Below are 67,855 nucleotides of genomic sequence, written 5' to 3'. Positions count from 1 at the left end.
AAAAAGCAATAGAGTTCGAGAAATTCCACAGTTACCATCTTTGCAGCTGTTAGCATACATTTCCATTGACTAACATTAGCTAAAAACTCCAGTATTTGAACTTTTAAAATCTCCATTAGTTTACAACTGCTGCGAATCCCATAATGCTTAGCGATATGACGTCACATTCCCCAACTCTAGTCCTTTGCGCTGGCTGCATTATAAACACTGATGTTTTCACTGTACATCCATGATCTACTGCGCCCCTGGACTGAACAGACGGACCACAGCCCTCAACGACATGGACCCAGACTGTGTGCATCTGTGAATATTGAGATCAAATACAAGGCCGCTCATCTCATTTAGTTTGGGACTTTAGACAGCATATTCATATATATAGATTTCGGACAAACAAAATCAAGAAAATAATGTTTTGCTGCTTGAAATGATTATATAAGGCCATCACTTTTTACAAAGGGAGTCCCGGTCGGTCACATGGTGACTTAAGGGGTTGCGGCCAAGCAACTTTGGGAAATGTGTAACTTTTTTTGCTTCTTGAGAAGGAAAGGAAAAATAGGTTTTCAATCAATGATTAAATGAATATCATATTACAGCTATTCCCAAAGTCCGGGACGTCACGGACCCATTATTGATCCGAAAATCTCTTGGAGACCCCCAAATTATAACATGTTCTGAGGACTTTAATATTGTTTTACAGCTAAACTCACGTAAAAAGCAGGACGCAGTAACACAGACATTTTGAATGTCTGAAATGATCGTGAGGGTTATGGAACAAAAAAGTCTAGTGGAAGGCTCTTTAAAGCCACAAGACTGTCCGTTTGGACTTTGCAAGAGAGCACCAAACATGGGACATTGAAAGGTGGAATAAAATGGTTATTGGGCTGCAGTCGGCTAAGGTGACGGCCTTTATTTGGGTCAGGGATCGTCCAGTGTCTTGACAAACTAGGGGCATTTTTTGGGTCTTCCATATATCACAGAAAACTGCACTGAATCCACTTTTTTGCACAGATTTTTGCCTTTTAAAGGCAAATGGTCTGAAACTTTTGATTAGCTGCAAAACAGATTAATTAAGTTTATTTGTTGTTGTCGATAAAACGTTCACTAAAAAGTCCCACTCCCATTTGTTCTTGTTGCATGTTGAAGTTCTACTTAGAACCTTGTTAAGATTAAACCATGAAAAATCTGGGGGTTTTGTTTGTGCCATTTTTCAAGTCTTAAACGGGATTGTACCATGTGACAACCGACCCTTGACCCACCTGACCTGACTTCCTGACAAAAGGCTTTAGCTTGAAAGTTCAACTATTGTTCTGTTCCAAGCGGTGACACTTTATATTACGGACCAGACTACAGTGTAGCTATACTGTAATCTCAAAACACAGTAAATAAACTGTAATTACATATAATAAATGAAGTAGTTACAGTGTAGTTACACTGTAATAAAGCTGAAATAAATATATAAAAAGATGTAAATGTAGTAAACCCTCAAAACACAGTAATTGTACGACTCATAAAAATATTTTTAGCACATTTTGTTTTTATTCCTGCCACATGATTGACACAGGATATTGCTGTTATTACACAGTAATAAAGAATAACTACACTGTGACAACACGTTGATGAAAGTGTAGTAAGGACATAGCTGTACACTATAATAACACCTTGATGAAAGTGTAGTAAGGACATAGCTGTACACTGTAATAACACCTTGATGAAAGTGTAATAAGGACATAGCTGTACACTGTAATAACACCTTGATGAAAGTGTAATAAGGACATAGCTGTACACTGTAATAACACCTTGATGAAAGTGTAATAAGGACATAGCTGTACACTGTAACAACACCTTGATGAAAGTGTAATAAGGACATAGCTGTACACTGTAATAACACCTTGATGAAAGTGTAATAAGGACATAGCTGTACACTGTAATAACACCTTGATGAAAGTGTAGTAAGGACATAGCTGTACACTGTAACAACACCTTGATGAAAGTGTAATAAGGACATAGCTGTACACTGTAACAACACCTTGATGAAAGTGTAATAAGGACATAGCTGTAAACTGTAATAACACCTTGATGAAAGTGTAGTAAGGACATAGCTGTACACTGTAATAACACCTTGATGAAAGTGTAATAAGGACATAGCTGTACACTGTAATAACACCTTGATGAAAGTGTAATAAGGACATAGCTGTAAACTGTAATAACACCTTGATGAAAGTGTAATAAGGACATAGCTGTACACTATAATAACACCTTGATGAAAGTGTAGTAAGGACATAGCTGTACACTGTAATAACACCTTGATGAAAGTGTAATAAGGACATAGCTGTACACTGTAATAACACCTTGATGAAAGTGTAATAAGGACATAGCTGTACACTGTAATAACACCTTGATGAAAGTGTAATAAGGACATAGCTGTACACTGTAACAACACCTTGATGAAAGTGTAATAAGGACATAGCTGTACACTGTAATAACACCTTGATGAAAGTGTAATAAGGACATAGCTGTACACTGTAATAACACCTTGATGAAAGTGTAATAAGGACATAGCTGTACACTGTAATAACACCTTGATGAAAGTGTAATAAGGACATAGCTGTACACTGTAATAACACCTTGATGAAAGTGTAATAAGGACATAGCTGTAAACTGTAATAACACCTTAATGAAAGTGTAATAAGGACATAGCTGTACACTGTAATAACACCTTGATGAAAGTGTAATAAGGACATAGCTGTAAACTGTAATAACACCTTAATGAAAGTGTAATAAGGACATAGCTGTACACTGTAATAACACCTTGATGAAAGTGTAGTAAGGACATAGCTGTACACTATAATAACACCTTGATGAAAGTGTAGTAAGGACATAGCTGTACACTGTAATAACACCTTGATGAAAGTGTAATAAGGACATAGCTGTACACTGTAATAACACCTTGATGAAAGTGTAATAAGGACATAGCTGTACACTGTAATAACACCTTAATGAAAGTGTAATAAGGACATAGCTGTACACTGTAATAACACCTTGATGAAAGTGTAGTAAGGACATAGCTGTACACTGTAATAACACCTTAATGAAAGTGTAATAAGGACATAGCTGTACACTGTAACAACACCTTAAAGGAATAGGCCACCGTTTTTACATACTGTGATATGTTCTTACTAACATGTCGATTTTATAAGCAAATAAAAAGGGGGACTATATTGTGAAGCGTAATGATACGAGGAGCACAGCGTCCGCGCAGTAACTCCTAAAGGTTATTGACGGAAGTAAGCGGGGAAGTCTTTAGGAGTTACTGCGCGGACGCTGTGCTCCTCGTATCATTACGCTTCACAATATAGTCCCCCTTTTTATTTGCTTATAAAATCGACATGTTACATTTCTGTGTAAATATACTTCGCATGAAAACACTTCACGTAACTTTATTTAAATAGGGAACACGTGGAAGAGCTCGGTAGCTTCTATCGTGAGCTTTTTCTGAGCTATGTGACATGTGGGAGAGGCTGCGTATGTGCTCCGTTTGCCTGGCAGAGCGCACGGACAAAGACCAGACGGGGATATATTAACACGTCTAAAGTGAGGTAAGAACATATCTTAGTATGTAAAAACGGTGGCCTATTCCTTTAAGGCTGTCGTTCAGACAATTTTTTATTACAATTTAGAAAAATTGTCTGTAGCAGTAGTTATATGTATGTATGTTTTCTGTGACCATTGAATGTCTTTTATGTGAATTTTGAATTTTCTTTTAAATGTTTTGCAGGTCAACAATTTAACATAAAAATGTATTGTAATTGTATGGGAAACAAAACTTTGTATAATATGTAAATTAAATACATGTTTTAAATACATTCTTTTAAAAGAGCTACTTCATGCAAAATCAACTTTTTGAAGCTTTTAACCATGTTATTATGCTATATCCTTATGAAAAACACCCCCAGAGTGGTTTTTGGCTTCATTCACGCAGTTCTCAGCAATCCTCCTGAATCCTGCTCTCTGAGCAGCTGCTCCTCCCTCTGCTGGTGAACGACTGACCTGCTCAGTTGTGTCGTCACAGCGGAACAGAAGTGCTCGACGTCTGTAATGTAATGTCTTAATTCTATGCTTACGGCCCGATTTTAATTTGTAAAACATCTTTTCATTATTTCTGTTGTAATAAATAAATAAAGGAGAACAAAAAACAAAGAAAGTGCCTGAGGCACTTCCAGATCTGCGCTGCCCCTGGGGACAAAACAAACGCACCCCCTGAGCGTCTGAACAGACGTCATGTTTGCACTGGAAATTGTGAAGATGGAGCTCTTTCTAACCTACTCTGGTCTTCTTACAGTATCTGTTACTACAGAGTAATTACACCAAAGTCTTGCTTTAAATCAAGGGCTATATTCTATGTTAATTACACTGTAAATACAGTCTTTTTACTGTGTAGTTATCCATTCTTAAAGGAACAGGCCACTGTTTTTTCATACTGAGATATGTTCTTATCTTAGCTTAGACGAGTTGATGCGTACCTGTCTTTGTGTGTGCGCTCAGTCCAGTGCCCGCTGGCTTTCCCCCTCGAACGTGGTCATTATGGTAAGTGGGGAGTGAGCAGAAGCTGTCCATTATACAGTCTATGGCTCAGTCACGCAAATGATTTTAGCGTTTATAAATAATTAAGAATTTAATTACACTGTAATTACAGTCTTTGTACAGTGTAGTTATCCGTTACTACAGGGTAATTACCTCAAATGTGTTGTTTGTATGTTAATTACACTATAATTAAGGTGTTGTTACAGTGAGTGTAGTTATCTTTTTCATGCAGTGTAAATAGAGCAATGTCCTGCTTCAATTTAAGGACCATGTGCTATGTTAATTACACTTTAACTAAAGTGTTGTTACACTGTAGTTATATTATTACTACAGCGTAATTACAGATATTATTATTATTAGAGCGTAATTACAGATATGTCCTACTTCAATTTAAGGACCATGTGCAATGTTAATTACATTTTAACTAAAGTGTTGTTACACTGTAGTTATATTATTACTACAGCGTAATTACAGATATGTCCTACTTCAATTTAAGGACCATATGCAATGTTAATTACATTTTAATTATGGCATTGTTACAGCGTATACATTTCAGTTTTTATAGTGTATTTATTTATTAATGCTATTCCAGAATTAAAGCCTACCTATCTCAGGTCATACATTACGCGCGTGTCGCTCCAGTATCGCTCCAGTGTCGCTCCTGTGTCGCTCCTGTGTCGCTCCTGTGTCGCTCCTGTGTCGCTCCTGTGTCGCTCCTGTGTCGCTCCTGTATCGCTCCTGTATCGCTCCAGTATCGCTCCAGTGTCGCTCCTGTGTCGCTCCTGTGTCGCTCCTGTGTCGCTCCTGTGTCGCTCCTGTGTCGCTCCTGTATCGCTCCTGTATCGCTCCTGTGTCGCTCCTGTATCGCTCCTGTGTCGCTCCTGTGTCGCTCCAGTGTCGCTCCTGTGTCGCTCCTGTGTCGCTCCAGCGTCGCTCCAGTATCGCTCCTGTGTCGCTCCTGTATCGCTCCTGTATCGCTCCTGTATCGCTCCTGTGTCGCTCCAGTGTCGCTCCTGTATCGCTCCTGTGTCGCTCCAGTATCGCTCCTGTGTCGCTCCAGTATCGCTCCTGTGTCGCTCCTGTGTCGCTCCTGTGTCGCTCCTGTGTCGCTCCTGTATCGCTCCTGTGTCGCTCCTGTGTCGCTCCAGTGTCGCTCCTGTGTCGCTCCAGCGTCGCTCCAGTATCGCTCCTGTGTCGCTCCTGTATCGCTCCTGTATCGCTCCTGTATCGCTCCTGTGTCGCTCCAGTGTCGCTCCTGTATCGCTCCTGTATCGCTCCTGTGTCGCTCTAGTATCGCTCCTGTGTCGCTCCTGTATCGCTCCAGTATCGCTCCTGTGTCGCTCCTGTGTCGCTCTTGTATCGCTCCTGTGTCGCTCCTGTGTCGCTCCTGTGTCGCTCTAGTATCGCTCCTGTGTCGCTCCTGTATCGCTCCAGTATCGCTCCTGTGTCGCTCCTGTGTCGCTCCAGTGTCGCTCTAGTATCGCTCCTGTGTCGCTCCTGTGTCGCTCCTGTGTCGCTCTAGTATCGCTCCTGTGTCGCTCCTGTGTCGCTCCTGTGTCGCTCCTGTATCGCTCCTGTATCGCTCCTGTGTCGCTCCAGTGTCGCTCCTGTGTCGCTCCTGTGTCGCTCCTGTATCGCTCCAGTGTCGCTCCAGTGTCGCTCCTGTGTCGCTCCTGTGTCGCTCCTGTGTCGCTCCTGTGTCGCTCCTGTATCGCTCCTGTGTCGCTCCTGTGTCGCTCCTGTGTCGCTCTAGTATCGCTCCTGTGTCGCTCCTGTGTCGCTCCTGTGTCGCTCTAGTATCGCTCCTGTGTCGCTCCTGTGTCGCTCCTGTGTCGCTCCTGTGTCGCTCTAGTATCGCTCCTGTGTCGCTCCTGTGTCGCTCCTGTGTCGCTCCTGTATCGCTCCTGTATCGCTCCTGTGTCGCTCTAGTATCGCTCCTGTGTCGCTCCTGTGTCGCTCCAGTATCGCTCCTGTGTCGCTCCTGTATCGCTCCAGTATCGCTCCTGTATCGCTCCTGTGTCGCTCCTGTGTCGCTCCTGTGTCGCTCTAGTATCGCTCCTGTGTCGCTCCTGTGTCGCTCCTGTGTCGCTCTAGTATCGCTCCTGTGTCGCTCCTGTGTCGCTCCTGTGTCGCTCCTGTATCGCTCCTGTATCGCTCCTGTGTCGCTCCAGTGTCGCTCCTGTGTCGCTCCTGTGTCGCTCCTGTATCGCTCCAGTGTCGCTCCTGTGTCGCTCCTGCCTCGCTCCTGTGTCGCTCCTGTGTCGCTCCTGTGTCGCTCCTGTGTCGCTCCTGTGTCGCTCCAGTGTCGCTCCTGTGTCGCTCCAGTGTCGCTCCTGTGTCGCTCCTGTGTCGCTCCTGTGTCGCTCTAGTATCGCTCCTGTGTCGCTCCTGTATCGCTCCAGTATCGCTCCTGTGTCGCTCCTGTGTCGCTCCAGTGTCGCTCTAGTATCGCTCCTGTGTCGCTCCTGTGTCGCTCCTGTGTCGCTCTAGTATCGCTCCTGTGTCGCTCCTGTGTCGCTCCTGTGTCGCTCCTGTATCGCTCCTGTATCGCTCCTGTGTCGCTCCAGTGTCGCTCCTGTGTCGCTCCTGTGTCGCTCCTGTATCGCTCCAGTGTCGCTCCAGTGTCGCTCCTGTGTCGCTCCTGTGTCGCTCCTGTGTCGCTCCTGTGTCGCTCCTGTATCGCTCCTGTGTCGCTCTAGTATCGCTCCTGTGTCGCTCCTGTGTCGCTCCTGTGTCGCTCTAGTATCGCTCCTGTGTCGCTCCTGTGTCGCTCCTGTGTCGCTCTAGTATCGCTCCTGTGTCGCTCCTGTGTCGCTCCTGTGTCGCTCCTGTGTCGCTCTAGTATCGCTCCTGTGTCGCTCCTGTGTCGCTCCTGTGTCGCTCCTGTATCGCTCCTGTATCGCTCCTGTGTCGCTCTAGTATCGCTCCTGTGTCGCTCCTGTGTCGCTCCAGTATCGCTCCTGTGTCGCTCCTGTATCGCTCCAGTATCGCTCCTGTATCGCTCCTGTGTCGCTCCTGTGTCGCTCCTGTGTCGCTCTAGTATCGCTCCTGTGTCGCTCCTGTGTCGCTCCTGTGTCGCTCTAGTATCGCTCCTGTGTCGCTCCTGTGTCGCTCCTGTGTCGCTCCTGTATCGCTCCTGTATCGCTCCTGTGTCGCTCCAGTGTCGCTCCTGTGTCGCTCCTGTGTCGCTCCTGTATCGCTCCAGTGTCGCTCCTGTGTCGCTCCTGCCTCGCTCCTGTGTCGCTCCTGTGTCGCTCCTGTGTCGCTCCTGTGTCGCTCCTGTGTCGCTCCAGTGTCGCTCCTGTGTCGCTCTAGTATCGCTCCTGTGTCGCTCCTGTATCGCTCCTGTATCGCTCCTGTGTCGCTCCTGTGTCGCTCCTGCCTCGCTCCTGTGTCGCTGCGTGTGCAGTGCGGTGTAGTGACAGTGGAGCGTGTGTCGGGAGGGAGGGAGGCGGAGAGGTGCTGATGCTTAGAGCCAGATGTGCTGCTGTCATCACCGCACCTGGAGCAGGCAGACCCAGCTGCGTCCTGCCGCTGTGCCGCTGAGCCAGGACCACTCCGAGGACACATTCTGACACAAACAAACAGGTGCCACGGTCCCGTACCGGCCTATCACAGCGTACGCACGGACACGACAGCTCAGCGGATCAATCCATTTGTGAACCTGTTAGCATCCAGCTAATCGAAGGTGCTGCATCTAACAACGACCTTTATCGCAGCGCGCGCCTGTCAGCGGGCCGCCGGGACGGACGGGGCCCGCTGGACCATGTGGAAACCCTGGAGTCGCTTTTAAGAGCGGATTCTTCCAGGCTCCGTTCGTAGGAGACGGGAGCACCGGGAGATGTGTTTGAGGAAAAGCGGAGAGGCTAGCTGAAGCTAGCGGGCTAGCTTCACGGATCAGAGCAGCATCTGCCTTTTCCCGGTCTAAGATGTTTTCACATGAAGACAATGGAATGTATGAGTAGCTAGGAGGACGAGTATCGATGGAGTCCTTTCTACAGATAGCCCCGCACTCCCTGGCTATAGTGTTGAGCAGAAACGGCTGTGAAGGGGGTGTGGGGACCAGTCGAGTGTCTGAGAGCGAGGAGCTGCCCAGACATCACACTGGATATGAGATCTTCGCTGATTTCAAAGCGGAGAACGCGCAGCAGCGTGTGTGGAACCAGCGCATCACCGAGGCCGTCTCCGAGACCTTCTTCCTGGGATGGATAGACGAGCATGTGCTGCTGATCCAGGGGAAGGAGGACCACCTGGAGGTCCTGAGGGAGGGCTGGATGCGGAGGTCCCTCAACCCCCCGCGGGGATTCACCATCAAGTACCTGGGTAAGGCCTGTGCCTCCGCCGCCGCCGCGCGCACCCGAGCTGGGTAGTGTTGGCTCAGGTGATCTTTCAAAGCAAACTATAATCCCCGTTTAGTGGGCATTAGTCTGGTTATACTCGCCGTCAGTCCTGCCTCAGCAGGCCTAGTTATTGCCAGGCCTAATTGAATAATCGTGTTCTGTCATGAAACGCTACACAATTGAATAGAACAAATAAAGCAAATAAAGGCCGAGAGAATTTGTGTCAATGTCAATACTCGGTCTGATTCTAAACAAACCGCACCTGACATGATCTGAGTCCTCTGGTTAACCTGTCTGTCAGGTGCATTTCACTCTAAGTATTTAAATGTTCTGGGACGTGCTCATGCCAAGCCCATTATTTTATTTCCTAGTTCTATAACAGTCTGTTTTCATCAGTGGTCTGTAATGTTGTGGTGAGCTGGAACTAAACTGTTGCTTAGCTGAATTATCAGTTCATTTCTTGTCTAAACCTATAAGTAAGCGATAAGGCTACACTCTGGTTCAAAGACAATTTGGAACTGGAAATTGATAATGGAAAAAAAACATGTAATGACACAAGTTATTTTGCTTTTGCTATTACGACCCTCTCCTCTCGTGCTTTAATAATAATAATGCATTGGTTTTATATAGCGCTTTTCTGGGCACTCAAAGACGCTTCACATTGCATTATTCACTCCATACTATAGATATTGTAGCCCCAGCTGCCCTGGGGTAGACTGGCGGAAGCGAGGCAACCAGTCTGCACCATCGGCCCCTCCGACCCCCACCAGCCACTCACTCACTCAGCACATTCACTAGGCTCCCTGCTTAGCTCCTGAGGTCTGACGGGATGGGGCAGACAGGGCCACAGTTTCCTTTTCTTTGGTAACAACCTGAGGAATCCACTCGTATAAAACCAAACCGTATGTGCTCAGGCACTTACTCTTCTCAGCCAATCTTCTACCTTGCTCCCCCACTGGGGCCGCGGAACAATTTAGACAAAAATCACGCGATTTTCATTTTTTTTCAATCAATATTGCAATGTTGATTTTATTTCTATGTTTTTTCCGGCTTACCAATAAATAAATAAATAAATACACTTTTTGTCGCAAATAACTAAAATATAGCCTATGCTGAGACAATGTTATTGCTCATGAAATATTTAAAACAAACGTATTATGCACTTAGTTTATATATATATATATACATTTTACTAACAACCAACCTTTTCTAATCATTTTAAATATAAGCTTATACTGAAATATGTTTTGTGAATAGCCTCTCTGGGGTCCACATTATTGTTCCTGACTGTGATGGGGGGCCGGACCGGGTTGGCTATAATATAGAATTGTATGACCCAGACAAAAAAATGCCTCATTGTGAAGTAGAGATGACTCGCCTGCACAGTCGTCCTCACTGCTTTTATCCACAAGATCAACACTTGATTCAGGCTCATATTTGTTTCACTGTAGTGGTTTGCAAAACTAGTAATCAAGTCTTCACACTTTATTTTAATGTTCATTTATTTTTATTTTCAAATAAAACATCATTATGTAATGTGACCAAAGTAATAACTTCTTACACTTTGTGCTTTACAAGCCTGTGTCACAAGTTTCTCAAAGTACTGTCGTCATTATTCATTCTCTCCACACTCTGGTGGTAAGATTCATTTACCACGGGGCTATAATGTGTTATTCTGATCTCTTATGTAAGTGCCCTCTACTGGACACCTGTGGAATTATTTTTTATTTATTCAAATTGCCCCTAGTGGCTGGAATGAGTAAACTGGTTATTTAGTTAAAATATCCTAACTCCGCACAGGAATGGGCTAGAAACATACTTTTTTGACATACTCAGGGATGTGTGCTCTACAAGTGGGGGGCTGGATTAAATCATCTCGCGGGCCGAATTTGGCCCGCAGGCCGTAGTTTGAGGACCCCTGGCCTAAATCATTTCTTGCTATTTGCTCTTAATTGTGTTTTAGTGCTTAGCTTTATCCAAAACATCCCAAACATAAGCCTCCTTTTTAGACCCAGAGGTCCTAATATGTCCCAACGGAGCTGCAAACGACTCTTTCTTTACTCCTAAGTATGTTGGAGCAAAATGCCTTGTACTCGTATCGGTTTTAGAAAAAGAGGTATCGGTGCATCCCTAGATCAAGTCTGACGTACAGTAGACTGGCGCTGGCGATGGCTCAAGATCTTTCAGCCCCAAGTAGATAAATATTGTGGATTATTTTCCTCTTATTTTACGGTGCTTCGTCCAATACTCATTGTAGACGGCTTATAGGTATCCACCAGTGTTATATATTGTATTGGTTTGCGCTTTTAAATAGATTTTAATTTCAAACTGTTCAGTAAAAGGAAATAGTTCATCTTTGTTTATTATGACAAATGATGTCCAAATCAAATCACTTTGTAAACTGATACTAGTGGAGGGGGGGGATTCATGGCAGCGCCAGCACCCATGGGAACATGTGGAATAAGGAGAATGCTGGTATCAGGGCCGCTGTAGATGATATCATTTGCACTGGCTCTGCAGCTGACTGGAGTCAGGACCAGGGCCCATCACAGCTAATGCTACGCTCAGTGTCACTCAAAGCAGCATAAACATGACTGTGGAGGCTCCACTAATGATTTGAAACATGCTTTCCTGAGCATGGCAACAACTTTATGAAGAAAACCACCATGCAAGGCCAAAAATATCCTTCTCATCTGTGGCATTCGTCTAATCGCACATAAGTCTCAGAACTAGCTCATAACTAGCTCATCTACTTCTTTTCCTCTCTCTTCCCAACTGCGCAGCTGCATGTGCCTGTGTAAGTCATATGGTGCGTTCATGTGGTCCTCGGGAACTCGGGCGAACGACTTCCCCAGTTGGGGAATGCACGTGAACGCTCGCTCACCTGGGGAAAACGACTGGGGAACTCGGGTCAAAACGAGCCTCTTGACTTCTGCCCCTGACTGTGGAAATCAGCTGATTTGTTCTTTTATCATCTAATGTAGGGGTGCCCAAACATTTTGTCTCTGAGGGCCAAAATGAATATGTGCCTGTGGGTCACGGGCCAAACACGCCGATGTCAAGTGTGAAACACATTTAAAGGGACTATCAGAGTTTAAAAATGTTAAAATTATGTATTTTCCTCCCCCTACATGTTCCTCCATGTCCTAATGTGTAGAATGAGCTCAGACCTGTTCACCACAACTGCCTCTAAAATCCTGCACTGTCACTCAAAAAGGTGTCACTTCGGCTCCGAAGTGCCGTCATGCACGAGCTTAATATAGAAGCTGCAGTTACGCATAAGACCTGAGGTGGCAGTAGTGAGTATAAAGTTATAGTTTTAGTTGAAAAAAATCAATCATTGTAGCCACATGGTGCAAAATGTAAACATCTACAGCACCAGTGACTTTATCTCATTCATTTAACTCAAGAAAATGCCACATTAGATGGCGTCAACGACCTTTGCAATAAAAGTTGGAAAAATGGGAAAGTTGATGCTACAACACCACAACAGTGTTTCCTTAAAGAGGAGGTATTATGTTTTTTTCAATCACACAGCACCAGTCTATATCACACTACAATGATGACCAAACCTTCTGTTGGTCTGTAAATGCAGTAAATTAGAATAACTGCCTTGTATAAAATTGCTCTCTCAAAATGGCTGCAGTGAATGTCTTGAAATAGGCCTCTGTCTCTTTAAGAACCTCTGACCCTTTCCGACAAGCACCCTCCACACGCTGTCTGTGGCATCAGTGGGGAGGGGGTTCTGCTGAGGAGCAGTGGTTGGTTACTCGGCTGGTGACGAAAGCTCGGAGGCGTCTCCAGGAGGTGGGGGCGTTCCTAGGAGCAAACCTATCCCTAAAATGGCCGCAATCAGAGTTTTTACAGATTACTCAAAAATACGTGAATGTGCCAAGGCAACACTTCAGGCATGTTTTTAATGAGGGAATGACATAATAACATGATGTAAAGCTTGAAAAAGTCCATTTTGCATAATACCCCCTCTTTAACTTTGCCAAAGGAGTGAAACAGCGCCCCCAATTTGATGCTGGTGGCCAAACAGTGTACTGCATCCATATTTACCATTGAGAATGAATGGGAGAGATTTAGTGTTAACCAGATGCGGTGCAAAAGTAGTTCACTCTCTGGTGGGCCAATGTAATTGTTTCGGCGGGCCAAATTTGCCCCCCCCTGGTCTAATGTGAGCTTTTGTTAGCTGTCGTCATCCCTGTAGTCACAAAATTGCGAGTGAAACGCACTAAAAGTAAAACTAACAGACTAACGTTTAGCTTTTGAGATGCAACCACATTTAAATGATTAGCTCAGCTAAGCGCTAATCAGTGATAAAGGACCATTTTTATTTGATGACATCAAAATCCCCACTTTCCCACAGAAAGCACATGAACACAAACCAACTGGTCCACGTGAACGCACCAATAGTAAGACACGGACGAAATAGTGGACGCTTTAAAAAAACATAACACATTTTAGGCATGTTGCTGCCAATCAAAGTCACAAATGCGTTATTATTGCTCTACCAACAGCCTTTTCATGAAACATACATTACCCCGACTCGGAGTGACAGTGGTGCAGTGGTAGAGCGGGAAGGTCGGGGGGTTGAATCCCGGCTTCTGCAGATGATTGATTAACTGATTGTTTATTCTGGGTTCAATTTGCACTACATATACACAAGACTGTTTTTAGTTGCTAGCAGTAAAAGCCAGTGGCGGCCGGTGATGCAAAAACCAGGGGGGGCTGTTGCCTCTACCCACTTTGCTACCTGCAAAAGTGGTGAACGGACCATAAGGGAAGTGTTTCTTAATGGATCAAGGGTTAATAAGATGCATTTGTGATCAGTTGTGCATTTTTAAATGAGGCCTGCTAATCTTAAAAATCTGCTTGCCCTTGCCTGCTAAAATCTGTATACGGAACAGTTAAAACAGTAGACCATCCATCCATCCATCCATCCATCCATCCATCCATCCATTTTCTCCCACTTGTCCGTTTCCGTGGGGGCAGCTGTTGGAGCTGCCAAAATCACATTGCACCAGCCCCTTATGGCTCCTCCTGCAGGTGGTGGGTCCACAGAAGGTCGGCCTCATGGTTCTGACCGTGGCCTGTTGGTCTCTCATAAGGGGCTTCTGAACCGCTCTTTGTCTGACCCGTCACCTAGGACCTGTTTGCCATGGGAGACCCTACCAGGGGCACCAAGCAACAGTAGACTACTGTTTAAAATATCATACTTTACAATTGAAATAAAAGTACAACAAAGAGTGTAGACTCACCTTTTCCCATTAGTAGAGCAGACTATATAACAGTGGTCCTCACCTGATGGTCCTCGGCGGCCCCAGGGAACATCGGGCTAACCACTAACACTAGTACACTTTTTGCAGTGTACCTCAGAATCACTGAGCCGATGAACATGGCGTCGGTTATTTGTAACAATGCCTCTTGTTCTGGCCCTTTCTAATAAACATAATAATAATGCGTGTGAGCACAAGCATGTGGTGTTGAGCCGATGTGCGATACTGGCATCAGTGCATCCCTATTTGATTACAATACTTGGAAAATGTGTACCGTGTCAGTGCGGAGAGTACCTATAACCCAATCACTGATCCGATTCAAACTGCATTTTCCTTACCCACAGGTGATGACTTAGTCAAAATGAACTGCTACTTGGAATTGTTTTTTGCAAGCCTTGCTGTGGGTTTTCTTCAAAGGCATTGGTATCAGCACTGGTAGCTACACTAAGAACTGAAGAAATGATATAAATTGGAAAGAAAAATGGAAGTATGGGAACAACCCTATATTTAAGACTTACACACTTATAGTTTAAGTCAGGGGTGTCAAACTCAAATACACAGTGGGCCAAAATGTAAAACTTGAACAAAGTCGCGGGCCACCATTGAACAAATGAACCTTTTAATATGGACCCAAACAAGATTTGCTTTAACATTGAATATGGAACAAGCAACACTTATTACTATACAATATATAACTTAATAGTCCAGATATGCAAAATCTGAAAAAAAAAAGTATAATACCAGTAGGCCAGCTCGAGTGGTCATTTGGTATAGCCTTGCGGGACAAATATAATTACATTGCGGGCCAAATTTGGCCCGCGGGCCAGAGTTTGACACCTATGGTTTAAGTGGTACTAATTCTAGTCACTGAACTTCTGAAGCTTATGTTTTGTTCTGCTTTCCTTCCTGTTCATCTCATTACTGATCAGAACTGATATATCTTGAGAATTAGTCATTGTGAGGGTTTGTGGGTGGACTGAGCCAACTACTGCACCACTAATGCTTTACTATATGCTGTAGTACTTGTACTGCTGTTATACTTGCTCTTGTACTTGTGGTATACACCAAAAGTTTTAATGCTGGTGAAATAACTACACTTCTGGTACTTGTGCTGTAGTTCTGTAGTACTCACGTATCGGTGTCCTACATTCATGTGCACGCTAAGTGGGTCAGAGCAGAAGCAGCTGTAGTACTGCGGCAGCACTATCACACAACAACACTATCACACAACAACACTATCACACAACAACACTATCACACAACAGCACTATCACACAACAACACTATCACACAACAGCACTATCACACAACAACACTATCACACAACAACACTATCACACAACAGCACTATCACACAACAACACTATCACACAACAACACTATCACACAACAACACTATCACACAACAGCACTATCACACAACAACACTATCACACAACAGCACTATCACACAACAGCACTATCACACAACAACACTATCACACAACAACACTATCACACAACAACACTATCACACAACAACACTATCACACAACAACACTATCACACAACAACACTATCACACAACAACACTATCACACAACAGCACTATCACACAACAGCACTATCACACAACAACACTATCACACAACAACACTATCACACAACAACACTATCACACAACAGCACTATCACACAACAGCACTATCACACAACAGCACTATCACACAACAGCACTATCACACAACAACACTATCACACAACAGCACTATCACACAACAACACTATCACACAACAGCACTATCACACAACAGCACTATCACACAACAACACTATCACACAACAGCACTATCACACAACAGCACTATCACACAACAACACTATCACACAACAACACTATCACACAACAGCACTATCACACAACAACACTATCACACAACAACACTATCACACAACAACACTATCACACAACAGCACTATCACACAACAGCACTATCACACAACAGCACTATCACACAACAACACTATCACACAACAGCACTATCACACAACAACACTATCACACAACAGCACTATCACACAACAGCACTATCACACAGCAGCACTATCACACAACAGCACTATCACACAGCAGCACTATCACACAACAGCACTATCACACAACAGCACTATCACACAACAGCACTATCACACAACAGCACTATCACACAACAGCACTATCACACAACAACACTATCACACAACAACACTATCACACAACAGCACTATCACACAACAGCACTATCACACAACAGCACTATCACACAACAGCACTATCACACAACAGCACTATCACACAACAGCACTATCACACAACAGCACTATCACACAACAACACTATCACACAACAGCACTATCACACAACAGCACTATCACACAACAACACTATCACACAACAGCACTATCACACAACAACACTATCACACAACAGCACTATCACACAACAGCATTATCACACAACAGCACTATCACACAGCAGCACTATCACACAACAGCACTATCACACAACAGCACTATCACACAACAGCACTATCACACAGCAGCACTATCACACAACAGCACTATCACACAACAGCACTATCACACAACAGCACTATCACACAGCAGCACTATCACACAGCAGCACTATCACACAACAGCACTATCACACAACAGCACTATCACACAACAACACTATCACACAACAGCACTATCACACAACAGCACTATCACACAACAACACTATCACACAACAACACTATCACACAACAGCACTATCACACAACAGCACTATCACACAACAACACTATCACACAACAGCACTATCACACAACAGCACTATCACACAACAACACTATCACACAACAACACTATCACACAACAGCACTATCACACAACAACACTATCACACAACAGCACTATCACACAACAGCACTATCACACAACAGCACTATCACACAACAACACTATCACACAACAACACTATCACACAACAGCACTATCACACAACAGCACTATCACACAACAACACTATCACACAACAGCACTATCACACAACAGCACTATCACACAACAACACTATCACACAACAGCACTATCACACAACAGCACTATCACACAACAGCACTATCACACAGCAGCACTATCACACAACAACACTATCACACAACAGCACTATCACACAACAACACTATCACACAACAGCACTATCACACAACAGCACTATCACACAACAGCACCATTCACACAACACTATCACACAACAGCACCATTCACACAACAACACTATCACACAACAACACTATCACACAACAGCACTATCACACAACAGCACTATCACACAACAGCACCATTCACACAACACTATCACACAACAGCACTATCACACAACAACACTATCACACAACAGCACTATCACACAACAGCACTATCACACAACAACACTATCACACAACAGCACTATCACACAACAACACTATCACACAACAGCACTATCACACAACAGCACTATCACACAACAGCACCATTCACACAACACTATCACACAACAGCACCATTCACACAACAACACTATCACACAACAGCACTATCACACAACAGCACTATCACACAACAACACTATCACACAACAGCACTATCACACAACAACACTATCACACAACAGCACTATCACACAACAGCACCATTCACACAACACTATCACACAACAGCACTATCACACAACAACACTATCACACAACAACACTATCACACAACAGCACTATCACACAACAGCACTATCACACAACAGCACTATCACACAACAGCACTATCACACAACAGCACTATCACACAACAGCACTATCACACAACAGCACTATCACACAACAGCACTATCACATAACAACACTATCACACAACAACACTATCACACAACAGCACTATCACACAGCAGCACTATCACACAACAGCACTATCACACAACAACACTATCACACAACAGCACTATCACACAACAACACTATCACACAACAGCACTATCACACAACAACACTATCACACAACAACACTATCACACAACAGCACTATCACACAACAGCACTATCACACAACAGCACTATCACACAACAGCACTATCACACAACAGCACTATCACACAACAGCACTATCACACAACAACACTATCACACAACAGCACTATCACACAACAGCACTATCACACAACAGCACTATCACACAACAGCACTATCACACAACAACACTATCACACAACAGCACTATCACACAACAGCACTATCACACAACAACACTATCACACAACAGCACTATCACACAACAACACTATCACACAACAGCACTATCACACAGCAACACTATCACACAACAGCACTATCACACAGCAGCACTATCACACAACAGCACTATCACACAACAGCACTATCACACAACAACACTATCACACAACAACACTATCACACAGCAGCACTATCACACAACAACACTATCACACAACAGCACTATCACACAACAGCACTATCACACAACAGCACTATCACACAACAGCACTATCACACAACAGCACTATCACACAACAGCACTATCACACAACAGCACTATCACACAACAGCACTATCACACAACAGCACTATCACACAACAGCACTATCACACAACAGCACTATCACACAACAGCACTATCACACAACAGCACTATCACACAACAGCACTATCACACAACAGCACTATCACACAACAGCACTATCACACAACAGCACTATCACACAACAGCACTATCACACAACAACACTATCACACAACAGCACTATCACACAACAACACTATCACACAACACTATCACACAACAGCACTATCACACAACAACACTATCACACAACACTATCACACAACAGCACTATCACACAGCACTATCACACAACAACACTATCACACAACAACACTATCACACAACACTATCACACAACAGCACTATCACACAACAGCACTATCACACAGCACTATCACACAACAACACTATCACACAACAGCACTATCACATAGCACTATCACACAACAGCACTATCACACAACAGCACTATCACACAACAGCACTATCACACAACAGCACTATCACACAGCAGCACTATCACACAACAGCACTATCACACAACAGCACTATCACACAACAGCACTATCACACAACAGCACTATCACACAACAGCACTATCACACAACAACACTATCACACAACAGCACTATCACACAACAACACTATCACACAACACTATCACACAACAGCACTATCACACAACAACACTATCACACAACACTATCACACAACAGCACTATCACACAGCACTATCACACAACAACACTATCACACAACAACACTATCACACAACACTATCACACAACAGCACTATCACACAACAGCACTATCACACAGCACTATCACACAACAACACTATCACACAACAGCACTATCACATAGCACTATCACACAACAGCACTATCACACAACAGCACTATCACACAACAGCACTATCACACAACAGCACTATCACACAACAGCACTATCACACAGCACTATCACACAACAACACTATCACACAACAGCACTATCACATAGCACTATCACACAACAGCACTATCACACAACAGCACTATCACACAACAGCACTATCACACAACAGCACTATCACACAACAGCACTATCACACAACAACACTATCACACAACACTATCACACAACAGCACTATCACACAACAGCACTATCACACAACAGCACTATCACACAGCAGCACTATCACACAACAACACTATCACACAACAGCACTATCACACAACAGCACTATCACACAACAGCACTATCACACAACAGCACTATCACACAACAGCACTATCACACAACAGCACTATCACACAACAGCACTATCACACAACACTATCACACAACAGCACTATCACACAACAACACTATCACACAACAGCACTATCACACAACAACACTATCACACAACAGCACTATCACACAACAGCACTATCACACAACAACACTATCACACAACAACACTATCACACAACAGCACTATCACACAACAGCACTATCACACAACAGCACTATCACACAACAACACTATCACACAACAACACTATCACACAACAACACTATCACACAACAGCACTATCACACAACAGCACTATCACACAGCAACACTATCACACAACAGCACTATCACACAACAGCACTATCACACAGCAGCACTATCACACAACAGCACTATCACACAACAGCACTATCACACAACAACACTATCACACAACACTATCACACAACAGCACTATCACACAACAACACTATCACACAACACTATCACACAACAGCACTATCACACAACAGCACTATCACACAACAACACTATCACACAACAGCACTATCACACAACAGCACTATCACACAACAGCACTATCACACAACAGCACTATCACACAACAGCACTATCACACAGCAACACTATCACACAACAGCACTATCACACAGCAGCACTATCACACAACAGCACTATCACACAACAGCACTATCACACAACAACACTATCACACAGCAGCACTATCACACAACAACACTATCACACAACAGCACTATCACACAACAGCACTATCACACAACAGCACTATCACACAACAACACTATCACACAACAGCACTATCACACAACAGCACTATCACACAACAACACTATCACACAACAGCACTATCACACAACAACACTATCACACAACAGCACTATCACACAACAGCACTATCACACAACAGCACTATCACACAACAGCACTATCACACAACAACACTATCACACAACACTATCACACAACAGCACTATCACACAACAACACTATCACACAACAACACTATCACACAGCACTATCACACAACAGCACTATCACACAGCACTATCACACAGCACTATCACACAACAACACTATCACACAACAACACTATCACACAACAGCACTATCACACAACAGCACTATCACACAACAGCACTATCACACAGCACTATCACACAACAGCACTATCACACAGCACTATCACACAGCACTATCACACAACAACACTATCACACAACAACACTATCACACAACAGCACTATCACACAACAGCACTATCACACAGCACTATCACACAACAACACTATCACACAACAGCACTATCACATAGCACTATCACACAACAGCACTATCACACAACAGCACTATCACACAACAGCACTATCACACAACAGCACTATCATCCGGAGTACCTGGAGGAAACCTACGCATGGGGAGAACATGCAAACTACAGACAGAAAAGTGGGTTTTGATCTTTAAAAATCCTGATTTATGTTCGGGTATTTTTGTGCAACATATCAATTATCAATTATATCAATTATTCCAGTATCGGCATACCATGAGGGTATCGCTATCGTGAGCCATGTATCATATCGAATCGTGAGGCACCCTGTACACAGAACACTGTACAATCCCAAGACCTGACTCTGACAATTTGCTGATTTTACTCGTCTTCGTCCCTTTTCTTTTGGAACTCTCCAGTCCAATAAAGCCTACGGGCCAAAGATCCTAAAATAATAATAACAAAAAAACAGAAATTCACCATTTTGATTCGACCTTGCATGCACAGTTCAATATGATTTCAATAGAAATCAATAGAAAATCTAGAGAAAAGACCCACTGAACAACTCTGTTAGCTGTTTAGTCACAAATGATACATTTAACACTTTTTATGTGACTGATGAAGTATTATACATGTTAAAGTCTGTTTGTTTTACTCTTACAGTTTTGAGTGCCGATGCGCCTGAGCTCTGTCACATTCAAGTGACGTAAGACTATTTTTTGAAGGATTTTCTTTGACATCCAGCATGGAAGATGAGGAGAATTTCACACATAAACTATGCAGTGACGCTGGCTCTCACAGACGAGCTAAATAGAGCATTCCCACTCAGCACAGGGAACATATATATGAGCACTACATCGTCATGGCAACCCCTCAGCAGTGTGCCACTAGGATCTGCTGTGGCCATACTCCAGAAGGGAGGGCACACAGCACAAGCCCAAAGCCTGTGATTGGTCACACCCCCTTGTCTTTGTGTGCTGCAAGGGATTGTGGGAAGGCCTTGGCTGAGTGCTCATTTGTGTGTGTGTGAACGGAGGAGCACTACGCCTGAGAGAGTGAGAGAGAAGAGGAGCAGAGAGAAAGAATTGCGAGAGCTACAGCTGCACAGGGGAGACAATCGGACCTATACCGGACCAGAACCAGAAGCCAGCCGGAACACAGCCGGATCACACTTTTGTCTTACAACAGAGGAAACTGTCAGCCAAGGTACAGAGCTCTGCTGTCCCCCCGCCTCTCTGCCTTTTCTACTTTAAAGGGACCCATAGCTTGTTAGCAGCAGCTAGTTAGCATTAGCAGCCAACGCTACAGCACTAGTCACTGCTCCAGACACACTATGGCTGAGTAGTCGTGTAGTAGAGGAGTAGGAAAGGATTTGGAGCCTGCATATTGGGGAAATATTGGCAATAAAGTTCCACACTAGAGTTGTAGAGCAGGGGCAGCAGACATGGAGGAGAAGAGGGAGGGAGAGCATGACAAAAGGAGGGGGTGTGGTTTAGTGTGTGGACAAAGGGGACTGGCTGATTGTTTACTACCACTGCAGTGTGAGAGCTCCGACCCATCTGCTGTGTTTGTGCGTGCATGCGTGTGCATGCGTGTGCGTGCTGTGGACGGCTCCGAGGTGACACGGGGCCAACGCTGCTCATGGCTGCAGCTTCTGCCCAACACTTTGTTTAGCAGCGGCGGCAGCACTGGCAGCAGCAATAGCATTTGTTTTAGTAATAGTGGTAGTGGCAATAGAAATAGCAAGTGGTTCCAGTTTGAAGTAGTTGCAGCTATAGTATTTGTTGTACACATCGAATAGCCTGGCTGTGTGTTTGTAAATTCATCTGTACACAAATGTACATAGGGAAAGTTGGAAAACACGCTGTTATTGTGACCAGGCTCTGGATTTGTGTGGGATCTGGTGAGAATAGAGAAGCACAAAGATAGATTGTGTCAACCGTAAAAATTGTACATTGACTGTCCTCAGAAATCAACAATCAGACTGTCGTCGTGATGCCAGCTTCCAAAACTTGCTGGAGGACTACTCCTGCAGGAACTGACTTTCTTGTTACTCGGCATCTACGGATGTAGTTCAGCAGCTGATATCATCAGCCAATATACGCATTAGGAGTGTAACGGTACGGTTCAGCACATTCGGTTCGGTCGCTGTTTCGGTACAATTTTGGTCCATTTATTTAGCAGTTTTAAGTGCAGCGTAACTAATGTTTCACACATTTCACACGGACGGCCACGATTGAGTAAGGGACCTCTCATCAGAGCTGCCTTTAGAGTGGTGGCCGTAATTATACTAATCGATATTTGAAGTGTCCAAAGTTTAAACACTTCAAAGTTTGGACTTGCAGGAGCTACGCGGGACAGGAGCCGCCACGTGATCTCCACCAGGACATCGGGAAGAACCACTCACAAACAACTTATTGTGACAGGAAAACTTTAGCCTAGTGAAGCATGGATTTGTCATACCAAAAAAATACCAAACCATGCCCTACAAATAGTTGACCTGAATCAAAATGTCATTTTCGTGTACCGTCACACCCGTAATACTCTTTCACTCTGTGCTAATACAGAGTGAAATTTAAAAATAGGCTTTTTCGTCTTCAAAACATGTCCACTGGGTCAGCTGACAGTTTTTGACTGATAGACACACATCAGTTTGACGCCGAACGATTCAATTTAAAACGATCAATCGTTATTTTTGGAGCAATACAATTCGATACAGTACAGCCTGCTGGCCTCGTGATAGCATTTAGCCGCTGTAAGCACCGTGTATGTAACCAAGTTAGCTTATTAGCTTGCCTTCTTGTGTTTCAGCTGATTTGTTGCACAATTTTTTGTTTTAGTGCCACTGAATAATTTCATTAACTCAATATCCGATCACTAAAGGAATCATCAACATCTCAAAAACAGCACAAACAAACATTTTCTACCACACAAATGTAGCACAAACGATGAACATACATTTGTTCTATACATTTGAATTTAAAGAGGGGGGCCGGCTTCACAGAGCTATGTCTGTCTATTTTTCGTCCCTGGCAAATTGAGCGAGGCTTTAATTGACAAAGCGATGATCTGAGAGGGGGTCGCAGAGCGCTTTCCGCAGTGGATGTATTAAAAGAATTGATCAAAAAAACTGTGCAACGAACATTTGTAGCCTGTTTTATTTTCTCAGGCAAGGATTGTAGAGATGTAGACTGAAAGATAGCAGCATGAGAACTTATTCGGTTTGATTTTTCTAAATTAAAGCGCTATATAAAACCAATGCATTATTATTATTATTATTAAAATGGGCCCTTTTAAAGAACAACATTCAATACATTGGCCCATTTAAACCCATTACCAGTGATATGTAATGAAAGTTGTGAAATACCCTCCAATCACAATCTGTATTAAAGCTGGGGTGCCTAATTTGCACTTTTTTGGATTCTACTTCTATATTCCCGTTTTTACCGTGCACTTTGAACCGAAAGTACAAGAACAGACAGTCCTCCAGGTTTGAAGTTCATTTAAAGGCCTTATACCTGAACTGTCGATGGAACATTGTTATTTTTGGCCCAAAGTCATCCCTAACTTTCCTAACACATTTCTAACATCCATAGGATTCACAGGGAGGGGTTTATATATCTTGAAGCTGGAGACGTGGCGCTGCTCTAGGACACAGGGTGTGAGGGGATGTTGTGGTGTGAGCGACCTGGATGTGCTCCTCCAGGCAGCGCACTGGAGCACACGTCCTCCCTGGGTGACACATGACAACGTGTGCTTTCGCTGGGGATCCTCCTTCACGACACACAATAGTTCCACCGACTCCTGACACCTTTGTTTGGTTATTAATAATCCTAAAATTGCTAATTTGTCATCAAAGCTGCGGCGCCCCTGGTGGATAGTTTGCACATTGCAAGCAATATCAATACAGTGGGAACCAGATGTATATAAAAATACACTTAAGCATTTTTATCTCACTGTCTGAAATGAAACCGGAATTAACGTTGCCATTATTAGGTCGAATAGAATTTTCTAAATATTTTCTATATGCTAAATGCCAGAGGAATGAGCGACAAAATGTTTGATTATTTTTGTTACTTTCTACAAAGTCAAACATTAGCAAACACTGATTAGTGTACCTTTTAACAATTTGGGCAAGCCCAGATGTCATGTCCTTGGAAGCACAAGTCTGGTTCATCCTTGGCTGCAATTTCAAGAGCCTTTGGTTCAAACAATTATACACAAGTATTAAATAGATGGAAATGTCCAGTCATCATACAGATGGTAAAAGGTCTCAACTTATACAGTGCTTTTCCACCTACATAGATACAGACGGCATCTCTGGAATCGCCCATATATGGTCATTTTTGAAAACAGTTAATGGGGAAAACAATTTTGAAAAAATGTATATTTTCTCTAATTATTCAAAAACTACTGTAACAAACGCTGAATTATGAACATAGTTTCTACTAAATAATGATTCAAAGACATGGGGAGGAGCAAAGTGGTTCAACAGCCCATAAATACATGAATAACGGAGAACGCTAACATAATGCTACATGTTAGCATCGGGCTAATGCTAACGGTTAGCTAGCACTTGCTACAACTGCAGTTTTTTCACTTCTACTGAACAATCTGCTGTGAGAAAATATCCATATGGACCTGATTTACACTGGACTTTATTTATGTGATAAGTAAGTCGATATTTCACCAGAAAATGGCAAAAAGAGTGGAAAATTGTGTTTCTCTAAAGATTCTATTTTCCCCCTCGACCTTCCGATCATGAGACGACCCGCGTTCGACCACGTTCATCTCTGTCCCAGAGATGAACGTGCTGTGTCTGAAATGTGAAGATCAACCCAAGAACAAATGCAAAAGACCTGGAGAAGATGCTGAACCTGAGAGAGTTTGTCATGATCCAGAGTGAAACAAGTCCTGAACCGACATGGGCTGAGAGGGAACTCTGCCAGGAAGAAGCTCTGACTCCAAAAGAAACATGAAAAAGACAGTTTGGAGTTCGAAAATGCACACAAGGATAAAGACTTTAACTTTTGGAGGCATATCCTGAGGTTTGATGAAGAAAAAAGAGAATTGTTTGGCCATAATGACTATCGACCACCTTTACTAAATAGACGACATCATGGAGAAAGAAGACTGTGAAGAAATATTGGAGCAACATCTCAAGACATCAGCCAGGAAGTTAAAGCTTGGGGCAGATGGGTTTTCCAAATGGACAATGACCCAAAGCAAACTGTCAAACTGGTCACAAAGTGGCTTAAGGAAAACAAAGTCGATGTTTTGAAGTGGTCGTCGCAAACTCCTGATCTCAATTCAGTTGTAAATGTATGGGCAGAGCTGAAAACGTACACGCAATAGTTGGCAAAATTCCTGCCAACTATTGTGAGACGCTTGTGGAAGGAAATCCAAAACGTTTGATCCAAGTTATACAGTTTAAAGGAAATGCTACCGGATAATGATGACATGTCTGTAAACTTTTGGTTGTGTAAGAAGTAATATATGACTGTGTAGAAACGTCTCTCTCTCATTCTTCTGGCATTTAGCAAAACATAATCTTTATCTTTATCTAGAAATGATCTTAAATTCTAATTGACCTAAAAGAGGAAAAGTTAATTCTGGTTTCATGTCAGACAGTAAGAACAAAATGCATGTGTGATTTATAAAGTGTGTGTAAACATCAGATTCCCACTGTAAAAAGGAAATAAGCCAAGAAAAAAAACATTGTTGTTCCACTTTAGACACACCTTAGCATGAAACCTCATTTTCACACATGGATTGGTCATGGATTGGTCACCACAAACCTCGATTCTGTTATAATAGAATAATAGGAGTAGAAAAAAAAAAATGCCAGGGTTTTGTGGGTTCTTCTAGCTCAACTTTAGAGCCTGGTTGAGCCTCCAATGGAAACGTGAAAGTGACTTAGAAGAACAACCTTTGCACAGTCGGCCTTTACTTACTTGGCTGAAACAGGACAGAGATCTGAGGGCTTTTAAGAATGAGCCAAAGAGCAACCAAATACACACACATTTTTAGATTGCTTTGAAATCTGTACGTTTCTACATTCTCTGTGTGTCACGCTCTTGACCACTTCTCTTCTCTCTCCTCTCACAGGTGATGTGTCTCCCATTAGCATGTCCCCCATCAGCCAATCACAGTTCATCCCTTTGGGGGAGGTACTGTTATTGGCTATCTCTGCTATGAACTCGGCCCATAAGCCTGTGACGCAGGAGGCCCTGACCGAACACCTGCAGACATGCTTCCCAGGTAGGCATCCGCCGACGCTCACTCACTCTCATTCCCGACCACCACACAAAGGAGGGACGCTAGAACAGGAGCAGGAACGGGATGGCAGTCTAGCAGCCTGGCCAAATCAAAGCATATATTTAGCCCAAAGTAACTGTCCCAGAAGTAGGAGTGCACCGATCCAATACTGGTATCGGATATTGGAGCCAATATTGAAAAAAACACTATATCGGCTCCAAATATCTGATGCTGAACCGATGCCAGTTTTGGCTCTCAACGTGTTAAAACACAACTTTTACCACTGAAATCTAAGTGAATATGGACATGCATTGGAAAACTAAGAACCTGGAGAATTCAATCGCAAATGTGTTATTGATCGTCGCTTGAAATACCGCGGCTAGCATCAGTATGCTAAAGCTAGCATGCTAATGTAGACTATCAAGGCTGGGAAAGAAACTAACATATAAATAAATACCTTAGTAGCCTAATAAAATAAAACAACCACTGCTGAAGCCAAGTGTTTGTATTTTAGTTTAAGAAATAACTCATGTAACATATTTGTAATGATCAGATCACCTTATGTGAGTTGTTTATATTAATGTAACCTAAGGCCTGTCATACCCAAGGATATTTAGTGTATCAAAGTCCAGTGATCCTTGTTAAATGTTTTTCCAAGGGTTTATCAATAGATATAATTGATAATTGTAACATCATGACGGTAAAATATGACTTTATTGATCTTGAAATGGAGAAGAGAGTCAAATTAGTTTTTCCATCAGAGAAAGCCACTTTTAAGAAAGTGGTGTCGCTAAATATCGGGTATCGGCAGATACTCAAAACCCAGTATCGGTATCGGTAGCAAAAAAGCTGGATCTGTGCATCTCTACCCAGAAGCGAAATGTCAGGCTACTGAAAAGAACGCCAACACAACATGGTATTAGCTACTTGAAAGATGCTGCTGTCGAACTCTACTACTCAAACCAGGATGACAGGAGTTCGTTTGAGTGGCTGGATCAGAAAGGAGGGTCTGAATGCAGCCGATGGAGGGACACGTGGTTAGTGGATCTCCACACCTCCACAGCACAACGCTAGTTTAAACTAGTCCAAACTAACTTTAAAGATTGTGAAGTTTACTAATGGTGTCTCATTGAGATTCACTGAAATAAATGTTGTGGAAAAACATCATTTCCTGTGGAGCTCTTGGGAACAGTGGCAAGAATGTGTGTTGTACCATGAGACAAACCAAATTCCCATCGAAGAAAGCTACAGCTAGCTCCAATCGTTCAGATAAGTCCCTACAACCATAAGCTATTTATAAAGCAGCCTTTAAAATGACCACACACTGAGTTGTGATTGTTGTAGGTTATTACACACTTGTCATCTTGAACTCGAGGAAAAGGTCAACCGGAAATGGTGCTCAGAGTCATCAATGGGTGCAACAATATATCCATATTATAATATGAAGCAGTATTTTGCGGCATGATACTATACCGTTTCACATGACACAAGTCGCCCAAACACAGAAGTCATGCTTACACTTTATTTGACACTACCTTGATACATTGTACCTAACTAACTTTAGTCCAATGTAATCTGCTTTGTAACAATCTGTAATAACTTCCATGTACTACATACACAATGGAATAATGTGTTAGTATTTTGGAGGTACATAATGTAATAAGACCCTTAGGGTTAGGTTATTACATTATGTACCTCCATCATGTTTCAACCTGTAGGTACAAGTTATTACACACTGTTACAGGACATTACATTGTAGTAACTTTGAGGCCAGTGCAGTGTTACTGACATGGTCACTTCTGGCCTATTGCACTTGTTTTAGTGGTAGTGGATCTGACTTACTGCTAAAGCTCACACCCACAGCAGAAAACACATTTTTTGTTAATATTTAGTAGGAATGCACCAATCCGATACTTGTATCGGATATCGGAGCCGACACTGGAAAAAATACAATATCGTGTATTGGCTACAAATGTTCAATACTGAACCTGCTTTTGCTCTCACCATTTTATAAGCTCAACTTAATTCAATATGGACATTTTGAAGGGCAGAACCTGGAGAATTCAGTCGCTGAGTTTGTTTTATCCTCTGCAAATGTATTTTTGATCGCAGTGCAAAATGCCGTGGCTAGCAACAGTATGCTAATGCTTGCGGCAACTAATCAAGGCTGCGACAGAAACTATGATTGAATCACCTTAAGCATTAAGAAAAAATGGCCCCTGCTGGAGCGGCCAAGTATTTGTATTTTAGTTTATGAAATGCTGTTATAGAATAACTGATCGAACATATTTGTAATTATCAGATCACTTTGGAAGTTGTCAATATTAATGCAAACCGTCATGTAGCCGAGGATATGCAGTGTAGAAAAGCCCAGTGATCCTTGTTAAATATTTGAACATTACAGAGGTTAGGGTTAAGGTTTCTTGTTCTTAAAATGAAGAAAAGAGGACCATTCACTTTTTTCATATCGGATATCGGCAGATACTCAGACCCCCAGTATCGGTGTCAGAAGCAAAAAAGCCGGAGCGGTGCATCTCTATTATTTCGATATGAAATGATTGTATTCTTCTCTTGTATTGAATTCGACCAGTCCCAGTTGTTGTTTCCTTTGGGGAGGGCCTCATGACTGTGTCAGTGCTACAGTTTACACACACATTTACCTGTTCCCCTGACTCTGTGAAGTGGATGTGGATGATATAGTGTTTGGAATCCACAGTAGTGTAAAGCGTGCAGTGCAGTGCTGGACATGTGTGTGGTTCTCCTCCGTCAGAGTGGCCTGGCATGTGCTTGCATCACTCCGCTGAGGCTGAGAGGCATCTATGATGTAACTGGCAGCAAGACTTTAGAGCAGCTCTTGAAGAGGAGCAGAGAACTCACATCAAACCACAAATCAAAGAACTCACTCACCCAGGCTTTTAAAAGGAGGAAACCACATTTCTATGTTTCAATCACATTCAAGTGGTGTTAATGTGATGCTTTATCGTTCTGTTGGTATTGTCACTAGAGTGTGATGCATACAGTGTAGAGCATTGTGGGTCTGAGTTCACACCGTGGCAGGTCCTCTCCATATTGGTATGTTTCAAAAAATCTCAGATATTGAGCACATGTTTTCAGATAGGGATGCACCGATACGAGTGCTTTAACCGAATACCGATACGAGTACAAGTAATTTTCTTCATGTATACTTTTTGAGGTGTATAGATTTAGTTTTTATAGCACATTGGTTAGTAATTAGTTACTTATTTACTTTTACCTGAGAGTAAAGTTATATCACAATTTGACTATTTTATTGTATTTTAATTTTTTTTATTGAATATATTTTTTAATCAGTATCATCAGTAAATCAATCAGTATCATTTTATCATTGTTTTCCAAGGCTTAATTTATCATTTGTTTCCTGGGTGTCGCTTGAATTATAAAGATGAAAATGATAGCAGATGGTTAGGCCCACAGTGAACATCACAGACAGAGCAGCCCATGTTCTTAATGCCTGTGTTGTACTTATTATTACTATTATTTTCATAATAGTATTTAGACCAGGGCTCTTCTTTTTCACTGGGCCAGATTTGTTGGAGGTCATTGGCCACTGGGCCGGTCAGTTAGTGAGCCTCCCACCGCCACCAAACAATTCATATTTTTGAGATAAATAAATGAGAATTTCATTATCGTCACTGCTTCAATAGAATTGTCCTAAACGCATACATTTATTATATTCCAGCATTTTGAGGCTTTAAAAATATTGCAATAACAGATTAATGCAGTATAATTGAGAACCTAATAATAAACTAGGACTACACAGAACTAAACCAGGATTAAACCAGAGCAGTTAGTGCTTGTGCTTCACAGCAAGAAGGTCCGGGTTCGATTCCCACCAAGGACGGGGCCTTTCTGTGTGGAGTTTGCATGTTCTCCCCGTGTCTGCGTAGGTTTCCTCCGGGTACTCCGGTTTCCCCTACCACTAAAAACATGTACAATAGGCCAGGATGTATGAGAGTGTGTTTGAGAGTGCGCATGGGGGACGACGGATGAAAATTAGCCTAAGGCTACAATCCGGCGTGGCTTGTTCATTAACTTGCACTGTCCCTACCAAATAAACCATAAAAAAATAAAAATAAAAGAGTTACATGTGAGGACCATCGGAACCAAGACCACATCTCAAACAACATGACTAACTCCTGCTCAGCCACTGCTCTGCTCAGCTGAGTGGACAGAGGACTGACCATAGATATAATATTAAGGGTTGACCAAACACCTGAGCCGCTGTTCTGTCCAGACCTCGCTATGAAAAAACTCAGTGAAAGAAGCGCTCCTTGGAGATGGCGCACTCATCCACATATTCAGCCTCTCTTTTACCTGTTCACTTCACAAAGAGCATCTTTGCGCTTGTACATTTCCCACAGAGACGTATCGAATGAAGTCAGAGCAGAAAGGAAGCAAAAATGAACCTGTCAGGTTAATGATTCAGATGTTATTTAGCTAAACTAGAGCCCAGATAGCGAGGTTTAGCGTGTTTACCGGTTGAACACGAGTGCTAGCCAGTGCAGTGCAGTTTTCCAAAACTCACGCACCATCAGCTTTATCGTCCGCTTTATAAACATCCACAACTGAACTGGTGTTCCTTACCTGAAAGTCGCTGGTCAAGCCCTTTGTAGCGATGAAGACGACAGGGAAACATGTGGTCATCTGCCGCGGACCGCGATGAGTCCTGCTACTGCATGGGATAATCCGAGCAAAACGGCAACAACAAGATGCACACTGTCCTTGTTGCCTGGCCTGCCAAACTACATGCTTTTTCATAGATATTTAAGACGTATAGTCTGGGAGCAAGTATGATCTCAAAGATTTCCCGGTGGGCGTGATGGACAGACGGCATTAACCAATCAGAGCAACGATAGATACGTCGCTGTCACAAGTGGCAGGAAGCCTTTCCAAAAATGTCTTTTTTTACGAGGAGCGCTTCCAATGCTGTTTCTTGCTCCGGTTTTAGGGATTTTATTTTTTCCAAATTATTTAAAATAGACGAAAGAGCAGAAGAAAACAGTGTCGCCGCGCCGCCATCTTTAATGTTTGAGAAGAGTGCGTGGTGATGACAGGTGACGGCTTCTTTCTCTTCGTGCTTGATTGGACCGATGTGGGTAAAATTGTGAAATGATGGGCTGCGAGCAGACGCCCAGGCGGTTCTTTTAACAGAAAGGAGTGTCTGGCAGGCCAGGCAACTGTCCCTGTGCTTCGGTTTGGAAAAATCTGTCAGTCCGTCCGTTTCATTTGAGCTCGCTCTGTAAGAGATGATGGTACCGGAGCCACAGGACACTGCTACACTATTCCGGTGAAGTAATTCCGGCGTGACCACGCTGCGGGCCAGATTTAATTGTTTGACGGGCCAGAACTGGCCCGCTGGCCATCTATTGAGTAGGCCCGATTTAGACGGTTACTTATTTCTACTAGTTCTAGATTGGCCTCTATTCACATTAGCCGCTTACTACAACTCCATATGGATTTTCCCGTGTTCCTTAGCGGGTAGCCTACAGCCTTTTGATTATTTTTGCTGAAGCTTCATTTCACTCACTATGGGCATGTCTATGTCTTCATTTTGCCTTTTCAGAGTGCTTTTTAGTTGCTAGGTTAATTTTACCGATGCAATTACTCCCTAAGCATAAAGCGTCTTAAGGCTCGCCAGAGCCGCTAGCAAATTAGCTACATTAGCCTGTCGTCTTGTAAACACTGCAGACCCAGCACTGCGTTTCAATGAAGACAACATTTAGCACTGGTTAAATCCAGCACAGACTCTGATTTAGGTGTAGGAGGAGTGTAGTCTGTGATAAAGCCAGCTCTATTAGGAATACTGTATTTGCACTCAAGAATTCTCCAGTTTTTTTTTTTTATTGTTTTGTTCAGCAGAGCGCTGCAAGTGCTACCGGTTTCTGGTATTGGGAACACATTACTGAGACAAGCATGTGGTATCGGTTTTGGTGCATCCCTATGTTCAGATTTGGCCGATATCACATTGTGACTGTAGTGTTGGAAAGCTTTCCACTATTGCAGGCTCTGCTTCATGTCAAGACTGTGACACTGAACGCTTGGGTTTTATTCCTACCTTTAAAGCTTCCCTTTTGTTTCCCCAGGGGTTCCCACTCCAACCGAGGAGGTGCTGCACCACACACTGAGCTTACTGGTCCGTGACCGGAAGATCTACCCAACACATGATGGATATTTCATTGTGACTCCTCAAACTTACTTCATCACGCCCAGCTTAATCCGGACCAGTTCCAAGTGGTACCACTTAGACGAGCGCTCTGAGAGACACCAGGCGCAGCACCAGGCGCAGCACCAGGTGCAACACCAGGCCCAACACCAGGTGCAACACCAGGCCCAGCACCAGGCCCAACACCAGGTGCAACACCAGGCCCAGCACCAGGCGCAACACCAGGCCCAGCACCAGGCGCAGCACCAGGCCCAGCACCAGGCGCAACACCAGGCCCAACACCAGGCCCAACACCAGGCCCAACACCAGGTGCAGCACCAGGTGCAGCAGCTGCAGAGCCATCAGCAGCACCAACAGACCCAGTGTACTTCCCCACTGTCAGGCACAATCACCCCGTCCACATCAGGGGGCATCAGAGAGCGCACTCACGCCAAATCAGGCCAGAACCACAGCGACGCTTTCTACAACTGCAAAGCAGACGACCCCCCCAGTCACCACAATACTCTGCAGCGCCGTTCCCCCAAAGAGCACCGCGAATACCCCTCTCCACACTCGCCACAGACACCACCCCAACAGCCAACCACCTCTGACAAGAACAGGGCCACCTTAAGCTTTCCCTTCAAGACCGACACGCTGACCAAACACAGGGCCGGAAGTGGAGGGGGCGCGGCAAGCGCCACGCTGGGTGACTCTGACAAGTCACAGGGAACAGGAGGGAGCATGGGGAGTCGCAAGTTTGGTTTGAAATTGTTTCGTCTGAGCTTTAAGAAGGATAAAACAAAGCAGCTGGCTACTTTCTCTGCACAGTTCCCGCCAGAGGAATGGCCGCTGCGGGACGAGGAGGTGCCCAGCCAGCTGCCCCGCCACGTGGAGATGGAGATTATTCGGAGAATCAATCCGGACCTAACTGTGGAGAACCTGGCCCGCCACACGGCTGTCATGAAGCGGCTGGAGGAGGAGCGCGCTCAGAGGAGTAAAGTGTCTTCAGCCAATCACAGCTCACGGAGCCGTCGCAGCGGCGGCCGGCACCGTAAACAAGCTCAAACCAAAGCCAGCCGTTCCCACAGCAAGACCAGGGGCTCTCGAGAGCCCACCGACGGCTCACACCTGGAGCTGGCTGACAGGGACTACCGGGCGTACTCCTCATCTTTGGCCCGTTCGCCGCGAGAGCATGCCCTGGCCATGGAGCGCCAGCGGGCTCGTCTTCATCTGGCCCACAGCAACCCCAACATTTTGGAGGCCTCTCATATGCCCGTCACACCCGAATGGGACGTGTCCGGAGAGCTGGCCAAACGAAGAACTGAGATGCCTTTTCCAGAGCCAAGTCATGGTCCATCAGCACATCACTCCAAAGTCCACCGCTCGCACTCTCACACCCAGGAGAGGAAATCCCGGCACGAACGCAGCGACAAAGCCAAGGAGCGCTCAAGATCCATGGACAACTCTAAAGGTCCCCTAGGTGCGGGGCTGATGGGACCGCCAAACTACTTTGATGACAGGAGTCGCTACTACACTGATGATGGCACCCTGAGAGCCAATCAGAGCTCCTCACACTACTCCCGGACCACGCCTTCTTCAACCAAGCCCTCTGTTGATGCTCTGGCGATGGACATAAGCCGAAGCTTAGAGAAGAGTAAGAGCAGAGACAGTCTGCCAGCTTACTCGCCCAAGACGCTGGCTACCTCGGTGGCCCCAGATGACTATTTCCAGTGTTCCGGCACATCTGATCCTCTCACGTCAGTCAACCCTCTGGGAACTCTTGGCAAAAACAGCCACGATGGTTTGAAAATAGACAGGCAGGTGGAGAGACAGACACCACACCCACCCGAAAATAAAGACGACTTTGCAAAGGTTGGACCTAAAGGTGGCAGCTTGCCACCAATACCTTTGTCAATCCCCGAGTCCCCTCTTCCAAATGGAAGACTCTCCCACAGTGCCTCTTCTGGTCCAGAGAAAAGGAAAGAGATCTTTAGTAAAGACACTCTTTTTAAGCCCCCTCCCAGTCTGCCTTTACCTGGATATAGTTCACTGAGGAAGCCCACAGCGACGGCCTCCACCACTCTGTCATCATCATGTGATGCTTTGGACTCACAGGGGACATTTGATGCCCCCAAGCCCTTGGTGGCGACCCCCTCTGCTCCCCCACCAGGACCTGAGAGCAACCCCAGTGCCGCTGAAGCTTCCTTTGATTACTACAATGTGTCCGATGATGATGAGCTGGAGGAGAGCGGAGCTAAAGGCCGGGGAGAGGCGGACAAACCTGGGAAGGGAGGTGTGGGTAAGGTGGGGGGCACAGGGACCATGCAGTGGCTCCTGGACAGAGAGAAGGAGCGAGACCTTCAGAGGAGATTTGAACGAACTCTTACCTTCCCTGGTGCTAAAGACAACTTGGAAGAACCCAGTCCCAACCAGCAGTCTGCGCACTCTGCCAGGCTGGACAGCATGGACTCCAGCTCAGTGACTGTGGACAGCGGATTCAACTCCCCGCGGTAAGACTCAGTTAGAGGTCGGATACCTGGTGTTTTTGAGGGGTAGAAACTCACAGGTCACTTGCTCGGTGACCCTCACTCGTGCCTGGGTGATATTTTCATTTTGTGCTTTTAAGAACACTGTGTTACAAAAACTAGTTTTGGTGAATTGTCAAAAAATGCAGAATCTGAAGGTATTTGTGTTAAAGGAATAGGTCACCGTTTTTACATACTGAGATATGTTCTTACCTAACCTTAGTCGAGTTAATATATCCCCGTCTGGTCTTTGTCCGTGTGCTCTGTCACGCAAACGGAGCACATACGCAGCCTCTCCCACATGTCATATAGCTCCAAAAAAGCTCACGATAGAAGCTACCAAGCTCTTCCACGTGTTCCCTATTTAAATAAAGTTACGTAAAGTGTTTTCATGCGAAGTATATTTACACAGAAATGTAACTTGTCGATTTTATAAGCAGATAAAAAGGGGGACTATATTGTGAGGCGTAATGATACGAGGAGCACAGCGTCCGCGCAGTGACTCCTAAAGACTTCCCCCGCTCACTTCCGTCAATAGAAGCTGCGTGACTTGTAGAGAGCTCGCAGAGAACAGTTGAAGAAGCGTGGATAACTTGTGAACAATGCCTTTTACGTGCATCGTGCCGGGCTGTGATAACAAGCAGAAAGTATATAGTGTAGTAATGTTTCACAGATTTCCAACTCACCCCGGACGACGACACAGGACTCAGGAGCTCGACCATGAGGTAGGAATGCGCAGCACTTTCCCAAAATATATTTTCTGCTTGTTGTAAAAGGCTCTGTACAAGTCACGCAGCTTCTACTGACGGAAGTGAGCGGGGGAAGTCTTTAGGAGTTACTGCGCGGACGTTTTGCTCCTCGTATCATTACGCCTCACAATATAGTACCCCTTTTTATCTGCTTATAAAATCGGCAAAGTACATTTCTGTGTAAATATACTTCGCATGAAAACACTTCACGTAACTTTATTTAAATAGGGAACACGTGGAAGAGCTTGGTAGCTTCTATCGTGAGCTTTTTTGGAGCTATGTGACATGTGGGAGAGGCTGCGTATGTGCTCCGTTTGCGTGACAGAGCGCACGGACAAAGACCAGACGGGGATATATTAACTCGACTAAGGTGAGGTAAGAACATATCTTAGTATGTAAAAACGGTGGCCTATTCCTTTAAGTGGAAATTGGATACATGTTTTGTAGTGTAGATTTTGTGTGCAAAAATGTGTGCACAAATGCAAATCCATCCGTTGTCTGCCCCTAACTGTGGACAGAGGCACCAGGACAGAAGACATTAGAAAGACTATACCCTTCAGCAACATTTGGCCGAGAGCTAAAAATGGATCCGATTGAGCAAAAATGTGTTTTTGGATTCAGCACTTCAAAACTGTTATACATGTTTTTAACAACAACATAAAAAGCACTAAATCATAGGAACAATACTGTATGTTAATGAAAAATAAGTTGGACGAGGGAGACAAAAGGAATTTGTTTGTGTGTGTTTCCTCGTTTTGCGAAAGGATCAACCAATCACAGCGCTTGCGTTGTGAAGCACTTTGGCGCGGGGTCACTTTTTGCAGCAGGCAAAAAGTGAGCCGTGCCACATCTGCACGGCTCGTCCATGCAGATGTGGCAAACGCCCTGATTGGCTCCCACGTGCGTCCAGCACGTAAGCGAGGAGTACAAAAGGGCTTATCAGGATTTATATTTTAACAGTACATTCTAGAAAACCTACAGTTGTTAGGTAATCACTTAGAAGTTAAAACATATGATGGAAGTCCTTCAGATCTGTGGCACCACACTGCCATCTGCTGTTTGGACAACCATATAACAACTGAACACAACACAGGGAGCATGCAAAACTGATACTTCCTTTATCAAAGTTACTATTATTTGAACATAGATTTATCCTTAGCATCAAATGTTACACATAGGTTTATAGATGAATTATTTATCCATTTTGAAGGATAAATAATTCATTTTAGAAAATTGCTCATTTTGTGGGGAAAAGGTCTTTTTTATTATTATTATTATTTTATCCAATTTTCACTAAGTGCCTTTGACTTTCTCCAAACACAGACCAGGGTTGCCAGGTCTGGGAAGCCAAACCCGCCCAAAAATATCTGAAAACCGCGGAAAACCCGCGGACATACAGCGCGGCTGGAATTTTCAATATTGTTTACTAGCTAACAGAGCCCATGTGCTCCTGCGATGATGAGAAACCGCCCCTATTTCCCTCCCGTATTGAAAAAGCAGCTCACAGAGCCTTGGATTTGCCTTCGAAATAGTGATTGTGATCAATACAACATTGATTACAGCGAGGCAAAATAACGCGGACAGTTTTTTTCACTCGCGGAATGGCTTTAAAAAACGCCCAATTCTGCGGTTTAACCGCGGACCTGGCAACCCTGACACAGACTGTAACAAGCCTGGTTTGAACATCTATATTGTTTATTCACTAGAATCAACAGGTAACAAAGCATTCCATTAAAAAAACAAACGTACATTTACATAAAGTTAGCCACATAGCATAATTGCCTAAGTCATTTTGTATTGTTAAAATGGCAATATGAGAAAAACAATGTGTTTCCTATAAAACGTCTTTTTACATGTTTTCCAAAATCAAAACAAAAATGAGTTAGGCAATTATGCTATGTGGCATTAAGTAAAAACACATGTGACTTTGTGTTTTATCCATCAATATGCCCCAAACCGTGAGCGGCTTAAGAGGTTTACTTCCATCTTTAGGCAGTCACATAGCAACATGCAAGACATTTGCACATAAAACAATATGTTCTCAATGAAATATTTGTTCTTTGAATATTTAGCTCATAGAAATAAAAAGGAGAAGTACTGTTTGGTCCTAACATTAGCAAAATTGGCCTGTCCGGGAAGTTCATTTTCAGAGTTCATTAGCCTGCTAGCATTAGCCATCAAGTATTGTATTAAAGTATTCTGAATAATCCAGATGTTTTTAGCCGTTCAACCATCGACCACATGTAGGTCAAAGCCTCGTTAGAAATCATCAATGATTGACCTTTGGAGATTTCACTTTAGATACACATTAGCGTAAAAGTGTCCTCTGAGCTAAATCGGATTCAGTTCAGTTTTTGCTTCTTGTGGAGTCATATACACATCCAATGGCCACTAAAGCACCATCTTATAAGTCCTTGAAACGGACACAACATACCGCAATGTACTTAAGTCTTGCGCCTGGCTTCACCATTCATTTGTATGGTGATGGAAATGTACGCAATTGTAGATACATTTATGATTTCTACGGTTAAGCTATGAACATATCAGTAACAGTTTACAATATTCCACATTAACTGGTCACATTTATATGACGCTGCCAACATTAGGCTTGACATCAAGGAACCACTCACTCATTGACACTCATTCATGCACAGTGTCAGACACTGGAGGCAAGGAGGGTCTGGTACTCGAGGTCTGCTCCTGGTTTGAGCGCCGTGAGTGGCCCAGGGGTAAAACAAAACCTTCTACAGCACCACAGGGCATAGGCCCAGCTGAACGCGCTCTCCACTCGTCAGGGGAAGCACAGCACGTCCTGCAGTCGGGCTTTCTCTGGTCCGGACAGGTTCGTCAGGTGCCAGTCACCTTTTCCCTCCTGGAGGAGACGCAAAGTCCCCCCGGCTCTAGCGCAGAGTCCACGGAGCTGACCACAGCCACTTTTCACTGGTTCTGATCTTGGTCCAGACTCTGGTCTGACTGCAGCGTTGTGTTAAACATGTTTTTAAATGGTCATATTTGATCAGCTTTTTCATATTTACAGACTGTTTAATATAAACGCCTTATTCTTAGTCAAATTAGGCTTTTTTAATTTTCAAATGTAATATTGAATAGGCTATAAGGTTAAAGTGGGTTAGTGAAATAATCTATAATCTTCCTAATACACAAAAGTAAAGTTTTTGTTTGATTTATCATTTCCTGGTTAGAGAAGTGAGAAATGGCCTCTTAACACATGAGTGTTTTTGGATGTTTCATTAAAATGACGCTGCTTTTCAGCTGCCACGTTCACCATCAGCAGCTCGTGTGCCCAGCAGGACTGGAGCAGCACGCACAGGTTCTTAAATGCCACGCGCCCTCCAGCGTGGCATCAAAATACGTCAAAAAACATTCTATGTTAATAATGAGGGCCAGTGGGTCTTGTTTTAGGCCCTTTTTGGATCCGTTCAGTCCAGACTGGGTCTCAGCCTGTTAGGTCAATTATCTTATGAGATGGCACTTGATGTGAAAACTTTATTTACAGTTTGGCTTTAAATCCTTCAGACCAAAATGTTCAAGGACGTGTTCTCACTTTTCTCATTTGAACTGATGCACGTTCTCTCTTGTTGAACAGAACCCGGGAGAGCCTGGCGTCCAACACTTCTTCCATCGTGGAGAGTAACCGCCGACAGAACCTGGCTCTGAGCCCTGGGCACCTGGGCCTGACGGCCGCGGGGGCCCCCTTCTCCTTCCGGACCATCTCTGAATCTGCAGGAACCCCGTCCGACAAGCTCCAAAAGCCCAGTGCCTGCCTGGCCTCCATCACCAGCGTCTGACCGCCCCACAGCCAGGACTGTTAGATCTCCAGAGCACGGCCCCATCCCCCCCTCACACGTGCTAGGGTCAGGCCTCTGGTCACTCAGCACATTCACCTGTGCACAGTGCGTAGTGTTCTCTGCAGTCTGAGTGAGTGCGTTTGGGCCATGTGTGTCCACATAGTCTCAGGTCAATTGTCCTTCCCTTTTCCGCTGGTTCACTTCTCGGCTGGTGTCACTAGAGTGAGGAGGCTTCGCTCACTAAACTACCTAGCAACCGCTGTTTTATCATTTTGAAGGTACTGTTTTGAGCTTCCTCAGACTCGACACATTCAGATAGCATGAAAAGGGCAAAAAGGGCTGTCATGTCGTGGCTCGCCGTGTGTTTCATTGGCAGCGCTAGTTCATTCCGTTGTTCCCCTGTCCTCAGTCCCTTACCCGTGAGTTCAGGAAGCAGCAGTGCATACAGGGCCAGGTGTGGGGACGTATACAGCAGCAGAAAGGATCCACTTCAAAACATATAGGCAATAAATATGGATTAACCAAGTAATGTTATCTAATCAGAAGCACCCTGCTGGTTCTATTTGTATGACATAGTTGTCTTAATTGTTTAAATCTAAAACATGCCGCTCACCGAGAAACCGCATTAAGGCGAGATGCTGCACGTGAAAGCGTTTGATTGAAGTGGTCAGTGTGGAGATTTATAGCTTCTTTTCTTCCTTAGCATCTTAGTTTTCACGTCAGAGAATAAAAAAAGACAAAACGTGCCCTTTACGATGTTTATTTGAAGACATTTTGTTCAGGAGAGCTGGAGATTTCCAGGGAATAACTAAAAAATAATGATAATACATTTCATTCGTGATGCACTTTACATTTGCCAAACAAATCCCAAAGTGCTGCAGTAAAACGACAGACAACATCGCGTCTTCCCACCCGTGTTAATTCACAAGGCGACCGCGGTGGCGCTGTAATCCAGATGTGGTCATTTCCATTGTGGGAGGAAGGCGGGGCAAGGATCCACAGGGCACATGTGCAGATGTTTGTTTTCTCCAAATGAGGCTTCCATTCCACTCTTGAACAGCATCTCCACTTTAGGAGCTCCTATAGACTCCACACTTTGCAGGCTCGGACGTAGCTACATTTGGAAGGTTTATTCAGAGGGAAGTTTTTACTATCTAATTCCTGCCTGATTTATTAAAGCAGTACTAAGTAACGTGTTTACCTTAATAAATCCTTTTCGTAGTCCCTGTGGGGGTAATACAAGTGTTTATGGGATGATTGGAGGGTCTTTCATCTCCCCCTGGTGTCTCTGGACAGAAAACCATGTTTGCAACTTGACTGCCCCCGGTCCGGAGCAAGCAATACACACTAATGGAATCACGAAGAAGAAGCTAACAGGCTAACAGGCAAAGCTAACTGCGGGCTAAGGTCACTTTAAACAGTATTTACAGCCAAGTTTGAGTGATTTTTTTTTTTTCCATTGTATAATTGGATGCACAGTAACCCTCTCTCCCTTCGCCTTTCCTGTCAGCGTCGTATTTACTCTCCAAGACAATAAGTGAAAAAATCGTAACTTGCTACTACACCTGCAGTTGCGCTTATGGCCTCTAGGGGGAAGAGTTACTTAGTACTGCTTTAAGATGTGAACCCAAAATAACAAGATTCAATTGAAATTTTTATTGATTATTTTCACTTATGATGAGCTTATTCAAGAACTAAACAATCCTCTTGAGAATGTTGGGTCTGTCCATTATTTAGAGTCCGTCGGTGAAAATATATTAAATATCCCTCTCTTCTTTCTCTCTTATTTTTATATGAAAACATGGAATGGCAGAAAACTTGCAGTACATTTTTGTTGTATATTTACATACATACATATATGCACAATGTTTTCCCTGCTCACCTGCAGAGTCTCACCTTAAAGGACGTTAGATTGACATTAGAGTGTCACCAGCTGCTCAAAGAAGCGTTTTGTCGCTTGTGAACCGCTCCACAGAAAAGGTGGACAGTCAGGCCCCCGGAGAGCGCACCACTGGCCTTTCCCTTGTTATGGAAGTGAAATGTGATCGTAGACATGTTAGAGCAGACGGACGGCACGGGGCGGTGTGTGCGCGAGTGTGTCTGTGTGTGTGTGTCTGTGTGTGTGTCTGTGTGTGAGGAGTTCTCTATGCGTCCATACACTGTAACTACCTCTACACCTGCAAAAAGCACGCTGTTCTCAGCCTCAGCCTGTGAATGTCCCAGCACATACAGCCTATACCACCACCCTGAGCCTGCTGAGCCGTCCAGCAGTGAGGAGCAAGGCTGACCCTAGTTTCACTACAGAGCAGTTCCACTTTGCCTTCATTAACTCATTCTTTTATCGCACGGAGAACCTGGCATATTGTCTTCACCTGTAAACGAAACGCAACACGTGAAGCGGCCCGAAAGACCGTGTTTGAAGCACTGTCATGGTAGACCTGGTTGAATTGGCCTGAGCCTTGCAATAAGCCCCCGTGGTTACCCCCCAGCACAGCTCAGTGAGACGGACGTGCTCACAGCAGGACAGACTGGCTTTTGTCTTCAAGTCTGCGTAATATTTAATTTCAGCTCTTTGGACTGAATGCTCATGCTCTCACTTGCACTCAATGTCCGTACTCAAAAGGTAAAGGTGTGAAATATCTTCTGGCTCGTTGTACTATAGAGCTCACAACCCCGGATGTAGTCCTTTTTGTCTCAGTACTACCTCTACATAAGGATTGGAGTGTGTTGAGCCTTTTCCAATGCTGCCGGTACTAAAAGAGATATTTGTAAAGTTGTATTATTTTAGAAAAGTGTTTACATTAAGTTTACATTTGAACCACTATCATAGGGTGTGCCACTACACTAGTCCTGCTGCATTTCAGAACCACTTTCTACAAAGTGCTGCTTTTCAGTTCAGAGCTGGCCTTGTCCTGTTCGAACAACACAATAAAACACTATCTGTAATACTGTATTGACATCAACAAGACGAATTTAAATTTTTAAATGATTGTGGTCTGGTTGCAACTGGCTCTTTGGCAAAGCCAGATTCAAAACAAAGGTAAAGTCATCGAGCTGAAGAGTGCCTTTATGTAGAAACGTGTTTCTGTCATCTCCGACACTACCCGTCCTCAAGCCCTGGCCCTGGTCTGACCACATTACTCCCATAACCCATACCCCCGTCCAACCCGACCCTTCCACTCTTGTAGCCCCAAACCCCAACAGACCAACAGTCAACAGGAACCAAACAACAGCCTCCCCACCCCAGACTGTCCTACACCCCCAATACTGTACCAATCTACTCCCAAACCAAAGCACACCCGCCCTGTCCCCTACCTACATTCATGCCTCCATCCACTGATTTATAATAAGACTCTAGATAGGACATTAGTAATCCATTGGAACTAATGTCCCTCTCTGGCAGCCATATTGCGATGGTAAATTCTTCTCTGGGGGTCTTAAAAATCGAATAAGAGACTAACTTTGATAACCTGACTTTTATACGTGTGTTCCCCCACCAACTAAGTCATTTGCGATCATTTTGAAAATTGCTCATTGAATTCCTCATTTTTAATATTTGGAGCAAGAATTGTTGATGGATGTGTCCATACAGTGTGGTGACACAAAGATACTGTAACTCTAAGTCCAGTGCATGTTTTTTATGAATGATGGGAAATTATGATTTGTGCCCATCTTTGTACATTACCAGAGATTTCTAGAGATTTATTATAGATCTGTCCATTTGATGTTCCCACCCCCAGGGAGATAACTCCTTGCCCACCTCTACCTGTCCTGTAACTCCGTCCCCAAATCTATCTGTCCTGTAACTCAATCCCCACCTCTACCTGTCCTGTAACTCCATCCCCACCTCTACCTGTCCTGTAACTCCGTCCCCAAATCTATCTGTCCTGTAACTCAATCCCCACCTCTACCTGTCCTGTAACTCAATCCCCACCTCTACCCGTCCTGTAACTCAATCCCCACCTCTACCTGTCCTGTAACTCAATCCCCACCTCTACCTGTCCTGTAACTCCGTCCCCAAATCTATCTGTCCTGTAACTCAATCCCCACCTCTACCTGTCCTGTAACTCAATCCCCACCTCTACCCGTCCTGTAACTCCATCCCCACCTCTACCTGTCCTGTAACTCAATCCCCACCTCTACCCGTCCTGTAACTCCATCCCCAAATCTATCTGTCCTGTAACTCCATCCTCAACTCTACCTGTCCAATAACCCGTCCACAGATCTGCCTGCCCAATAACTCTGTCCCTAACATACCTGACTGTCCAAAAGCCCCGCTCCTAACACCTGGCTGTCCAAACGTCCCGCCCCCTAACACCTGGCTGTCCAAACGTCCCGCCCCCTAACACCTGGCTGTCCAAACGTCCCGCCCCCTAACACCTGGCTGTCCAAACGTCCCGCCCCCTAACACCTGGCTGTCCAAACGTCCCGCCCCCTAACACCTGGCTGTCCAAACCTCCCGCCCCCTAACATCTGGCTGTCCAAAAGCCCCACCCCTAACACCTGGCTGTCCAGATGCCCCGCCCTAAACACCTGGTTGTCCAAAAGCCCACCCCTAACACCTGGCTGTCCTGAAGCCCTGCCCCTAACACCTGGCTGTCCAGAAGCCCCGCCCTTAACACCTGGCTGTCCTGAAGCCCCGCCCTTAGCACCTGGCTGTCCAAACGCCCCGCCCCTAGCACCTGGCTGTCCAAACGCCCCGCCCCTAACACCTGGCTGTCCAAACGCCCCGCCCCTAACACCTGGCTGTCCAAACGCCCCGCCCCTGACACCTGCCCGTCCTGTTACAGCCGCTCGGATGTCTTCCCTGCCCATTGGCAGTGGTTTAACATTGGAGGTTGGACAATAGCATTGTTTCTGACGGTGACGCTCTGTCATACTGTAAATGATGTTTATGTCATGCCTAGTTAAATACTTTAAAAAATCAGAATAGGGATTTTTAACTGTCTATAATATCTGAGAGTCCCTTCGATGTGTAGTACTGGTGTTACTGTCGTAGTGTACGTGATGCCCTATGGGAACTGTGTACTTTTTAAGATAATAAAATAATGTTTGGCTACACCTTGGTGCTGCAGCTTCATTGTCTCGATGCGTCTCTGGAGGAGTTCACTCTGACGGGCTAATAACCACCATGACATGTCAATATACACTACCACTCAGACCTTTGGGGTCTCTCACATAATTTCATGTTTCCCATGAAAGCCTTTATTTCTCAGTACAAGAATAGACTAATCATTAATGAGCCTTTTATCGAACACTGGAGTGATGGTGGCTGAAAATGAGCTCTGAGCACCTAGAAATCCGCGAGAATAGTCTTTTACCAGACTGTATTTCCTTGCTTTCATTAATTTAACGCTATCCTCGTTAGAAAATGGTATATTCTTTTAAAAGTAAGGACATTTTAAGTGACCCCAATTTTTTGAATGACAGAGTGAGTAAATAAATTCACGATGTGATTCATAAAGCGTATGCAGAAATGTAGAATGCTTTTGGCGAGCTGGCTATTGGTAGCTCCCGAGATACTGGTTGGAGACCCCTGATGTATGTATATGTGTTCATTGATGTGCACTGTCCAACCAAACTGTCAAATAATAGATCTTTAAGCGCAGGATACACCTTGCTGTCAGGAGTTTGGTAGTAGTTGTAAAGAGGCTGCTGGTTGACAAGTAAATTGCTTAGAATGCGGCACTCCTGCTCCGTATAGAGCACTCCACCGTGTCCCGGACTCAAGCCAAGACCAAGGCCTCCAAAATATCCATCCCCTCCTTCGAGAGACGCCCAGTCGAGGAGGAACAAAAGTGTGCACTATGCAACTTTCCACTGGGAAACTAAGATTTTATGATGCCCGAGTGCCTGAGATTAGATAACCTTTGACCTTTCAACACAACAGAGAGCAGCAATGATACGTTTTTGTTTGTGTTTGATTGTTTCTATGCATTTCACTATTTACAACTCAATTTGATCTTTTTCCACATTTTTCGTCTTGTAAAAAAAAAAACAGCCAACCTGTTTTTTCAATCAATGCAGATACAACGCAGTAGTTCAGTGGTTTATAGACAATTTTCACATGTGAATTTATTTGTTTTTAGTGCATTGATGTGTGTGTGTGTGTGTTTTTTATGTTTCACTTTGTAATGAAACAAAAGCACTCGAACACATCGCACTCATAAATCCCACCTCACAACTGGAAAGGATCATCTTTGCCAGAGCACATGGGCTGCAAGTCTTGCCCGGATACCTTCTCCTATGTCTCTTTTTTCTTGTGCTGCCTCACTGTGTTGCAGGTGTGGGGGGGGGGGGGGGCTCTTGGTGCCTCTTCAGTGTTTCAGAAGAAGAGATTTGTAGGTGTCAAATGTCACAAGCTCACAAGCTGCTGTTTCAGTGGCGTGCCTGGGATTTCTGCTGGGCCACCCCAGGTGCCACCCCTCTGAAGGGGGCTGAGGAAGAATTTGTGGCAGTGTTTCCTCATTAGCACACCCCTCCCCCACCTGCAAAATCATCTGGAGACTTGTTATGCAGCACTAATCATTGTGAAGACTGTAGCTTCTTTATAGAATACAAAATAAAATGATGAATGTGATGATGAATGAACACAATGAACATGGCTATTACTAAGCAAAACATACTTCTGACTGGCACAAAATCCAACCCATTGTGTTGTGGTGTTAGCATTAGTTACTAACTTATTAGTTGGTGGCACAGGAGATTTTACCTCACTAGTATTGAATGGAATTTGTTCCAAACTTTGTTGTGCTGCTTTGCCTGCTTGTTGTTTTAAGTTTTATTCAGCACATAACATAAAATGAACTAAATTAGACCTAAAGCTGTAAAATAACCTGACATTTTTAATTTGGTGTTCTTCACTTTACATTGTGCTGCTTCAAAACCACAAAACCATTAAAATGTTATCAGTAATGTTAAATACAACAGGGTTAGTGGATGGAGAAAGTTTAAATCAAGGTTTATAGTTTGCTCTTTATTTGTTTGCGAGCACCTGGTTGATAAGGGAACAAGGTTTGTACACTCTAAAAAGTCATCCATGGACTCTGTTGCAATGACTTTAATTGTTGTGTTAATGGAAGTAGAAAGTGTGCATTGTTTGTTGCAGCTCAAAGTTATGTGCTTTAGTTGTGATTTGAATCTTTAGTTTCACTCAAAAACTCAAGGTGTTGGATTAGGTTAAAATACACCCTTGTTCCGAGGGACATTTTCTCATTAAAACAACTATAGTGAAAATCTAGCTGCACTGACGCAAAAAAAGCACTCCCACAACTCAATTTTTTGGGTTGGCACCTGGCTCCACCCACTGGACATGTCTGGGCAAGTTCAAAACAGAGCACATGGCTGCACTGGCCTTGACCTGTCTGGCTTCTTCACAAAGGAGAAAAAACATTGTTAAGCTACGTTTTTAAGGTACACATCCTTTATTTAACACAAAAAAACTGTTTTGAACTAGGGATTTGAGCAGCATGCCTATTAAGTTAGTCGGTGTACCATTAAAACGTGTGCAACTGCACAATTCGTTTGAGACTTGTTCATCAGTCTTTGTTGCTTATTAAAAACTTTTTTTTCTCTCTTTGCTTAAATAGATTTTTTTGGCCTGTCTTAGTGAGGAAACCAATGCTGTTTGTAACATTCTGCGATAACAATTTTCAAAATGGACTGGATCTGCAAAGTCTGCTGTGAAAGCCTGCACTATTCAATCCATCACAGGTAATTCATTTTTATTTTTCCACTTTTTTCTCTACACATTTGTATATATACTTCATGTCTATCACTTTATTTTTATTAGGATGTATTGATCAAGTCTTGCATATTGCAATACATTACCTTTATTGATTTATTTTTGCCTTTTTAACTGTGATTTTTTTTTTGTGTTGTGTATTTTAAAGCTGAATGTTAAAAAAAAGTCGTGAGTCCACATTTTTGGCACAGTTGGATCTTTTGTTCGTTGAAGCTATTGGAACTGGGATCATGGTTTGGAGGAGCGACTGAAGAGAATAAAGGGAAAATTAAAGAGTCACATTTTCAGGTATGCATTTTAAATATATTTTTGTAAAAAAAAAAGATGCTGTTCATCTAATTCTGACTTGCTCTCTTTTTCAGTGCAATATCATTGATGCTCGTCGAGAGGCAGCTATTCCCTCAAGTACACAATAAATGCAGTTTGTCAAATAATACGTTTGTTTGTGATCATTTCTTTGTAAAATGCAACTAAAAATGTTAGAATGCAAGATAAATTGATGTTGAGCTAACTTAAAAATGTTGTAAATAACAAATAAATTCAAGTTTTTAACATTTTAAAATGGGTTACACTTAACAATATCAATGGAGGCAACTCAAATAAGTAAGCAATCAACTCAAAAATGTAAATCAATGCAGATATTCTTTGAGTATGTATTCAGTTAATAAAAGGTTTTACTGTTGAGAAAATCAAGTTACCTCAAATTGAAAGAAGCGATCAGTTGAAGACAATTTCAATTCAGTTGATACAACGTAAAAAGACCGATGGGGAGGGTTGCCTCAATTTTTCTCGTTGGGTTAAGTCATTACTTTTTAGAGTGTATAAATTTTGTGTACTTTATTATAATTAGCTGCTTTGTGTAGCTTTTTCACCCACTAGAGGGAGCTATTGCACGTGGTTAAAAGCCATGTATAGCGCACTGTGAATTCAAAGGTTCAAGGGTTCAAAAAGGCAATTGGTATTATTTCATGGTAATAATACCAATTGTAAAAAAAATTGTAAAAAAGTTCAAATTGAAAGATTTCAATTGGGTACCATAAAGTTATCCAAATTATAGAAGCAACACTTTAACTGCTGCTGTTGCTCCGTTGTCATTGCTATAACTACTCAAACTACACAATAGTAACGTAGGGGCGAGACATGGATCACGACAGGCACAAAAAGCCTCGTGCTTTTAACACATCACACAGTATAGGAGGTAAACATCATCCACCAAGTCAACTAGTCAGGGCAGCTGGGTGGGGACTTGTTGATTGGGGGCTTACACCCACTCTCAACAGGCCACTGGCTTTTTAACACCACCTCACTAGACAGGGTATACAAATTGGACATGTCATTGATCTAATATCGATAACAAATAGTGGATAGTAATGACAACAAGGAAGTGGCAAGATGGCAGAATATAAAGTCCAATATGACTATATGAAATCTGACATTCACTGATAATGAGAAGAATGAAAATTGTTATGATAAATAACAATAACTACTAATGACATTTATTACTATTTTTTATTAGCGTGCTGTGTTAATGATATGAAATGGTAAAACCTCCTTGTTTGCCAGTGCTGCAAAAGTCTGTTGATTGTATGTAGACAATTGTAACAACAGTAGGATAAAACTTAACTCACAAATACATATAGGTATATATTTGTGTTCTGAAACTGATATAGAATACTCAGAAAGGATTGTACTTTGTTTATTTAATGTAAATGTAAAAGAAATGTATAACTGTAGCATCATGAATTGCAAATGTAATGTACATGAACAAGGGGTCGGCACTTATAAGCTTTTGCTTCAGTCGACTCCCTTTAAGCTTCCATTAACTGTATGATTGTGAAACTCTGGAGAAAGACAAAATGTTAATTGCTCAAATAAACTACACAAACAAACAAACAAACAAACAAATGGTACATAAAGGAAAAAAAGAAAAAAAAAAAGACAATGTTAAAAGGATTGAATAAATACGTTTATACTGGGCAAGCCCCTTTCAGTAACTGCAGTTCTATGAATGCGCATGGTTTAAAACGACTGACCATCAGCCTAATTCTCAGTCAGTGGTGAAGTAGAATAAACCATAGAAATAAGAGGGAGAAGAGGCGTTTGATCCTTATGCATGCGGACCAATGGCCGCTGGCTGCTCTGCTTTTTGGCCACAACACTAGAGGCCGCCATTGCTGTAGTACCTCTGTATCGCCGCTAGTCCCCCTTTGAAAAGCATTGGACACATTTAGACACATTAAAAACAACTTTGAAGCCTGGTTCCAATTTTTTGGGAACTTTCTAGAGTTAGATATTCCTCCTGTGACAACGCTGGGCAAGTTACAATTAAGGGGATCAGGCAGGTTTTCGCATGAAGAATTTTAGAAATCGAGTACTTAATGATGCTCGGACTGTTAGCATTGGAGCAGCGCGAGCTACACGTCACTCAAGGCCGAGTCTACGGTGAAGATCCCGCCCTTATGCCCTTTTTAGGCACATGCTTCATCAGAATTAGGGAGGGGAAGTCTGTAAATCCGCCATGATTTCCCCCCGAACGTGGTCATTATGGTAAACGGGGAGGAGTAAGCAGGAGCTGTCCATTATATATACAGTCTATGATGCGGACAGTTAGCAAGCGAGCTAGGTTTGGGAGACTTTTCAGTTAGCCTGCTCAAAGAATTTTTTGTTTAGCCGTTAGCAACAAACATCGCACATTATGAAGCAGACAGATGTTTTCAGATGTTGTCAACCCATCAACCACATTTATCAATCTTAATGCCATCAGTCATTATGCCAGTGGCTGCTTAATAACATATGCCGGACGAAGATGGTGGCCTGGCGTCCATGTTGCGACAATGGAACAAAGCCACTAAGGGCATTTCTGTGATTTCTATGGAATAAAACGGTCACTTAGTTTTAAATGAGTGGTTCGCAACCTGTGGGTCAGGGCCCAGAGGTGAGAGAACATGACCATTTACCATTTGACCTAGTGGGGAAAAACAGTGTAGCCCTAAACACCACTCACACAGTGGTTCTCACAGTGGAGTAGGGGGTTGCGCACTGTAGGGCCACTTAGCGGACTTTGGCTTAGGGCCCCAGAAAAGCAAGCACCGGCTCTGTATCTAGCAAAGACAATTGTAACAAATTCCTTCCAAATCAACAGGACCAGGGCCATCCCGAGATGTCAAACCATTCCTACCTGCTCTACCAAAAGTGGACACTCAAGTTGACCCCTCTCCTCCTCCAAATCGGTCGTTCAGTTAGGTGGACACACCTCCTTTGCTCTGCCCGATCCCGTCAGATCACAAAGCTAGGCAGGGCCTGGTTGGTGCCAAAATAAGGACTTTACCTGAATGTAAGTTTTTGATCTTAGAGTGGTACTAGAAAAATAAATCAATGAAGCAATTAAATGTTCTACATTTGTTTCTTTTTCTTAATCTATTTTTACACACATGTTGGCACATTAACAATATGTTGTGTTCACGTGACATCACAACGTTCTAAAGAACCCATAGTTTAAAATTGAGGTGAAGCAGCAGAGAATTCCATGGTGGTAACTACGGTAACTGTCAAAAAATGCAGATTTCAAATCTTCGTTTATTACTAATTTCTCAGCAATCACAAAGTTCAACCTCTTCCTCTTTCAGCACATATGAACTATGGTCTGATTATTTCCTCATAAAGGCGTCTAAAAGAGATGACATTTGTTTACTTTTAAAAAGCTGCTTTCTGAACGCTTTGCAGTAAAAAAAAATCTGCCGAAAAACACGGCAAAGACGTACGAACGAATCCAGCAAAACAATGTGGAGCACAGAAACCACAAATAAAGTTTGCAGACAGGGCAAAAACACAGCTGTACCAAGAGAGAGGGAGGTTGCTGCTTGTTTGTGTTGCTCCTCCGTGGACAGGGCTGAAGACCTCGACCCGAATAACCCACCATCTGAAACAGGAACTGGAGTGGGAGTGAGACAGGGGTCACTGTGTGAGTGGACACACTCTACACATCTAAATATGTCTCTGCTGAATGAGCCGGTTAAATGTTTGACCCCGACGAAAAAGGTGTGGACGCCCTTGGATGAACTAAGTGAAGTCAGTCACTGTGTGATAGTGGAGGATGTGCTGAAGTGGCCCCTGGTGAACAGATCCTCTCTCACGACTGACACACACACACACACACACACACACACACACACACACACACACACACACACACACCCTCCAGACCCCGTGCCTGGGCCTCTCAGCAGACCATTGTGTGGGTTTGTGTGAGAACAGAGCGCACAGCGGTGATTGGCCAGTGCACTCACTCACCGCGGTGAGTTTCAGTTGGTTTCAGTTGGTTTCAGTTGTTTATCTTCTGCGGTAGCATTCCATAACTTTGTCCTGGCCTGACATGGTTTTTGTGGAGGAACTTAGGGACCGTGTTTCAATTACTGTCTGTGAAATGTGTTATTAAATATTTTTTAGCTTCAATGTAGTTCCAAAATAAATACAAAAACCTATAATAAATGGAGAAGGATGGGGTCCACATCATGAGTTTCTCTTCTTTTATGCCCATTGTCATGCATGAAGACGATTTTGTTCGGGAAAGCACGGCTCTTCTTTTTGTACCATAGAAGAAAGTGGTCAGTTAGAAACCACATATTTTTCAGATGTCATTTTCACACCTTCAGGGAGCCTAAAGGGGCCGACCAGCTCTCTCCCCATGATTCTTGTTGACGTCACAGCCTGGTTGGGACATGGTGGCCATTCACCAACTATCTACTACTCCATCCATCCAGGGTCACACGGCCTCATCAAGACTGTTTGAAAATCATGAGTCATCCATGAGTTTTTTTACCTTCATGACAATGAAATACAATTTGCATAATCATTTGGAACGCGGTGTATTTCGGCCCAGACGGTTCGCCAAGTCCCGGTCATATTGATTTTATCATTTTTTATCATTTTTTACTGCATTGAGTGATTTCTTCTTCTTCAATCTAAGAGTGTAAGCTTTTTTAGTGTCCCGGTCTCCCCTAACATCCTCACCCTGTTTAGCGTCTGAGGGCTGCCGTGATCGGGCAGAGCAAAGGTGTATACGGCCAAAACAGAATCAGTCCTATTTTTGAGCATTAAGCGTTGGGAGTCCTACTGTGTTATTTTTGCTATTGCCATTAGTGCTACTATTATAAACTTGGATTGAGGGTCACTGGGTCACATCATGACCCCAAAGCTATTGGATTGTCTTTGATTTTGAAACTATAGCCTGTACTATTTTTAAACCAACGCCTTTCACAAAGACAGTCATTGAAAGACGGTCCCCAAGTTCGAACAACCAGTTGATAGCGGCGCCTTCAGCGTGTTCCTCCTCAAACCATCACCAAGCGGGCGGGACCAAGTCCAGGGGAAGCTCCCGCTGTAGGTCTTAGACACGGAGCTCCCTCGTTGACCCACTTGACCACGGTCGCCTCAGCGCAGAGTCATATCTCCACTTCAGCCACAGCCACGCGCATCTCAGCCCGCACGCACCACCATGTCGTCCGCTTTCTCCTGCGCTCTGCTCCCGCTGCTGATGCTTCTCTGGAGCGGTCAGTGCGTCATGTCACGGCCGCTGCTCGCCTTCCTCATTGACGGCTTCCGTTGGGACTATATGGACAGGCTGGACTCTCTGCCGGGCTTTAGGGAACTGCTGCGCCGCGGGGTCACCGTGGACTACATGACAGCGGACTTCCCCACGCTGTCCTACCCAAACTACTACTCCCTAATGACAGGTACGTCAGTCTGCCCCGCCGCGGGACTGCTGCTCTGACCAGCTTTAGTCGGACTAAAGTGTATCCCAGGACACCCTCGTGCGCATTCTACAAAGAATTCTGAACACAAAGTCATCAGGCAGTCTGGTCCCTCGGTCAGCGCAGCGGAGTGAGCTGAGAGGAGCTTTAGTGCCATTCATGCACTTGGGCTGCAGCTGTCCCGTGGCCTCAGGCCTGTGCACACAGGGGACATTACAATGGGAGCTGCGATATTCAGGCATGTTGTTCTTAGTTATATTCACACTATCCTGCACTACAAGTACATGAAGTAACTGCACCAGTGCACGTGTGAGTGCACCACGCCATGCTTTTACTTCTACTGAATGACCGCGTTTATCAACAGGCTTCTCTGGCTTGAGGTAAAAGTGACTCCTCATGGTGAGTGAATAAGTGACAAAAGCCTTATGTAACATGACTGTGAGTGTCAAGCATGTGTTTCTTATCTTCAGGGGTGAAAGTAGTTGTTGAGAATGCTTTGAAATTGTATTTAGTTACAGAATACTTTAGTAACGCATTCCATAACTTTGTCTAATCAGAGTACTGTATTCTGCATACTTTGATATGCATAATAATAATATGCGTGGTGTGACTAAGAAGATGTTACACGCCTGTTATGAACGTATGAACCGCTCATGTGGAATACAATAAAACACTTTGCTAATGCACAGAAGGACAGAGCTACTCTAACTCTGCCGTTTTGAACCTTTTTTCTTCTTCTTTTGAAACTGAAACATAATGACCGAGTACTTTGATGTATTCCTTTGCTATCAGGAAAGTACATGTATTCTGAATACCCTCTAATGAAAGAGTAACTAACCAGATACAGTTACAGAAAATGAGAATCGTGTAGTTTAAAACACTGAATATTGCTGTGTTTGTCAAAACCAGATCTAGTGGTGTAAAAACATGCGCTTGTTCTTCATTAAGAATGAATGAAGAAGAATTTATTTGAGATGGTCCAGGCCAGGAAGCTCTCAGCTCTTATTATACCACCTGAGTAACAGGAAACTTCAGAAATGTTACAGTTGTTTTGGTTTGGAATTCACTTTTCCAACACATGGATAAACACTACACATTTGTGACGCGTTCCACAACTGCAGAGAGAGACCGGAGAGCGAGAGGCTGCGGGCCCGTCCCGCCAAGGAGACCGGCTTACTTTCACCCCGCTTCTCCTACCATCTACTTTACAGGTTTTTTATATCGGGATTGCTGTCAGATTAAATCCCGATTTAAACATGAAACTTTCACTCCTAAAATGACTCAATACTTGAATAGTATTTTCATCAAGTATTTTTTAATTAAAGTGGCACGTAGTACAGTGGTGAGCACTAGGGCTGCTCCATTATTGAAAAAATAATAATCACGATTATTTTGTCATAATTGAAATCACGATTATTCAAACGATTATTTGTTGCCTTTAAAAAAAAGTCTTTATTTTATTTATTTATTAATTAAAAAAAACTATGCTGAATATTTTCAGTTTTCTGAACAGTCATAAAAGTACAAATGATTTCAAGTAAACTGAGCAGCGCGGCCTGATGACATCATCACACAGCATTGTTTGTTTTTATGTCAGGCAAAAGCACCATGGCACGTGAAATGTGAAGGGAAAATAATCCCAGCGCCGTGAAATAATGCAAGTCTGCTTTGGAAGAAAAAAAGAAAAAAAAGAAAAGGTTTTTCTGATTATGTTAAATTTGTAATCGTTCAGTGTAATAATCGAAATCGTAATCGAATTTTGATTAATTGCACAGCCCTAGTTAGCGCTCTCGCTTCACAGCTTCGGAAGGAAATGAATAAATGGTTCTTGGCGCTATTTCAGTGTCAGTCCCTTTGACACGCTTTTGAAAAATGGGAGCAAAAAGTGTGTCGTTTATGTTTTGAAATCAATACAATTTCAAGCAATACATCCCTGAATGTGCTGATACATTTGACCAAAGAAAAGCTGGCGAACTGTAGATGAGTAGAAATGAAAGTGACTCTACATCCGAGCGGCTTTGACTGGTGGAACTTGTCGGCCGTCCCTGCTTCTGTATTTGACCCTCTGTGCTGTGTGTTCTCAGGACGACGCTGCGAGGCCCACCACATGACGGGGAACTACATGTGGGACGAGCACTCGGAGAAGGAGTTCCTTATTGGGACCAACCCGGACAGTCGGCTCCCTCTGTGGTGGGACGGAGCTGAGCCGCTGTGGGTCACTGCTCAGAAGGCGGGCATGAAGGCCCATATGTACTTCTGGCCCGGTACGCACTCTCGCCGTAGAAAACCACTTTCTTTGGACAACAGTCTAAAATAACATAAACACATAAAACAAGAGAAATCAAGTTACGCTAGGGGCGCACGTCTCAAGCTTTTCAGCCCGAGCACCGCCGAAAAACGATTGTGGGGTTTTGAAGTACTGCTAGTGTAATGGACGGTAGTATTGTGAAATAGTCATGCTTGATAATGTGACGGGAGCAGCTGAGGGGCGGTGTGCACTCTCCGTTAGTGTTCATGAGGCTCGCTTCACGGCCTCTTTAGCAGGACCTGCGCCGCTGTGGACACACTGTCGGCCGAGGCTACCAAACCCAAAAATGGAACTCAAGGACATTTGTCTGGAGTGGATTTCAGCCAAATCGAAAATATTCCTTTATTGAGGCATTTGGAAGTGCAGATCTCCACTCTGCTGGCTCCCGGCCCCTGAAGGTCCCTTTTCCCTCCATACCTCTTATTAATTTACATTATATTTTACCATGACCTCCAATAAGCCTTATTACCCCACATTAATCAATCAATCGATCTCCACACTCCAGATCGCTCTTTATTTTTGATCAGTTATGAGGTCAACAAGCCGACAGTTTTGTATGATCTAAATATAAACCTTGTGTCGGATGCGTAGTGCGGGTAGTGCCCCTTTTGATTTTGGAGCCGCCGCCCCTCTGTAGCTCTCTGCACGGCTCTGCCACTATGTGCCCCTCATGCAATTCTAATATTAGAAGGAAGACTGACTTATTTTTAGAAGGATTACAAGCTTTAATTGAACCAATCAGCAAACCCAGAGGGTGAAGACAAACCACCCCAGTCCACTCTTGGCCCGGTCGAGGACTTCTGTGGGCTGTGCTCCCCTCATGGCTGTAGAACGCTTTCACCACAGAGAGACCCAGAGGCAGCTCTGACACTCAGGGAGCTCGGCTGTGGCAGATTTGGGCGGTGTATTTCAGGCCTTATACACACGAGTGTCTTTTAAATTGGTTATGGCTTGACCAGCACCAGGGGCCTCTGGAGGGGGTGCCTCGCTTACATGGAGCTTTATATTTGCTACATTTCCACCACTATTCCCTGTGGTTCCACTCTTAGCCAGGCTTTGTTCAGATATGGCCCAAGCAAGCTAAACATTCATCTCTAAATGACAAAGTTTGTAACGTTTTAGACCAGGGGTGTCAAACTCATTTTGGGTCGCAGGCCGAAATTCAGCTCCCATGGCGGGTCGCGGGCCACATATGATAGAGAAAATGTTTCCAATAAATGAATAATAATAAGCTGTGATTTGATCAAAGCCCCAACTTGACTGTAGCTTCATCAATGACAACGGCTTACACTTGTATTGCACTTTACAAGCCGGTGTCACAAGTTCCTGAAAGTGCAGTAGTCTTTATTCATTCACTTGGTGGTGGTAAACTGTTATTGAAGCCACAGCCGTCCTGGGCAGACTGTCCATTTACCACATGGCTATATAATGTGTTGTTCATATCCTGAGCTCTTATTATGTCAGTGCCCTCTGCTGGACACGTGTGTAACTCTTTCCTTTTTTTTAATTTAATGCCCCCTAGTGGCTAGAATGAGCATTCTGGTTATTCTTTAAAAATTCATAACTCCGCACAGGAATGGGCTGGAGACTTACTTTTTTTTGACATACTCTGGAATTTATGCTCTACAGGGCAGGGGCCGGATTAAATCATCTCGTGGGTCGGATCAGGCCCGCGGGCCGTATGTTTGACACCCCTGACCTAGACCCACCCCACACTGACTGACCGATACTTTTTCTGCTGCCTGCCTTTAGTTCCAGAACAATCTGCGCAAACAACACGACATCGCTGTAGAGCCAGTGTCTTAATCTTTGTGGCATCAACTGCTCTGCTGTGACCTGCCAGTAATTCACTGATCATGTCTTTTATTTGGGTCTTTAGTGCCCTGTGTGGGCACTTGGTGTAAATAATGTGTAGACTGACCACTGGGGAAACAGGTACGTTTCCATCTACACCACCCATAAATCACACTGGTCGGTTTATTGTGTGGAAACCAGACTCACTGGTCTTTGGTCTGATTATTTTCTCAACACAGGCCATGAACCGTTTATAACATAACTGGTCTAGTGTCATGCCAGTACTTTGCCTTTTCTCATAAACACTGGATCTCAACCTCGAGGCCGTAGGTCTGAGGCCATGTGCCGTTCTTTTTCTGTTTACTGTGCCACACAATCCAGTCACAATCAGCTAATTCATCTGCAGTGGTTGGTGACATGTAGCAGCTGCCCCTGGCCTAAGTAGAGAGCCAGTAGTTCACACACAGGAGTCACACCAGTTGAACTTCATCAGAACATCTTCCTGTGTGTAGGATCACAGCAGTACATGCCATCTGCTGCTTTTACTCAGTGCATATACTTTTTATCCTGAGTTATCTGTTTTTTAGATAGATAATCAATCCAACCAGTGAGATGGCTCGGTATATAAATGTACTTTTTAGTGCAGTAGATCTTGGCTGAGGCTGTTACAGGTGGGCTGCAGGTTGGAGAACAGGCTAAAGGGTTTGCGTAAGGTCCAGATTTTATGCAAAGACAACACAGAGCTACAGCACAATCTGTCCATCACTTTCATCCATGACAAAAAGGACAACCCAGGGCAAGCCTAGCAGCCCAATTCTGAAGTGTTTTTTTTTTTTGCAGCACTGGACCACACAGCGGGACAACAGTCCAAGAGTGTAATAGGAGTTTTCTTGTTTCTAATGACTGCATCTTATTAATGAGATGTTCCTACTTATTCTAGTCACAATGTCATTTATATGCGTCATCCATGACAGAGTTTGATCAAAAGTTCCTCCCAACAGTTTAATCTCTGTCACTTGTTCTAATGATTTGTTATTTAGGGAGAGTTTTAACTTTGGGGTTTCTCTCATAGCATGTTTTGAACCTAAAATCATACAGTTTGTTTTTAATACATTACATTTTAGCCTGTTCTCGATCGCCCATTCATAAGTCCACATTAGCTCCTGTTGTAGCACGTTATTGACCTGGTCGACGGTAGAGGCAGAAACATACATTGTTGTATCGTCTGCATAGTACAGTCATACAGGCTTTACATAAAACATATGACATATCATTTATTTGTTTTAAAGCCTGATGGAATGAGGGACAAAAGAGTTCTATCTGTCCTTGGAGCATCTCAGAGAGAGAAGTCTGGAGCTCACGCCACTTCTCTGGTGGGAGAAGACCGAGTTAAGGGGGCGGCTCTGATTGGACAGGATCGCCCTGATCTTAGAGAGACGCTCTGTCCTCAGCTCCACCACCTGGGCCTGAGTCCAGGCCCAGTCCAACCACTGAACCCGCCTTCCTAATGAGCCGATTCAGCCCCTGAGTGTCCCTTTTCCATGCGCTGCCCCCCAACAAACAACAGCATAAAAAAGGGCACTGGACACAATAGACTGATAAAACATGGACAATAACTTATAACAGACCCTGAATGAGGCCAGCCGTCTAAGAAAGTTCATCTTACTCTGCCCCTTCTTGTACACAGCGTCCATGTTCGCTGCCCAGCTCAGCTTGTTGTCCAACTGCAGCCCCAGGTACTGGAAACTCTGCTCCCTCGATGTTGATGGGCTGCAGAGAGGGTGGTGCCCAGCTGAAATCCATCACCACCTCCTTGGTTTTGGTTGAGTTCAGCAAGAGCTTGATCCGCTGACTCTACACCACAAAGTCCTCCACCAGGCCTATTCACCCTCCCTGATACATGCCACGATTGCAGTGTCATCAGAGAACTTCTGCATGTGGCATGTATTGGAGTTGTAACGGAAGTCAGCAGTGTAGAGGGTGAAGAGGAGGGGCGAGAGCACAGTGCCCTGAGGTGCTCCAGTGCTGCAGGTCAGTGTTGAGGACTTACAGCCCTCCCCCCCGCTCGAACAAACTGTGGCCTGTTGGTCAAATAGTCCAAGACCCAGCCGCCGAGGTGAGGAAGCGTAAAGTTTTATAGTTGATCGTCCCTTGAACGTATTGTCATTTCATCTAAGGCAAGCTCCTTCAGGGGCTTCCCTAAGGCTGCAAAGGTCTGGCTGCTCTCTTCCCACTACGGAGTTTAAAATAAAAAAATAAAAAGTGATTTCCTCCCCCTACATGCTCCAGCCATGTCCTAATGTGTAGAATGAGCTCAGACCTGTTCACCACAACTGCCTCTAAAATCCTGCACTGTCACTCAAAAAGGTGTTAAATCGGGTCCCAAGTGCCGTCATGCACGAGCTTAATATAGAAGCTGCAGTTACACGTTTGACCTGAGGTGGCGGTAGTGAGTATAAAATGGCCAACTTGCATGTAGTTCTGCATCTAGTCTCTTTAAGTAGGAGAATACTTCGCACGTGTGTTCTAAATTTGGTGATTCCAAGCTTGAAGCTTGTGTGTGTGAGGACTAATTAGCATATTCCACTGCCTATGATTCACCATATAAGGCCTGTACACATCGTGAAAGGGGTGTCCCTCTCTTCCCCAGTAGTAGCAGTAATAATTGGTCATTTACTATTTACAAAAATATGCTACAAGTGATATTACCAACTTATTTCTGAATAAAGGCATCTGTAATTTAATATAAATATATTTACATTTTGCAATTAATTAAGAGATTATTTAATATTCACAAATATGCATGACTCAGAATGTTGGGTTCCATCAGGAGCATGATCGTGAACAGAACTGGAGATTTTTTTGTGCTTTCTGAGTTTTCTTGGGATTTGTTTTTACAGAGGAACATTTTCAGCTGAGTCAGCTAAGTTTTGTGAATGTCAAAACCTTCCTAAGAACAAATGTGTGCGTAAGAACGAGGCTTGTTGTTATTGGCAAAATGCCAGGACAGGCACTACTTTGCCAAAACCTTGACTTTGTGTGATCTAAAACGTCACTCTGTAATCTTCTATCTCAGCCTTCTCAACTAATCCCATAGACGAATGCAAAGCAAAAATCTTTCAATATTACATGAAAATTGTTGACTTGTTGTGTTCCATACAATTGACCTACTTTTGGGTGTGGGCGGGGCTACACACCGGTGTGCAATTGACAATAAATGGCGGCTGCTCATTCATAAAAAACCTGTTCGCAGGCACGCCAAACAAAAACCTGTGTCTAGTATTTTCCTCCGTGCTTTACCCGGCATCTTAAAGCTCTTCATGAGTATGGCTGCGCCAACAGGTTATGGGCCCAGTAGAGATTTTGGGAGCCGATGGAACCGTTTGTGTTTTGAGGAGATGAAAAGAATTATGAACTGTGGGAAACGAAATTCCTGGCACATTTGCGTCTGCACGATCTGAAGTCCACTATCCTGAGTGAAGCCCCCGCTGCAGACGCGGAAGGTGCAGAAGCGGACGCCAGTAAAAATGAAGAGGCGTATGCAGTTCTAATTCAGCTGTTGGACGACAAAAGTTTGTCTCTAGTAATGAGAGATGCCGCCGATGATGGCAGGAAGGCGCTGCAGATCCTGCGTGACCATTACGCAGGGAAAGGGAAGCCGCGCGTAATCAGTCTGTACACGGAGCTGACTTCTCTCCAAAAAGGTGTGAATGAGAGCGTCACAGACTATATAATCCGTGCAGAGACTGCCATCACAGCGCTGCGTAATGCAGGAGAGACACTGAGTGACGGTTTACTGACCGCAATGATTTTAAAGGGCCTGCCTGATGTATTCAAACCATTCTCTGTTCACGTTACGCAGAGTGATGAAACGTTGACTTTTGCCGACTTTAAAACTAAACTGAGGAGCTATGAAAGCACGGAAAGGTTTGTTGCTTCTAGCTCAGGAGAAGACAGTGTGATGAAGGTGAAAGGAAGAGACAATTGGAGCGCTAAACTCACCTGTTACACCTGCGGACAAAAGGGACACAAAGCAGCGGAGTGCGCATCGGCTGGGGAGCGCCGAGAGCAGAGGCAGTGGTGCAGCTTCTGTAAAAGCGCAACCCACAAGGACGCAAACTGTCGGCGGAGGAAGCGGGACCAGGTGAAGCAAGCGGTGGATGAGGAGGACCACACGTTCGCATTCAAGGTGCAGTTGGATTCCGCCCCGGACTCGGTCAGCGCGGTGAAGGCGAAGGGCCTCATGGTCGACTCGGGAGCGACGAAGCACATCATCACGGACATCGGGAGATTCGAGGAGTTTGACCCAAGCTTTAAGCCTCAGAGCCATGTTCTGGAGTTGGCTGATGGAGAGCGAGCCAGCGGGATTGCGCTGAAGAAAGGCACCGCCAAAGTGCGCATAATGGACCGTCAAGGCCGCGATGTGGAAATGATCCTGAAGGAGGCGCTCTACGTCCCATCATTTTCCCAGGACATTTTTTCGGTCAAAGCGGCAACAGCGCAAGGTGCGACAGTCATCTTCAAGGAAGGACAGAATCGTCTAATCCACAAAAATGGTACTGCTTTTGACATTAACACACAAGACAGACTATTTTATCTAAGTACTCTGCTAAACGAGGCTGATACATGTAATGTGTGTTATGATGTCCATACATGGCATGAAATATTGGGTCACTGTAATTATGATGACGTGTTACAGTTAGAAAGTGTCGCAGAAGGCATGAAAATTAAAGGGAAAAGTGACAAGGCAAATCTAAAATGTGAAGTGTGTATCAAAGGCAAATTCGCACAGAGCAGAAATACAGATCCAGATGAAAAAGCTAAGGATGTACTGGAACTTGTTCATACAGACCTGGCTGGACCTATAGAGCCAGCAGGTAAAGATGGTTTCAGATATACTCTTGCTTTTACAGATGACTATTCAGGAGCTATGTTCACTTATTTTCTGAAAGCTAAAAGTGATACAGTTAAAGCTACAGAGAGATTCATTGCTGATGTTGCCCCTTATGGAAAGATCAAATGCATAAGGTCAGACAATGGAACAGAGTTCACAGCTTCTGTATTTAAGTCACTGCTAACTCAAAATGCCATCAGACATGAAACCTCAGCTCCTTACTCGCCCCATCAGAATAGGACCGCAGAAAGAGCATGGAGAACCTTGTTTGAAATGGCAAGATGTATGCTGATTGAGAGCAAACTACCAAAAGATTTGTGGACATATGCAGTACAAACGGCTGCAATAATCAGAAATAGATGCTATAACAGACGTCTTGGACAAACCCCATATTACGTGTTGACTGGGAAGAAACCGGACCTGTCCAGAATGAGAGCTTTTGGCTCAGAATGTTATGCATACAAACAGGACAAGAAAAAGTTAGACACACGGTGTGAGAAAGGCATATTTGTTGGTTATGACAAAAACAGTCCAGCCTTGTTGGTCTTTTATCCACACACAGGGAAAGTGTCGAAAAACCGACTGGTGAAGTTTGTCACAAAGAAAACAATTGAAAGTGACACTCAGACAGATGAAGACATGTATGAACATTTTGGAAAAGGAAAGAAAGCTGAAAGTCAGCCACCAAAACCTGATGTGACTAATGAAAACCCTCTGGAGGTGAAAATTGAGTTGTGTGAATCTAATACCAACTTAAAGGGTGAAGGTGAGAGCAGCAATAGTGCTCGTTATCCAACGAGGGAGAGGAGACGTCCTCAGTTCTATACTGACTGTGATTATGAAGTCAAATTTGACGAAGATCAAGCGTTGACAAATATTGACTATTGCTATCGTGTGACATGTGACATCCCCCAGACACTGCAGGAAGCCTTGAGCTCTTCAAAATCAGAGCAGTGGGTTAAGGCTATGAATGAAGAAATGGACTCTCTGATTGAGAATGATACCTTCACATTGACACCCTTACCTGTAGGTAAACATGCAGTGGGGGGCAGATGGGTTTATGCCATCAAAGAAAATCCTGTTGAGACAATTTACAAGGCTCGATATGTGGCAAAAGGTTATAGTCAAGTGGCTGGTATTGATTATAACGAAACCTTTTCTCCTACTGCTGATATGACTTCTGTACGTGTCTTAATGCAGCTAGCAGTTCAGTATGATTTAGAACTACATCAGATGGATGTTAAAACTGCATATCTGCATGCCCCAATAGACTGTGAGCTGTACATGGAGCAGCCTGAAGGTTTTGAGGTCAAGACAAAAACAGGAGAAAAATTGGTGTGTAAGCTCAATAAGTCGCTGTATGGTCTGAAGCAGTCAGGACGAAACTGGAATAAGATGCTTCATGATTTCCTTATTGAAAACAAGTTTGTCCAAAACACAGCAGACAATTGTGTTTACAGTAAACAATCTGACAATGAAAGGGTCTTATTGATCATTTGGGTTGATGACCTTATCATTGCAGCAAGTGATTGTCAAATACTCAAAAGTGTAAAGGAAATGTTGGGTGCAAAATTCAAAATTAAAGATCTTGGGAAACTGAGACATTTTCTTGGCATTGATTTCACCCAAAAACAAGGGGAAATAAAAATGAATCAAAAGAGATACATCACCAAAATTTTGGAAAGATTTGACATGACTGACTGTAAACCAAGATTAACACCATGTGAAATGAAAATGAAATTTGACAGTGAGGGTGAACCTGCTGATTCAAAGAAATATCGTGAAATTGTTGGCAGTTTAATCTACTGTACTTAGTTTTTTGAGAGTGAGGCCAGGTTGGGTGTGAAGTTGGAGTGAGGTTTATTGTTCTTTATTTTTGCATGAAAATGTTAAATGAAAGAAAATTTCAATAGCCTCCTTTTTTTCCCTGTCAGTAATGTACAGCAAACCTTACAGAGATTTTTTTCTTATAGTCATCTATTGAAGACTCTTTACATTCTTCGGACTTTGTAATTAAATGCAGCAAGGAACTTGTCAACTCAAGCTTATAAAGTGCAAGGGGAACTGTGAGGCGTTATTATTATAACGGATGACTCTGGTGTGTGCAGGGTGTGAGGTGGAGATCCGGGGCGTGAGGCCAGAGTTCTGTGAAGAGTATGTCTACAACCCGTCCCTCCAGAACCTAACGGACTCCATCCACAAAGCTCTCACTGTCCTCAGGTTGTCTTCAGCTGCCATATGTCTCCATGGTGTCTCTGTACCCCTCAGTGTCTCTCCTCTGTGTCCTCTGTGTCCCCTATATCTAAGGTGTCCCTTCTGTCCCTAGTTCGGGACAGTCCCACATGGCTGCGGTGTACTGGGAGAAGATAGACGTACAGGGACATCATTTTGGGCCGGACTCGGCTGAGGTCCAGAGGGCAGTGCAGGAGTTGGATGGAGCCATGGAGGTGCTCAACCGCGCCATCACGGTCAGTCAGAGACACTACAATGTACAGCATGACCATAGTGTCCCGCTGTGTCCCTCTGTGTCCTACTGTGTCCCTCTGTGTCCTACTGTGTTCCTCTGTGTGTGCCTCAGGAGAAGGGTTTGCAGGACAAGCTGAATGTGCTGCTGTTCTCGGACCATGGCATGACCAAGATCGAGTGGATGGACAAAGTCATTGAGTTGGACAAGCACATCAGCATGTCAGACATCAGTAAAATGATGGACCGTGGTCCCGTGGTCAGCCTGTGGCCCATGGCCCCGAAACTTCAGCAGGTTAGTCATGCTGAACACCAGTGCCTTGGGGCCTTTCAATGCCTTCTCTGCCAGCACAGAACATGAGGCCCACTCTCAAAGGAAAACTTATCCTCAAATACACTTTTTTTGGCTGATTTTCCACAACATTACGTGGCTCTTCACTCTGCTGCGTCTCTGTGCTCCTTAATGTCCTCATGTCCTCTACTGTCCTCAGGTGTACGAGGCCCTGGCTCAGGTCCCCAACATGAAGGTGTACAAAAAAGCTGAGATCCCAGAGCGTTTCTTCTACCGCGGCGGAAAATTTGTGTCTCCGCTAACACTCGTGGCCGAGCCAGGATGGTTCATCGCTGAGGTGACTACACTACGCTACCACTACAGTACCAATACAAAGAACACTACAGAGACCACTACAAAGACCACTACATAGTCAACTACAAAGACCACTACAGAGACCACTACAGAGACCACTACAAAGACCACTACAGAGACCACTACATAGTCAACTACAAAGACCACTACAGAGACCACTACAGAGACCTCTACAAAGACCACTACAAAGACCACTACATAGTCAACTACAAAGACCAGTACAAAGACCGCTACAGAGACCACTAAAAAGACCACTACATAGACCACTACAGAGACCACTACAATGATCCATTACAAAAAACACTATGGAGACCACTACAGAGACCGCTACAGAGACCACTGTGGAGACCAGCACAAAGACCAGTACAAAGACCGCTACAGAGACCACTACATAGACCAGTACAAAGACCAGTACAAAGACCAGTACAAAGACCACTACAAAGACCACTACAAAGACCACTACATAGACCACTACATAGACCACTACAGAGACCACTACAAGACCAGCCTGGTTTTACCAGACCCTTGTAGTCACTTCATTTCGTACAAGGGTCTGGACCTTCACAGTTGAGCTCCATTATCAGGTGGGAGGGGGGAACTCCTTTGAAATGATTGGATCTGATTTTTGCTAGCCTTTGGTCGTGACGTATGTAATGTGCCCGAGTGAGTTAAAGGTCCTATATCATGCAAAATCGACTTTTTGGAGCTTTTAGCCATGTTGTTATGCTATTTCCTTATCAAAAACACCCCCAGAGTGGTTTGTGGCTTCATTCACGCAGCTCTCAGTAATCCTCCTGAATCCTGCTCTCTGAGCAGCTGCTCCTCCCTCTCCTGGTGAACGACTGAGTGTTCATTTGTGTCGTAACAGCGGAACGGAAGTGCTCGACGTCTGTAATGTAATGTCTTAATTCTATGCTTACGGCCTGATTTTAATTTGTAAAACAGCGTTTTCATTATTTCTTTCGTAAGAGAGAAACAAAGAGAAAAAAAAAAGTGAAGGGAAAAAAAAAAAAAAAGGATGTGCCTGAGGTGCTTCCAGGTCTGCTGTGGCCAAAACAAACACATCCCCTGAGCGTCTGAACAGATCAGTCATGTTTGCGCTGCAGCTGTGAAGATGGAGCTCGTTATAACTGGACACACCTGTTCTTTATTCTTAACTAACGATAATGTCACGGAGAAAAAGAAGCGCGTTTGGCTACGAGGACGGGAGTTTATTCAACCTTTTTCAAGAAGAGGCCACTCTCTCAGAATTTATTTTTTTTTCTCCGGGTTTCAGCGACTATCACCAAAATATTGTTTTTCTGTGACTGTCACTGATGGATGTTTGGTGAACCTTCGCCTGAATCAAAGTGGATTAACTTTTATGACCAACGCAAGTCCCACAATGT

General features: G+C 43.9%; 2 protein-coding genes and 1 long non-coding RNA gene across 10 annotated transcripts in view; 2 read left to right on the top strand and 1 right to left on the bottom strand.

The window, feature by feature from the left end:
* The first annotated feature begins 7,997 nt into the window (after positions 1-7,997).
* LOC306962812 (storkhead-box protein 2-like) lies at positions 7,998-41,889 on the top strand. Its single transcript, XM_079556114.1, has 5 exons — positions 7,998-8,904; positions 27,458-27,610; positions 33,730-33,938; positions 34,137-36,298; positions 40,667-41,889. The coding sequence occupies exons 1-5, from the start codon at positions 8,565-8,567 to the stop codon at positions 40,866-40,868; spliced, it is 3,066 nt and encodes a 1,021-aa protein (XP_079412240.1). The 5' UTR covers positions 7,998-8,564; the 3' UTR covers positions 40,869-41,889.
* Positions 41,890-45,081: 3,192 nt separating this feature from the next.
* Positions 45,082-45,921, bottom strand: LOC306962813. 8 transcript variants are annotated; one of them, XR_013792856.1, is made up of 4 exons: positions 45,521-45,921; positions 45,461-45,490; positions 45,156-45,279; positions 45,082-45,125 (listed from the first exon to the last, which is right to left on the bottom strand). It is a non-coding gene; the product is annotated as an uncharacterized lncRNA (long non-coding RNA). The 8 variants fall into 8 exon arrangements; XR_013792857.1 differs by having other exon boundaries at positions 45,156-45,217; XR_013792858.1 differs by lacking the exon at positions 45,461-45,490 and adding an exon at positions 45,431-45,460 and having other exon boundaries at positions 45,156-45,310.
* Positions 45,922-54,064: 8,143 nt separating this feature from the next.
* enpp6 (ectonucleotide pyrophosphatase/phosphodiesterase 6) overlaps positions 54,065-67,855 on the top strand; it is a 19,840-nt gene continuing 6,049 nt past the window's right edge. Inside the window, exons 1-6 of the mRNA XM_079556110.1 lie at positions 54,065-54,344; positions 56,447-56,626; positions 65,467-65,578; positions 65,685-65,826; positions 65,937-66,116; positions 66,313-66,450. Of these exons, the coding sequence (XP_079412236.1) occupies positions 54,107-54,344; positions 56,447-56,626; positions 65,467-65,578; positions 65,685-65,826; positions 65,937-66,116; positions 66,313-66,450 (990 nt within the window). The 5' untranslated portion in view covers positions 54,065-54,106. The remainder of the gene's footprint in view (positions 54,345-56,446; positions 56,627-65,466; positions 65,579-65,684; positions 65,827-65,936; positions 66,117-66,312; positions 66,451-67,855) is intronic.

Source organism: Gobius niger, assembly GCF_951799975.1.
Source record: "Gobius niger genome assembly, chromosome: 5".
Classification (NCBI taxonomy): domain Eukaryota; kingdom Metazoa; phylum Chordata; class Actinopteri; order Gobiiformes; family Gobiidae; genus Gobius; species Gobius niger.
This window is presented reverse-complemented; position numbering and strand designations above follow the sequence as displayed.

Bases quoted from the DNA above. Each gene is read 5' to 3' on its own strand.
- LOC306962812 (XM_079556114.1), top strand. From the start codon at position 8,565: ATGGAGTCCTTTCTACAGATAGCCCCGCACTCCCTGGCTATAGTGTTG. The intron at 27,611-33,729 runs GTAGGCATCCGC...TTGTTTCCCCAG, and splicing joins CCTGCAGACATGCTTCCCAG to GGGTTCCCACTCCAACCGAG. The intron at 36,299-40,666 runs GTAAGACTCAGT...CTTGTTGAACAG, and splicing joins AGCGGATTCAACTCCCCGCG to AACCCGGGAGAGCCTGGCGT.